General features: G+C 44.2%; 4 protein-coding genes across 9 annotated transcripts in view; 1 reads left to right on the forward strand and 3 right to left on the reverse strand.

Annotated features, from left to right (window-relative positions):
- Positions 1-30,202: 30,202 nt before the first annotated feature.
- Positions 30,203-46,464, reverse strand: LOC103059392 (uncharacterized). Its single transcript, XM_025172257.2, has 9 exons — positions 46,178-46,464; positions 44,106-44,498; positions 42,821-42,912; positions 39,721-39,904; positions 36,611-36,754; positions 35,949-36,082; positions 34,670-34,878; positions 33,567-33,673; positions 30,203-31,857 (listed from the first exon to the last, which is right to left on the reverse strand). The coding sequence occupies exons 2-9, from the start codon at positions 44,126-44,128 to the stop codon at positions 31,755-31,757; spliced, it is 996 nt and encodes a 331-aa protein (XP_025028025.2). The 5' UTR covers positions 44,129-44,498; positions 46,178-46,464; the 3' UTR covers positions 30,203-31,754.
- B3GALT9 (beta-1,3-galactosyltransferase 9) lies at positions 46,464-50,160 on the forward strand. The gene is made up of 2 exons (XM_007421477.3): positions 46,464-48,292; positions 48,949-50,160. Exons 1-2 carry the CDS (start codon positions 48,278-48,280, stop codon positions 50,053-50,055), a joined length of 1,122 nt encoding a protein of 373 aa, XP_007421539.2. The 5' UTR covers positions 46,464-48,277; the 3' UTR covers positions 50,056-50,160.
- A 149-nt stretch (positions 50,161-50,309) lies between these two features.
- Positions 50,310-58,083, reverse strand: PSMD5 (proteasome 26S subunit, non-ATPase 5). 2 transcript variants are annotated; one of them, XM_007421472.3, is made up of 10 exons: positions 57,877-58,083; positions 57,103-57,247; positions 56,595-56,708; positions 55,718-55,846; positions 55,080-55,189; positions 54,365-54,507; positions 53,626-53,817; positions 53,408-53,517; positions 52,474-52,614; positions 50,310-52,196 (listed from the first exon to the last, which is right to left on the reverse strand). In XM_007421472.3, the coding sequence occupies exons 1-10, from the start codon at positions 58,059-58,061 to the stop codon at positions 51,939-51,941; spliced, it is 1,527 nt and encodes a 508-aa protein (XP_007421534.2). In that variant the 5' UTR covers positions 58,062-58,083; the 3' UTR covers positions 50,310-51,938. The 2 variants fall into 2 exon arrangements, with proteins under 2 accessions (XP_007421534.2, XP_007421533.2); XM_007421471.3 differs by having other exon boundaries at positions 57,103-57,250.
- Positions 58,084-60,442: 2,359 nt separating this feature from the next.
- Positions 60,443-70,154, reverse strand: part of PHF19 (PHD finger protein 19) — a 15,935-nt gene continuing 6,223 nt past the window's right edge. For 4 of the 5 annotated variants that reach the window (XM_007421478.4, XM_088146970.1, XM_088146969.1 and 1 more), the window contains exons 5-15: positions 69,946-70,046; positions 68,411-68,559; positions 67,667-67,762; positions 67,428-67,496; positions 66,626-66,746; positions 66,112-66,179; positions 65,432-65,602; positions 65,247-65,322; positions 64,984-65,069; positions 64,294-64,389; positions 60,443-63,621 (exon numbers count right to left, since the gene is read on the reverse strand). In XM_007421478.4, coding sequence (XP_007421540.1) covers positions 63,270-63,621; positions 64,294-64,389; positions 64,984-65,069; positions 65,247-65,322; positions 65,432-65,602; positions 66,112-66,179; positions 66,626-66,746; positions 67,428-67,496; positions 67,667-67,762; positions 68,411-68,559; positions 69,946-70,046 — 1,385 coding nt within the window. In that variant the 3' untranslated portion in view covers positions 60,443-63,269. Of the gene's footprint in view, positions 64,390-64,983; positions 65,070-65,246; positions 65,323-65,431; positions 65,603-66,111; positions 66,180-66,625; positions 66,747-67,427; positions 67,497-67,666; positions 67,763-68,410; positions 68,560-69,945; positions 70,047-70,154 lie in introns of all 5 variants that reach the window. The other variant, XM_088146972.1, reaches the window with a different exon arrangement.

Below are 70,154 nucleotides of genomic sequence, written 5' to 3' on the forward strand. Positions count from 1 at the left end.
TCTGCAATCAAGAATCCTGCCCCATTTTCCTCCCCATGCACACACACACACACTCCTTTGCAGATGTGTACTTCAACACATCTGTGCAAGGGGGCACCCTTGATTATGCTCTATTTTCTCCGAAGCAATTTTCCAAATTTTATACATCTTCCCCTACTTCTCTGCTCTTTAATCCCTTGCCATTCAATTCACTCGGTAAAAGAGTTCCCCATATTACCAACAGGAATCATTATCCAGGGAGTGGGGAAATCAATTCTCAATTGAGCAGAGTCAAACACCACCGGTAATGCATTTTTGATACAGTCTCTTTCACGTTTCCAGTTCGTAAATCACTAGAAACATTTTTCCCTGCAATGATCCTTTGTTGTTCTCCAATTCCTTCAGAATAAAGGCACGGTGGAAAAAATTCAGTGCGCCCACCCCAATACTGTCCTTTATGACCACCAAATTAAAATGTTTTTGTTCAGCTCAACATCTGGCCTGGTTTGCTCTCTCTGTATTAACCCCACACTACAGTTTTAGTAGCCTGATGTTTGTTTTACCCCATTTTTACAGGCAAGCATTATACACGCATACATTCTCTTTCAGGATAAGTAATGTTGTGCCATGTACTGAAGGGGAGTAACAGATAGTGAACTAAGAAATGGAAGGGGTGAAAAAAGGAAACGTAGCTAAATTTAAACCTGCATAATTCTCTACACTTGCAAACCATTCTTCCTTCCAACGTGAATAGTCTAATTCATACTTTATCTCAACTTCTCACCTCTGTCTTTTGCAGACTGTCATCAACTTCATCCAGTCACAACTTGTTAAATTTCCCCTTCCTCCCAACCCATTCACTTTTCCTTCTATTAGTTGTATTGCAATTTGATCCTTATTCATTTTTTTCTTTACAATCAAACCATCACAACGTCCTTTCATTTTGGTCACCGACTTTTGTATTTGATCCACCTTCATCCAGCATCCAATCATTCTGGATCATCTCTCTTCTTGTTTCATGACATACTTAAGTACCCCAACCCACTGCACATAACTTGCTTTGATACTTCTCCCGACAAACCCACCTCTCACTTCCATATAACACAGTGCACCAGGTGTATGTTTTTTTACACAACCATTTGTGCTTCTTTCAATCAGCATTTAATCCTCACAACAGACAACATGTTACCTACTACCTTTCCACCAGCACATCTTAAAATCTCTCCACCCATTTCCCCATCTTTAGTAAGGGACCCCAAATCATCTACCTGCTCTTGTTGGTCTCAGGTTATGTGGAACTTAAAATCATCCATTCCATTTTCCTTGTCAAACACAGCTGCTTATGTCCATTTTCCTGTTATGGTGTTGGAAAATTAATCTATCTTCTATTATTTGTTGGAGGAGGAGGAGGAGAAGGAGAAGGAGAAGGAGAAGGAGAAGGAGAAGGAGAAGGAGAAGGAGAAGGAGAAGGAGAAGGAGAAGGAGAAGGAGAAGGAGAAGGAGAAGGAGAAGGAGAAGGAGAAGGAGAAGGAGAAGGAGAAGGAGAGATATGGGGAAGGAGAGATATGGGGAAGGAGGAGGAGGAGGAGGAGGAGGAGAAGGAGAAGGAGGAGGAGAAGGAGAAGGAGAAGGAGAAGGAGAAGGAGAAGGAGAAGGAGAAGGAGAAGGAGAAGGAGAAGGAGAAGGAGAAGGAGAAGGAGAAGGAGAAATATGGGGAAGGAGAGATATGGGGAAGGAGGAGGAGGAGAAGGAGAAGGAGAAGGAGAAGGAGAAGGAGAAGGAGAAGGAGAAGGAGAAGGAGAAGGAGAAGGAGAAGGAGAAGGAGAAGGAGAAGGAGAAGGAGAAGGAGAAATATGGGGAAGGAGAGATATGGGGAAGGAGGAGGAGGAGGAGGAGGAGAAGGAGAAGGAGGAGGAGAAGGAGAAGGAGGAGGAGAAGGAGAAGGAGAAGGAGAAGGAGAAGGAGAAGGAGAAGGAGAGATATGGGGAAGGAGAGATATGGGGAAGGAGGAGGAGAAGGAGAAGGAGAAGAAGGAGAGATATGGGGAAGGAGAAGGAGAAAGACAAGAAGAGGAAGAAGGAGGAGGAGGAGGAGGAGGAGGAGAGGAGAGGAGAAGGAGAAGGAGAAGGAGAAGGAGAAGGAGAAGGAGAAGGAGAAGGAGAAGGAGAAGGAGAAGGAGAAGGAGAGGAAGGAGAAGTTTTTTGCAGTGTTTTATACCCTAAATACACAGACAGCATGAATCATCATTATCATTGGACACTGCTGTTTTTGCAGTTTTACGTCTTGAATGCAGAGGCAGCATAAACAATAACTTAACACGACGCTATTTTTTGCCATGTTTTACACTGAGCCCCGAAATGCACAGGCAATGTAATTTATACAAAAGGAAATTAAGGTCATAGGCCATCACTCTTACGACACGCAGTCTCTCCTCCCCAGCGTCAGACTCTGATCCGGCGCTAATTCTAGGCCGCCTCTCAAAGCCCACACTGATAAAGCGCCTCCTTGCCAAGAGCCCTGGTCACCTGGAGGAGAAATTAGGTCTGCGTGTCTTGCCAACTCTAAAAGGAGACCCTACCATGCTGTTGTAAGTTACGAAAGAGAAATGAGCAGGTTCGTGTTCTAGGCAACCAGGAGGACCGAGTTATATCAACAGCATTTTTTCCTCTTCCCTTTGAGATACCTGCTGTCCCAAATGAGGGACCATTTCCCAGACGTTTTGCTAAATGCCCCTTCTGCATTGATCTTGGCAGGAAGCAGAGCCTGTGGCAGCCCAAAAACCCTCAACCCTTCACCCAGAGAAAATTAAGTGCAATTTACTGAGCAATCACGTCTGCCATTCATAAGCAGCTGGATTTCATACATTCTCCAAGTCTCTCTTCCCACCTAACACAGGCAGACGCCTATTCTTTCCCGTTGATGGGAATCATGTCACTTCCCACGCAAATATGAAGGACGGATGGTGCAATCAGCCGGATCATTTATTTTATTATTATTAGGATTCGTTTGAAGAAGGTGTGGTATGGTCTTTTCACTGAAGCTACTCCCTTGGAAATTACTGGGTGGAACTTCCCCGTGCCTCAAACAGGTAAACGGCGTTTGAAAAAAAAGGTGGGGGGGGGATTAGTGCAATCAAAATAGAAAAACCAGAGTATTTGCACAAACACACATCCATACGTGAAAGATTTCCTGGCTCAAAACATTTCCACTCCCCAAAACGTTTCTTTGCCCGCCAGATTAGCACACGGTCCCCACCAGTTCGCTTTGTGGGAGAAGACCTGGAGAAAAAGATGAGGGTTGCATTCAGTGGGAAGACTAGAAGATGACTCCCCATTGCTTTTAAGAAAAGAAGGAATCCCTCACCTAACTTCCAGGATGTTATTGGAGCTTTATATTTACTTGAAACAGCAACCATGGCTTATTAAGATTATCTTAGAGACATTTTAAAGCTGTGACGAGCAACCTGCAGCTATCTTCAAGCTTTTGTTACAGTCCTCCCAATTTTCTCTGCAGGTTTTTCCTTGTCATCCTGTGTCAGCCCTCCAAATTCTGCACACCACTATTTTCAAGCAAGGGGTAAAAGAAACACTGGAGCTCTTTTCAGACAGTTGGTAAAAGCACAGAAGACATGGGAAACTCTTACAGGCCCCGTATTCTCTGTGCGAGGTGGTGATGCGTGGTCTTCTACAATGGGACGATCTGCTCCTGCTTCTTTTGGCCCCTTCATCTCAATCTAATTAGGGAGAAAGAAACCCTTCAGTTTTCATCTTATTTTCCTTTTTTGTAAGGCGAACATTCCCAGATCCTTTAACTGCTTCTCATGGGCCTTGGTGTCCAGATGTTTCATCATCATGGTAGACCTTCCTCTGAACTTTCCCATTTGTCACACTCCTTTCTGAACTGTGGTGTCCAGTGAATTCATCCACCAATGTCTTTAAAGTGGGTTATTTCACATGCCTCATTAACACTGCCAACCCCAAACATCTGCATCTAATAAGGAACTAAAAGTGGGCATGGTTTTCAAAAACCTCCCTTTGATCTGCTGGCAATTCTTTTCTGTGTTTTTCTGCCCAAACATCCCAAGGTGCTTCTGTATTTTACCCATTTGTCTTCCAAGAATGGTGAGACTGGGCATGTAAATAAAATAAATGTTGCCACTTCTAGCAAATTTGCTTCCTTCTTTTTATGCTGGCCTGCTCTGTTCCCTGCCAAAAAGGCCATCTGAAAAAAAGGTGACTGATTCTTTTCAGCTGAGAAAATGGGCTGCCTGATAGTTTAAACAGAAAGAAGAACGAGGAGGGCTTGGATCCAGTACTGATGAAATCTCAAGAGGTTGGACTTCTTAGCCTTGTGTGCAAATACTTAGCCTGAGTGCAAATATATCCCATTTCTTTGCTCAAATGACGCAGGAAAACCATGGAAACTACAGTTCAAAATGAGCTCGGAGCCCAAACTGAGTTTCTTCCCTTTGTGATCGTATAAGCTTATTTGCTCATTTAAATAAAGGAGGCAATTAAAAAAAAATCATAGTTGCAAAGGATTAATGCCCACTCTGGTGTAACACAATTGAAACAAAATGCAGCATACGTTTTCAGTCTGCACATTTCCCTCCTTTTTACTAAACCCTCAAAGATCAGGTTGGGTGTAGGGGTGCCCCATTCACTCAACGGATTGAAGACCTGGTTAACACTCGCCATCTATGAGCGGATTGCCTATAGACGTAGACTTCGTACGGACAAGAATCACGAAATATGGGACTCCTTTATACAAAATACAATAGGTTAATAAAAGCATGATAGCTGTATCAGTGTATTAGAAATAAAAATATTTATACCTGCCTAATATTTGCATGAGATAAGTATATGTGGAATGGAAACTGTTTACTGTTATAATGGCATATTATACGTTATTTTTTATTTCTTCTGCTGTTTTTTTTTCTTCACCTTTTTTAAAGCACTTGTAATGTGTTTGTTTGTTCTTAGACCCTGTATGTATTTCTCTTTTGTTCCCTTTTTTCATTTTCTGTTATTATTTTAAAAGCAATAACGAGTAAATTAAAAAAAAGTTCGGTGTGGTGGTTAAAGGCATCAGGCTAGAAATTAGGAGACCGTGACTTCTAGTCCTGCCTTAGGCACAGAGCCAGTTGGGTGTCCTTGAGCCAGTCCCTCTCTCTCAGCCCTGGGAAGCAGGCAATGGCAAACCCCTTCTGAAAAATCTTGCCAAGAAAACTGTGGAGACTTGTCCAGGCAGTCTCCAGGAGTCAACACCAACTCAAGGCACACCACGAAGATCAAGAACCAAGTGCCAGATGACAATTCAGGGGCCCAAACACTGGAAGAAGCAACAAAGGGCCTCTGAACATAGGCTGAGTACAAATATTTATTTCCAGTAACCAAAATATGCTCATCTTTCTCTCTCTCCACACACACACACACACACACACACACACACACACAAGCAAATAATACATTAAGAGCAGGGTAATTTAGAAACCTAGATTTCAGAAAGTGGTCTCTGGATTTTGGGAAGGAAATAGGCCTCAAATTCTTACGGATCTGCATTAGATCCCAGCATGAGCCAAGCTCTCGGGTATACCTGGAAGAAACAGTGGGGTTAAAACTGTAAGAAATAAATAATCAAAACCATTCCCCTACAGCAGCACAGTTAAAATTGGATCATGGATAGTAGGAGTGGAAAACGAGAGACATTTTTGGTCTTAGTTATACAACCTCTGTAGAATCTTTGCTTCAAAAAAAGGACAACTAAATGTTCTAGACACAGATGGTCCTGTTTTATTTTCTACAGATCATTTTCCCTGGCGCAAAAAGAGTCCAAAACAAATAATACATTAAAAATCTGTGATTATTAGATGTTTTGGAGATCAGTTTAAACAGAAGGAGTGATTAAATCCCCACTGCGGATACAAAATGACCCCAGGAGAAGATTGATAAAACTGGAGACCAAGATAGGGGACCCTATTTTCAACATTTTCCCAGACCACTGTGTTCCTCGGAATCGGATGTTCCTGCAGTATGAAATGATGCAATTTATTAGATCAATAAAACAGGCCTAGTCAGACAGCCAAGCCTCTGTTTATGTATATACAAAAAACTCAAAATATTGTACCCAAACCAGCCACATCGCCAGATTTTACTACCATAACAAAATTAAAATGGTATTAGGGTGTGAAGGAAGGCATGAGCGGGGAGGATTCTGGAATGGAGCTTCAAGGTGACAGGGAAGGGGAGAGACTTCCCAAGGAGAGCATCTCCTCAGCCCCCAGATGGACTGTGTGAAAGTCAAGAGGAAGGGACTGGCCCCTCCCTAAGGGCATGATGGTTATGGTTGCTCTCGTTGGGGGATTAGAGTGAGTCTGGCGAGATCCTGTCTCTAAGGGGCAAGCTGATAAAGAAGCTGAGCTGATTTCTGGACTGTCTCATGTGATTCTTGGGCTGAACCTGACATCAGTCTCGCCAGACTCACTCTAATCCCTAATGACAACAGCTATAACCATCATGCCCTTAGGGAGGGCCCAGTCTTGACTTTCACACAGTCCATCTGGGGACTGAGGAGATGCTCTCCTTGGCATGCCTCTCCCCCTTCCCTGTCACCTTGAAGCTCCAATCCAGAATCCTCCCCGCTCATGCTTTCCGTCACACAGGCTTTGTTACTGGTACTGTGCTTGGGGAAAAATAGAGGGACAGACAGACAGACAGACACATAGAGGTGAATATGTATAGCTCAGGGTTGGACTGTGGAGTCCTTGGGGTCCTCTGAGCTTGGCTCTTTTCTTGCAAGAAAAGAGCCAAGCTCAGAGAACCCCAAGGACTCCACAGACACACACACATCATTGGAACCCTCCCAAAAAAGGGGTCACCCAACCCACACCCCTCTTCTGCCTTTTCAGTTGCACAAATGGGATTATTCAACCCCACAGTCTCCACAGTTCTGAAATCCTGGGAGGTGTATCATGCTTAAAAGGAGTCAACAACTTTCTGTTCTCAGTACTGCCCTTGCCCCAGATTTTCAGGAAAGGGATCTTTTCCATCCCACCACCTCCTATTTTTCTAGCTCCCTGGAGGGAACTTGTGACTTCCTGCCTGTAAACTATCCATCTGACCACTGCAGTTATTGCTCTTCTTAATTTAAGTTAGGCTAACACCTTGAGCAGGTAAGACGACCTTCCTCCATAAAATGTACTCTCCTGGGCATCTCTGAAAATTCAAGCAACCCATTTTGTTTTATTATTTATCGTTATTTTTTTTCTCCTTCTCCTTCTCCTTCCCACGGTAAACAGAAAGAAACCTTTTAAAAAAAAAAAAACACCTAGGTCTCTCCTCAACGTTTTCCACTTGAAGAGCCATCAGATTTCCTCCCCCCCCCCCCCAGCTGTCAGCCTGGCACAACAACTGATAAAAATGGTTCTAATTATTATGCTCCAAACTAATCACCACTGTGTTCCTTTTCCAAAGAGAATATCACTCTGGAGTGTGAAGGAGTCACAGCATAGCTCCACTTAAAAATAAAAATAAAATCAGAAACTATTCACACCCTGGGAGAGCATTTAAGAGAAAGAAAGGAGCAGAGGAAGTTGGTATGTTGTTGACTGACCCCCAACCTACCTCCACCTCCACCAGGTTAGCAGAGAGGGAGGAAGGAAAGAGAAAGAAAAGAGGGGGAGGAAGAGAGATATGAAGGAGGAGGAGGAGGGGGGAAGGAGAAGGGGAAAGAGGAGGAAGAGAAGAAAAGAAGGAGAAGGAGAAGGAGAAGGAGAAGGAGGAGGAGGAGAAGGAGAAGGAGAAGGAGAAGGAGAAGGAGAAGGAGAAGGAGAAGGAGGAGGAGGAGGAGGAGGAGGAGGAGGAGAAGGAGAAGGAGAAGGAGAAGGAGAAGGAGGAGGAGGAGGAGGAGGAGGAGGAGGAGGAGAAGGAGAAGGAGAAGGAGAAGGAGGAGGAGGAGGAGGAGGAGGAGGAGGAGGAGGAGGAGGAGGAGGAGGAGGAGAAGGAGAAGGAGGAGGAGAAGGAGAAGGAGGAGGAGAAGGAGAAGGAGAAGGAGAAGGAGAAGGAGAAGGAGAAGGAGAAGGAGAAGGAGAAGGAGAAGGAGAAGGAGAAGGAGAAGGAGAAGGAGAAGACTCAGAGCAATCTATACACAACTCTGATTAGGCCCCAGTTGCGTGGCTAGAAAAGCAAGGTAATTGCCCCCAGTTTCCACTCATTCCTAGAAAAGACAGCCTTTAAAAACACAAAATCATAGAGCTTTAGGTTGAAAGGGCCACTAAAACCAAGGAGTCCAACCCCCTAATCAGTGCAGGAATCCAGGTGAAAATACCCTTGGAAGAAGGCGACACAGCCTGTGCTTAAATAGCCAAAGAGACCCCCACCCCCCGCCGCCTTAGTCGCCCGTTCCTATCAAATGGCGAAATATGAAAGCTGATGGTCACATGTTTGCTGCCAAATTTAAGGGGGTCCCAAGCCATGTGAAGAGTGGGGGTTCCCAGTCCAAGTTTTGTTTCTGCTGTTTTCTCCTGATGGTCTTTTTCTCTCCTGAGATTATTCTTATTCTCACTCTTAGTTCCTTGCTTTCTCTTCTGGAGAATTTTAGGGGAGGAAAGAATAGGATTAAAAAGACGGCAGGACAAGACCTCTGCTGATTTGAAGGAGGGCTAAAAGGCAAATATGATGCTGAATATAAACCCTCCCTTTTCCTGTGGGACACCCTCCCTGGACCCAATTATTCATCCCTAAGATCACCACTGCAAGCTTCAGCAAGAAGCTTTGGGAACTCACTACAGTTCAACTCAGAGCAAGGGGAATTTCTCCAGGGAATGGGCAATTTTCCTATTGCACTTTCTTTAAACATCTTATCATGCAAAACACCTTGTAGCCAAGCCAGCAGAGGACACTTCTGGTACCCCAAATGTTCCATGTTGAAGGTCTGCTTTGAATTGTTTTCTAACTAGGTGGCAGGTGACAGGAAGGATCACTATCCTTGTAACCCCATGATAGGTTTAGCCACCTGGTTTATTACACATGGACTTCAGTTTTGGGGACTGAACTAATTAGAGAGTCCCCAGAAATTAATATGGCTGAGCAGCCATCAGCAGGAATATCATACAGAAAACGTTCATGGATACAGTGCAGGAGGCTAGAAGGAGAAGGTTCTCTGATGGATTATTGCAAGTCAATCAGTTACAACAAGCATGCATTTCACCAGTGAGCAACTGCTTCATTATTGCTGTTTGCTTTAACTCAAGTTGTCCCCACCCCACCAGAGCTCATTTGCAACTAAGCAACAGTAGGTTCCCAGTTTGGTCATAATTCCAAAAATGCTTTCATAAATCATAGAAAATTGGGAGTGGAGGTGGAGTATGAAAGAGAAAGGAGGTTTCAGGTCAACACAAATGCATATCTCAAACTCTGCAAGACTGTTTTTTAAAAAAAAAAAAACAAACATGAGCATTTTCTTCTCTCACGCAAACAATTCCAGTCAAAGGTTTATTTAGAAGTGCTCTGCTGACACAGTCATCAGCTCTAAGAAATGAATCCTTCCTGTTTGCACACAGGCAAGTGTGCATGTCTTAAACAAATACCCCAGGGCCCGAAGCAGTCAGGAGAAATTTGAGCTGCATGCCATTTTCCAAATCTCGTGCAAGAGGAATTGCTGGACTCCAAGAACCATCCAAGATACCCAAAGATCTCATCATCTTGCATAATCTCCCAGCACAATAAATCACATACACAGTGTGTCTTTGACTCAGCTTTCCTTAGGGTGAAAGGGAAAATTTTGGAGAAAGCTCTTCATTTCCCTGAGCTCAAGGTAGTAGTTTTCACAATCATAATTGCCTTGAGAGTCTTTGTAGAGAAAAATGGAAAAGCAATGACCAACTCAAGAGTATGTAACCTTGTGCTCTTGAATATTTTGGACCTCAGTCCCTCGTGGGCATGGCCCTTGGCAAGGGGTTGTGGGAGTTCTTGAAAACATTTGAACTCTCCTCTATCTGAGCATGGGCGGCCACAATTTTTACATTTGAGACTTCACAATTTAACTCATTTGGGGGGGATTCACCCAATACACTGAACTATAAATTAACCCAACTGACTTGCCATGCAGAACACACCAAGACACAAAAAATTAACCAAGATCAACATTAACTAAACTTTAGTAAGATCCTCTATTGACCTTCTGGCCTGATTCACACAAATTACAAAGTGGAAATGTGGCGGAGTCAATTTTCACTTGGTATATTGTATAACGCCAGCTGTGGTGGTTCATAACCAGGTTAATAGCCTAGCTTATTGGGCGAATCCATCCAACAGCACTTTGTTCTGCAAACACAATTAAGCAAACCATGGGGTAGTAGGATGTATAAACCCCTCCTATGTGTTTTAGTCAGAAGTGAGCCCCATTAAGCTCAGTTATGTTTACTCCCAAATAAAGGTTATAGTATAACCACGTAGGCTATGGTTTCATTTTAATATGATTAGCAGTACCTCCGTAAATAATGTTATATTTTGCATTTGAAGTTGACTTCCATTTATAACCTCTTCCCCCACCTGCCACCCCCACAAAAATCAAGAGTACACAAATCATCAGAATGCCCCCCAAAGGCGTCTAAGCGATGTGAATAAAATCATCCTTGAGCAAAGAACCACTGGAGAATAAGTACAGAAAAGTCATTCTTGGGCATATTTAAGAGTAACAGCGCAGTCAGACGGTGTCCTCTCTGGATAGTACAGTCAGCACCCTGGACAGCACAACAAAGCGCCAAACAGAGTCACCCAAACAGGATCCTGATCTCGCACTAATTTGCAAAGAACAGGGCAAGTTCCAGTCGCCAACGGACTTTCATGGGATCAGCACCTTGGAGAGCACAGCGTGTAAGTCACCACTGGCTTAGAGCTTCTCTACGTGCCATGAACAAGTGGGCTGCACCGAACGGCGAAAGGCAGAAATCAGCACTATGGACAGCACCCCTCATCGTGCTGTCTCGTCCAGCACCTTGAGCCGCCCGCTGCAGATCCATGCCCTCCGCAGCTCCACACCCTGCTCCTTCTCCATGCCATCTGGTCATCTTACCTGTCCTCATTTTGAAAGCTCTGGTCACCCAAGAGCAAGTCTCGAAACCGATAGCGAGGTGGCAAGGGGAGCACCTCGGAGTCCAGCTCGTTCATGGTCAAAGAAGAAATGTCTAGGATGACCCCACTCTTGGAGTTGTTGGTGCCGCTTCCACCACCTCTTCCACAACCTCCCGGGGATGCCTTGAATCTGCGAGGAAAAGAGGAGCGGAGAGAGTGAGAGGCTGGAGGCAGGTTGGCCTTTTTCCTTCCACTTGGATGGAAACAGAGAAGGGAAGTCCCTGCGTGATACTATAACACCCTCCCCCACAAGTGTGGTACTTCTTGGGTGTGGCTTATAATCCCTCTCTAGTAGTAGAAAGCTGGTTGTCCCAGCTCCAAGGGATGGACCAGAGCCTATGAGACAGACCTCTTTCTCCTCCTAGTTTTCAATCTCAAGACCACAAAATTCTCCCAAGCTTTTTCCCATCCTTCAAATCCCTCCTTTTCTCTTGTGAACAGAAGTGCACATGATCACACAAGCGAACAGCTCGTTGCAGCCAAGCACTTTGCGTGGCTTAGTCCTGGAGTCCTTTCCATAGAGAAAAAAGAGGAAATATGGGATGGGGGGTGGGGGAAGAAGTGTACAAGAAAGAAAAGGACAGAGTGGTGACCCTCACTGCCATGTCTAAGACAGATGGCAAAGGAAAGTAGAAATATCTATCAGTTTGCCAGTCTGTGCAAATTAAAAAAGGAAACCAACATCATGGGAGTGATGTGGACTTCTGATCCTAAGAGAGGCACACTATGATTGTATACCTTTGGGGCTGGGGGGTTGTTTTTCCTTAACCAAAATGAGATGGTGAGGTTGAGGAGGAGCAAATAGCCCTAGGTCACTCCCCAAACTGGGTGCGGACTTCAGCCTGGGCCTCCCTAATTCCAAGTCTGCAACTTCACAAGCCAATGACCTATATTGGTGCACCACCATTCAAACCCTCACTGCTTCATAGACTTTGTAGTGCTCTTATCATCTCAACGCCTGTCTTTAGATTATCTTCAATGCACAAAAAGGCTTTTGTGGAACTAACCAATATCACAGATGGTGTGTCTCTTCACAAAAGCCTCTAGTACATATGCAGGATGCCCAGCTTCCCAGTTTGGAAGCATTGAGAGTCTTCTGAAAAGGATGCAACAGATTCAAATACAAACATACCTACACAGACTTTCAAGCGCACATCAGACCAATGGAAATGTTAAAACTGGTCTTGCCCAGAGGTTGCTATCATACAATATTGGTAGCAATCTTACATTATCATCTAGGGTTTCCAGCTAGAATTGTCTCAGTTGCACCACTCTCAGCAATAAGAGACATGATGGGAGTATCAACGAACTGCCTTTAGCAACCTAAATTTATTAGGGAGAGAGGAAGCCCTCAGATTCTAACAAAGTTCTCTGGTTTTAGGCACTCAAATGTTTCCTAAGAAAGCAAGTGCTAAAAAGTCAATGGATACATCCAAAAGTGCATTTTCCAAGATGGAAGGGCAGAAAGTCAAAGGTTGTCTGATATTAATAGAAAAGAACATACATAGCTCAGGGTTGAACTGTAGAGATTTTGGGGTTCTCTGAGGTTGGTTGTTTTCTTGGAGACATTTCATTACCTGACTAGGTAACATCTTCAATGAACTGAAGTGAGCACTGAGGATGTTACCTAGTCAGGTAATGAAATGTCTGCAACAACCAAGCTCAGAGAACCCCAAGGACTCTACAGTTGTCTGATATTTCAGATGAAAGTTGCAAGGAGGGGGAAGACAGTTCCTCAACACTTTTGACAGTTTCTCAACACATTTCCCCCCTTGAATTCTATTCTATAATTCCATTCTCCTCCTTTAGCAAAAGCAGTTGAATTCCTTTTTCTTTCTCACTGCAAATCCTATTAAGAGATGATAGAATTTTATCAATGCAATGTGCATTCATTCAGTGAGTTCCATGGACAACTGAGAATTTCTCCTTCGTCTACGTCCATTTCCTTAACCATGACCTGACTCGCTAAGTTCCTTCAAAGAGCATGTGTTTCTTTTTTTTTTACTAACTCAGTTTCGGTTCTCTCATTCATCGCAAGCTCAGAGGTAACTAAATCCTCCATAATAAGCACTTAAAAAGAAACAAATCCAAGAAAAATAACATTCATAGAAGGAAGATGATAAAGTATCATTATTTTTCAAAGCAACTTAATTTTAGAAAGAATATTTAAAGTCTCTTGTTGATTCATATCAATCTTTGCCCAACTTTCCCCTCTCCCAAATGTGTTGGATTGTAGCTACCATTATATCACATAGGCAGTAGATGCTGGGGCTGGGGCCCATCACATCTAGAGGGTGCCAAGATGAGGGAAGCTTTTTTATATCTTAATTAGAGGTTTTATCTAAAAATGCTGGGAAAACAGGCTTTCTACAACAGTTAGTCTACACAACCCTTCCCCTCTCTTAAAATTCTAGCACAGGATTCAACTTCCAACACTGGCCTACCAGATGCTCCTCAATGGCTTTGAAGGGGGACAACTTCACAGCATGTTTTCTAACATTAGGGATGGTTTATTCTCAAATAATGAGTTTAAATAGAGGATGTCCCAGGTTAGCTAAAAGTCACTTCATCCACTGCTTCTCCTCCAAAGAGACACTGCAGCCTCTGATACTCCTCCTCCTCCAAAGGGACATCAGTCCAGCATCTAAACAAGGCTGAACCCAGATCTTCTAGTATCCACCATAGGGCTTCTCTGCAGTGACTTCCACATCTTTGGAGTGGGCTACTGGAGAATCAGACAGCCCTGGAGTGGTCAGCAGTTGTCCCCCTTCAAGATCATGGACATTAGGGCAGGGGCAAATGAAACCAACTCCTGCTGGAACTTTGAATATACTCTTCTGTCCTCCAAACACTGGGAGAAAATCTAAGATGACAACTTAGGTCAATCCAAGATTTTAACAACAGCTCAGCCATGACTGGCAGAATATCCATCAGGCATGCTGTCTCACTGTGCCTTGAGCTGTTTTGGTCAATACTACGAGAAAAAGTCACACCCTATAGCAAAACTTTGATTGCGACCATAGCACAGTGGCAGGGCACTTCCTTTCATGAAGAATGTTCCAGGTTCAATTTTTGGCATCTCCAGGACAACCTCCTGAAATGAGATGCTAGTTGCTGTCAACAGTGCTGGGCTCTATTGACTCAGGAGCACAAAGAGTTCTTACATTCTGATCTAACAGCCAAGACAAACTTCACTGTGAATTTTAGCTGGAGGCACATCACACCACCCTTTCCAGAATGCCAAGAGTGTTACGGGTGCCTCTCTGCCTTAGTCTCCAATCTGGGGGCAAGGAAGCTAACTCCGCCAGTCATTTGCATAGAAATATAACAGATCAACCTCCCCAAAGTGGGGAGGCTCATTCTGATAAGTCTTTGCACCCCATTCACTGACAGGGAAAGATTCTCTGGTCTACAGAGGCTAAGCCACGTTTCATACAGAGATACACCTTTTAAGGAGTGGAGTGAATCTGCCTTTGAGTCAAAGAAAGGGGGGCAAAGATGACGCCTCTCCAGGAGAAACTGGCTGAAAGAGAGCTAGAAGTTGGACTGAGGCTTTGTTCAAAAACCCAAAACGTGGGCTTCTGAGGTTTGTGACTTTGACTTACAGCATCACCGAGCGCCAAAGAACCGCTTTTTCAACCAATACAGTCACATTTCTCTCCCCGCCTCCCCATTTCCCCCCCCCCCAAAGATAGGATCAGGCTCCCTAAATATCAGTTTCTGGAGCCAGCCAGTCGGTCTCGGTTTCTAGCAAACACTCACCTCATCAGCTTTTGTGAGAGATCCTCTCTCCTGGAATAACATCTCACTGTCATCCTGGGTGCAAGCATCTCGATGCTGAAATGAAGGCTGTTTTCTCCAAAATCACCTTCCCAAGTCAAGCTCAGCAGCTGGGAAACCCCCACCCCTTCCAGCTCCTGAAACTGCAGGCAGAATCTATCATCCGAGCCATGGCTTTGCACCTCGTTTTCTTCAGGTGGGGAACAAAAAAAATGACGCTATCTCCTCGTTCTCCTCCACCAACCCGGCACTTACTTCTTTGGCCGATCCTCAGCTTTCCCGGTCTGGGTACAGAAGATACCAAACCAAACAGGCCTTCACACCCTCACACACACACACCAGGGTAAGGACCCAGCAGCTCACAATGAGAGAAAGGGAGAGAAAGAGAAGACTCCGAAGGCACAGTCTGTCTCTCACTGCCACGTGCTGGTGATGCAAAAAAAAAAACCAGCTTCAAATTCTCTGGAAACCAGCCAATTTTTTTCCCTTTTGGGGAAGCGCCACCCAATTCTCCATTCCTCTACACGTACGTTTTTTGCAGTTAATGCTGTTTAGCTGGAAAAGGGGATCTTTCAGGAGAAATGAAAGCCCTCTTCAGATATACAAAGGACAGCAGATGGAACTGAGCAGTTCTCTGCTGCTGCCAAAGGCAGGAGAAGAGGCAAAGGGTGGGCCTTGGGAAGGAGCTAAAGATTGGGAGAAACTTCATGGGGTCAGGGCTGATCGCCAATGGAACAGGCTGCCTGTTGAGTTTTTAACAGCCACACATGACCGAGGAAGCACAAAGAGTCATAGGCTGAATGCAAGGAAAAAGAAGCTAGGTTACAGAACCTTGGAAACTAGGAAAGAATTCTCTAATCCTCATTTTTTTACCATGGTACATTAAGGCCGGGTAATGGTAGCTATAGTATTTTATTTATCTGATGGCTTGTCAGCCCTATTTTTGACCCACTCCTTCATAGATGGACTAACAAGCCACTTAAGATATAAGGTTGGAATGTCCATCTGGTCTTCATCTGCCATGCTTGGGGTGTTTTTTTTCTTTCTTTCCTTTCCCAGATTCAGAGAATTCCCTTGTGGTGCTGGAAAAAAAAAAAAGATGAGTTTTCCTAGAAGATGAAATGGCCCTTCTTTTTCTGGAAAGGGTGGAGGAAGACGGAATTAAAGGATTTCATTGGAGCAGGAAAACGAAGGCGATCATCCGTGCCTCCCAGGGCTCAAAATTCTTCATGTGTCTTATCTGTTTGGTATTTATACACCAGCCCTCTATGGTAGGTTGTTATTATCCTACTGGGCAAATTCAAGGCCAAAAGTGGCAAGTTAAGGAACCCAATTAGGGCAGATTAAAACTGGGGACTTTCTGACTTGAAAGTGCACCTCTTTAACTTAACTGGGGAGAGTTTGGCTTTTGTTGAATTTGTCACTTAGCCTCAGCATAGTCTGCTTAGCTTTGGTGCTCTCTGAGCTGGGTTGCAGACGTTTCATTACCCAACTAGGAAACATCGTCCATGCGAATGAGTGTGGGGTTGGCTCCCTGATTATTTACAGTTGCAAACCTAGTTGGGTAATGAAACATCTGCGAGCAAACACCCAAGCTCAGTTCAGCCCTGAGCTACAGATATTCTATTTGTTTGTTTAGCACAATCTGGTGAAATTTTCCAGTCTGATGAACTACAAAACCCGTCACTCAACCTAACGTGGCTTGTCCGAAATCAGAGTTGAAAGTCCAGAAGATACATGTCTGTCTTTGTGCTTAAAGAGATCTTGAGATCTTGTTTCTGAATTGCAGAGCCTTTACTGTTTATTAACCGAATGGGTGTTTTCATAAGAATCTCTAGTGAGATGGGCGGTGACCAAATTTGAAATATAAATAAATATAAATAAATAAATGGCAGTTAATTTAAGGTTTAATGTCTCCTTTTCCCTGCTGCTATATTAGCCATTGTGCCATTTCTAAGGAGAAATTAAGGCACAGTAATAAAACATTGTCTTTGTTGTTTGTATTTGATTGGCTACAAGATTGGAGTCGGACAGCTAAATGTTTATAGATGGATATTAAAGCTTTCAATCAAAAAATTGTATTTTAAAAAATGATTTGCAACATTTGGAGGGAATAAAGGAAGCGATTCCCTGCAAATAGATGTGGAGGCTTTTGTAAAGCAGATGGGGGGGGGGGAGGAAACATAGCCACCCACCCAACACCAAAGTGCAATTTCCTGATTTAGAAATCCATTGAAAAAAAAATGAATCTTTCAATGCCTTTGGCCCAATTAACCAAGTCACTTTATTTCTACTGAAATTGAATTGAAAAGAGATGGAGGAGGCATCTATGAGGGGGCAGAACATCTATCCCCCCAAAACAGAATACTTCACAAAAGGTGGCTTTGCTGATTCCCTGAAGCCAGATACTCCAATACAAGAGGTTATTTAAATATCAGCTATTGTGGAGCTAGGAAAAACAATCTATATCACTCAGAGTAGCAGTTAAGAACAATTTCCCACAACAGGCTTGCTAACGCAGAAATGCTGCTGAGAGCAAAAATTAAAATGGTGCACTCTCTGGTCAGAAATCAAACAAGTAGGTCAAGAGCAGAAGAGCTACTGTGCAGGAGAGTTGAAGGCTTGTCTTCTGCTGCCCCAAGGACAGGATCTCGAGTGGCTTTCGGTTGAAGATGGTAGGCGCCAGATCAATGTTAGAAGAAACATCTTCATCCTGAGAGCAAATCAACCACAGAACCAAAGACCTAGAGAGCAGGAGAGGGACATCCTGATGCCTCCCAGATCTTTTGGATCAGCTCCCATCCCAATAAAACCATCAGCTGCAAAAGGCTGGTCTTTGGTTGAACATCAAGAGAAGCTTCATGAGACTAAAATCAATTCGACCAATGACTATAGCAGGGTATGGGCTGCTTGGACTCGTGGTCCACCAAAGGTTTCAGATTTCAACCTCACAGGAGCCCAACAGACAGCCTGGGTGGACAGTCTAAGGAGCTGCCCTCTGTAGTCTGAAGAGTTCCCAAACAAAGCAGACGAAGCCGAATCTAGCAAATGAGATGTTCCTGAGATCAAGTGAAGGCATTGTAATATCATATCCCTCCCACCCTCCCCCCCAGAAGGTCAAAACAAAACCAAAGAATGTGGAAAAACTCTGACGCATTCTAGGGCAGAAGATCTGGCCACTGAGAAAGGTCATTCCCTGTATGAGAGGAGACGGCTGTGCAACCCTGACTATGCATTTTGGATAGAAGGAAAGTGAACTCGTATAAACTCTGAACACCTGTTACGATATTGCAAGAGGGCTGTTTTCTCTCCCAGGGTAGTTCTGATCCCAGAGTGGGCCAGTTTCCAAAAGCGGGCAAAAGTGCTAACTTTTGTGATAGAAGACTTGATCCTCAGCTTCAAATAAGCAGTCCTCACCCCAAAATCAAGAGTCCCCCTGGCCATGAAAAAAATAAGAGAACCATGTTTATTCATCCCAGTTCAAAGGCTTCAGCACCCGGAGAAAATTAATAGAATATTAAAAGGCTATTCAGACATTCAGGATTCACAAGCGAAAGAGACCCTCATAGCTTTGATAAACAATGTTACCTGAACCTCGTCTGGTCTCAGCACGCTGATCCCAGCATGGAACCCAACTTACAGTGAAATTCCCAGTGCAGCCCCTGACATTTTTTCTGAGCCAAAGGCCACTCTCTCCCCTTGGCACCATGCAGGGGAAAGGCCGAACCCTCAAAACACCAAAGTTGGACCATGACATAAAGGTCACATCATTCCCCCTGGGGTTAAAATTTAAGACAGGTGACAGAGTTACTCTCCAGTCATGGATTTAATCATTTTCTCCTAAGAGCCCATTAGAACTTTGCAATGTTTGCAGTACCTCTGAGAGCTACAAGCCAAGGCTTGCAGAGAGATAGAAAGATAGGCAGAGAGAGGTTCATTCACACAGATAGCTAAACATATTTAAAAGTGTGCATACCATATAAACATATTTAAATGTGTGTATGTGTATGTTATGTATGTTTGTGTGTGTGTATATATATATATTCATATAGATACGCATATTTAAATGTCTGCATATACGTATATATTCCTATAGATAGCTAGACATATTTAAATGTGTGCATGAATATATATTCATATAGATAAATAAAATTTAAATGTGTATGTATGTACACACACACAATAAACAGTTGAGTTTCAGATGGGTGACATGGCGGCAACAATTGATGGAAGCTGGATGAGGCCAATACTTAATACTTGTACGGAAGACCACGAGGGAATCTTAGGGTTGTAGGTTAGACTAAAACATCCCAGAAGAAGACAGCGGCCAATCAAGAAAGCTACGTGCACGGCTCCAAGAATTCACCAGGAGGCCAACTTGCTGTGAAGAAGAGTTGACATCACTGGCAACATTGGGGGATTAAATATATCAATTCTTCCTCCACTGAGGTCTATGACGCTATCTGTCACCAATAGAGGTGAATATGTGTAGCTCAGGGTTGAACTGTGGAGTCCCTGGGGTTCTCTGAGCTTGGTTCTTTTCTTGCAAACGTTTCATTACCCAACTAGGTAACATCTTCAATGCTCTGAAGTGCTCTAGGTAACTGAAGATGTGACCTAGCCGGGTAATGAAACGTTTGCTAGAAAACAACCAAGCTCAGAGAATCCCAAGGACTCCACACTGTCTGTCAGCTATGCCCTTCTAGACTTGACAAAACTGGCCAGCCTGTCTTCAAAAGAATTAACAGACATAATTTCAAATACCATTCAGGGTCATTTCCCCACCATCACACCTCCTCCACCCAAAAAAATGGCGGTGGAGAGACGCTTTTCAGCCTGAGATAAAGACACTCACTCTTGTACAAAGATCGTTCAAAAGTAAATTATATCCTGAAACAGCTGGATTGCAGCTCTTTGTGAGGCTGAACTCTCTCTTTTGTGGTTTTTTAATTACACATTTGTACATTCACAAGTGCAGGAATGGGTACAGTATCCCACAACGGGATTTTGAATGGCTACTTTCCAAAAAATTCTTCTCACTGTCTGCACCCATTGCATTCCGTTCTTCTTCCCTTGCTAAGTTTCTGTTCTTGCGCTCAACCAAGGCTACGAATAGATTTTTTTTTCCTAGAATACCCCATGCTTTTGCTGAAATAGCTAATGCCCCAGAAAATGCATGCCAGAATAAATTTTAAGGGCCTTAGGACTGCACTGTAGAGTTGCAAAACTGTCCAGAAATTAGCGATGCTGTTAAATCCCTTTCTTTCAAATTCCTCCCAGATTGTGGAGATCCAGATAGACTCATCCGATTGCCCACATGAAACAATGTATTAAAATTCAATTAAAGATTTATTATGGTTGCGGAGAAGCAAAGCAACAAGGGAATCCAGCTCTCCAAACATTGCATCAACATTTCGCTGCCCTTATTCTTGTTGCATGTATTGAAAATAAAAGCTTTTATTATTTGCAGAATGAAAACACCCAGCTGGCTCATTCAAAGAGCATTTTAAACCAGACCACAAGTTCAGTTTTCATCTGCATAAAATAAACAAAAGAGGGGAAAAAATACATTATAGCCACAGAGGTGTACGATAAGAGCAGAGAGGCGAAGTGCTCGTGCTAGAAGCGCATCGGTGTACTGTCCTGGGAACTCAACGCTGCCTCATTTCACTACTGATTTTCGTGTGTGTGTTCCTCTACATTTCATATACTGGCATACTGTGATCCAGACGAACAGCCCAAAAAATCCAACATGAGAAGCCATGACACTTACAGTAAATGCTGTACTTAAAGACACATGTTTAAGACTCAACTCAATCAAGCTGAAGATCGATTGTCCAGCATTCTTCAACCACAGTGCCAAACTAGACGTGTTTCAGAAGTTGATGTCTCCCTCACACTCCCATCTTTAAAGAGACAAACTGATTCCTGTGTTCACTCTCAGCACGAACAGAATTTAATCAATGCAATAACAGAATTTTCACCTGCATCTTTTCTACTGTTCTCATGCAAACTGATGACTTTTTTAAAAATTCCAAGGTGTTTAGAGTTTTGCTAACATTCTCCTGCGAAAAACGTCATATTCCTGCATTTATTTAATGACAGTCACCAAGGGGGGTTTGTGAATCTCTTGCCTTCCACTGTACACGTTTTTTCCCAGTGACCTGCAGTTTTCCTGGCTTCTTGCACTTCCACTAGACCCCAAGGGAAGACATAAAGAGGGAACCTATTCAGATTTAGGAAGCAGACCCAGCCATGGAGGCTGCAGCACAAAGGAGAGTTATGCTGTGGAAATGCTCACTCACCCGCTTGATCACCTCCAACCACCAAGTCAGCTCAAAAAACCCCCAAAAAACAAAAACAAAACCAGCCCCAAGAGAAATGTAGAAGAAATTCTCTAGCACCCTGGAAATAAGGCAGAAAAACAGAAGCCTCTTTCCCAGGGGAAAGATACGTTGAGAATTTGCAAGGTACATTTTGGCCCAGCATTTGTTTTAAGAACTCTCCAAACCTCTGTGCAGTCTACCTTTCCCCAAAGGGATCTTCCTGGGAGCGAAGATGATTGGATGAAGCCATGCTTGGAATCTCTTCACCAACAGAGGTACGGCAACAAGCAAAAAACCAAAGAACCCACAGCTGTAGCACTACCAATGTATTCAGGCGTGCTTCAGAGAGTCTCAGAACCTCAGGAACCACCGATGATCAAAAGCAAGCCCTCTAAGTGCCCTAGAGTTTTGCTAGAATTAAAACCAAAAAGGAATAGCTTCAGAGAAATACTAGCATCTTCCTACCACAGAATTTAGAACAGTGAGCTATGATTGCTTGGTGAAAATACCCAACACAATGGTGTGTGCTGAGTAGGCCAACTTTTCCCACTGTATCGCATTGCAACTTCCATCACTCCCAGCCAGCAGCGTTCCTGGACCCCGTGGCGTAAGACAATGGAATGACAAGACCTCCACTAGACCAAGCCCCCACCATTTATCTTGTAACCCAAGTCCAGGGAAGCTGCGACTCTCCCCAGCTGTCTTGGACCTAACAGCCACCCCAGGAGTAAAGCATGCTGGGAGTTGTAGTCTAGCAACACCTGGAGAGGAGGTCGCAATCCCTTTTGTAAAGCAGAGAACCTTTGCTCCGATTTCTGAACTTGCCCAACGGCCAACGATCCCCAACGCAGACCTGGTTGCCTGCAATCGATGGAGACTCTCTCTCTGATTGATGAGAAAATGAAGCCCTTTAGCGAGTTCTGATGGAAGCCAGCACCACGTCCCCTTCTCACCATCAGCTCAGTTAAGCATTTATAGATCTCTGCCTGGGGGGCTGACCCAGTTGGCCTCCTGGACTTCAGGATGTCAAAAGGGATTAACAAAGGTCAGCTCCAATTACCTCTTTTAGGAAGGAAGACAGTCGGGTGAACCCACAAGAAAGAGATTGGTACCTTCCAGTTGTGACAAAAGGCCAAACTTACCGAGTTCAAGCTGCATTTAACCCCTAATCTTCCGAACTCTCCATGGCAGCACCCTCCTTGTGGGGCTTTCTGTCCCCCTCGGTCCCAAATTGGGAGATCTTGAGGATAAACACGAAAGCCAACGTAATCCTTGAATCCAAGCCTAACGTAAAACCTGGACGGGCTCACACACAGGACCTGGGCCTTCTGGGCATCATGTGCCAACCAAAGATGTCACCACAACCAAAGCCAAGTTCCTGCTGTCTCAGCCCTGGGCAGAGGCAAACCAGCTTGCTTCAAGAATGCATTTCGGGCAGTAGGGGTAGCACAGAGGGTGTTTTTAAAAAAGTCAGTGCATTATTCATCTTATATGTCAGTTATAAATAGCTGGTTATAAATAACTGCCTTGAGTTCCCCCTTCCAGGAACAGGGCCAATGGTCTTGGGGAGGAGAGAAGCTCCATACGTCTGCCTGTTTTGGAGGCCAAAGTTGGCCTTTCTGTCCCACCCCAAAGACCTTTGGACCTCACTACTGATCAGCACCTTCTCCCAGTCTGCTTCGGCTCCAAAGAGCCTTAAATTCCCTCAAGGAACCTATCAATGGATCCACCTGAGACCCTGATCTCTTTTTACTCCCCTCTTTACTCAAATAGGTCTAACTGTTTGGAGGGGAATCCCTTCCTTGCCGCTGCAGCTCTACACACCAACCATGGCAGGTTCCCTTACATGGTCAACAGGAGCCATGTGATGGTTCCCAGCAAACAGTCCCTTCTGCCTCCAGACAGAGATTTCTCATGGGAAAGGGGAGCAGAGGAAATAGCTGGAGGGAGGGAAGGAGAATAAGTGGTGAAGGAGAAAATGAACGCTCAGACGATAAACCCTACGTTGACCTTCTGGTGCCCCCAGATCAAAATCCACCTCGGCCAAATCTTTCCTTTCGTAAGATTACAGATGTAGGGCAAAATAAATCTTTTGCCTGTAGGGGTGCATAGAAGTATTTAGCAAATCCCACCTGGAAGATTGCAAGTTTTTTTTTGCCAAGTAGCAGAGACCTGTCAGAGTTGCAATATTGGGCTGGAGGCAAAGAGTCAGAAATAAGGCAAAAGCAGTTATTATTATTATTATTATTATTATTATTATTATTATTATTATTATTATTATTATTATTATTAAAGATTTAAGCTGTCGAGCATCAGAGTCAGTGGGCATATAAATTTTAAATCATCAACATCATCACCACTGTGTTCCACTCCAATGCCAACGTAATTATGACTCAGTGGTTACATTTTCCCTTTCTGCCTTCTTCCCCTGCTTATAAAATTCAGGTTATAAACTTGTTGAAGCAAAAACCTGCACGAAGGGCCAGCTATTTCAGAGGCAATCAGAAACAGATCACCGAACCCTGCTGATTCTGAACAATCTAGCTGTTGCAAATAAAATGGTAGGTCAGGATAATTTTAAAAGTCCTGTTATCTTCTACTACTCACTTCTCGCACAACCCTCAGTAAAATCCTAGCACTAACTGGTTGCTTTAAATCAGCGTTGGGGTGTTCTTGTTTGCTCATTACAGCTCCTGAATTTTTAAAGTCCATTGTAAGAAAGAAAAATATGAGAAAACATCTTGTTGCTCATTAAATACACGAAAGTTGCAAGCTGTGCATTACAGATGCCTACGAGCTTATCGATTGCTAATGAATTTGAAACTCTTCACTGGCAGCTCTCTCTCTCTCTGCCCTTCATTCACTCATTTTCTCTCTCTTTTTTAATTAGAACATTTATGGAGACCGAGAACTCTACCATCGTAGTTAGTCACGACGCCTCCATGAAATTTCTACTGGAAACTGATCTAGTGAGGCAAGACTTGAGTACTCTTCCTCTAGCTCATTCTGGCAAACTTTCCAGGGCACCCCCAAATCCTTCATCTTTTTTTCTTTTCAGCTGGAACCTGAAACTGGATGCAAAGTTGTGATCTGCTCCAGCAGGACTATGGGAAACGGCTTTGCCCTGCATCAGATTCATTCTGTTCATGGTTGCCGACTCCCCCAAGGCCATCCAACATCTCAAAGATGTTTCTCTCTCCGATTCCTTTTAAAACCGAGGATAAACATTTATGCCAAGAGCCCCTATCCTGCTGAACACTGACTATCGAGAAGCGAGGGTAGATGGGGCTTTCCCAGTAGAATCTAGCAAATCACAAAAGAGTTGGCGTAACACAACTCTTTCCACCTGCTTTCCAGCCTACGTTCCTTTGTTATTTTAAGCTTTGTAATGCTACCCTTCCAAACTCAGCGGCTCAAAACAATGGGTGTGCAAGGAAAGTCAGGAAAAACGCAGGCCTGCTAAGTATGGCTAACGCAACTGCATCGCAAGTGTTTTGCAATGGCTGTCGGTGCACTTGGCTAATTTCCTGCTCGGATTCACCCTTAAAATCCTTTCTTTTGGAGCAGCTCTGGGGGAAAGAAGAGAAGCAGACTTTGGCTCTCAAGCCAAATGTTTGAGCAAAAGAGGAAGCCCAGTTTTAATCTGTATATTCCTCGTTGCTAAATCCAGACTTTGGAATGTGTTATCTAGTCAGAGTCATATATTTTTCTTTGGAAGATTTGAAGACTTTAGCCTTGAGACTCTGGATTTTTCCTGCTTGTTTAACATAATTTTATGCAATCCCCCAGGTTCGTTCGTTCATTTTCTTTTTCATTTTTTGGTTAAATTGTGCCTACGCTGCTATGAAACATCCATTGCTGTTCGAACACTTTATACCTTGATCTCATAACCATTTGCTTCTGTTATTTAAGGCTGGGCATTTTTGTATTGTTTTATACTTGTATTTATTTATTTGGAGACGCCATTTTTAAGCTGAGCTGTGCCTGTTAAAATCATTACAGTATGTGTGGTTATTATTGATTGTCCTTTTATAGCAATCAATAACGACACATACTGTAATGATTTTAACCAAATAATCCTGGGCAGGTTTCATTCATTCAGAAGTAAAGACTGCTACTTTCAAAGAGAATTTGCTTCCATGGAAGTGAGCAGAGAACTCTAATAAATATACACCCTCAAACTTTGGCAAGCATCAGACCCCTCCAGGAACTAATTTTCACAAAGGAAAGAGCCAAGTAAGGAGACCGAAAACAGATTTTCTTTCCTTTGGGAAAAGAAAGAGGAAAAAGGGGGGTTATCAGCAGAAAGGTTGATGTGGACTTTCAGTGCATCAAGAGAACTCAGTGGAAGTTAGAAAAGAGGAGAGGTTTCACCCCTGTGGGACTCTTCATGGTCTTTTAGGAGGTGGAAAGGAGCAAGGTGAGTGGCAAGACATCAACAGAGGAAGGAGTAAGTCTTTGCTAATGGCTGAAACTGGACAGTACGTAACTGGACAGTACGTTGCAAACAAGGGGGTCATAAAGCACTTTTTAAACCTGCCCCGTCAAGAGTTCCAGAAAACGTTTTGGCACTGAAATTTGGCACGCTGCCTCCCCCCAAAATCAGCACCTGGGTTCTGATGCCTCTGAACAGCAAAAGCTTTCACAAAACTACCCAACGGCTAGCTGTAATTGAGGGCTTTCTCGGGTGGGGATTTTAACAGCTAGAAGGCTGCAGAAAGAGCTGGTGCGAGAACGCTACAATCAAAGCCCTGCGATCTGGGTTTGAACAAGGATTTCCAGAGAGGCGGTCGCATCAGCCTCTTGCCGCAAAAGCCAGAAAGAGTTTCAAAGGTCTCCGCAGAGAGGAGGTCAAGAAGTCAAGTCTGTGGCCGCAAGGCACATTACACAGGTAAAAAAGGGGCAGGGCTGCACTCACAGGACTGCAGCCACCGTTGTGACTTTTTTGACCCCTCCTGCAGACACCTAGGATGACTCTTGAAGGCTAACCAACTCGGAGAGTTGGCTTCTGTGGCCTGTAAGCCAGAGATAAAGCCGCCTCCAATCTAGGAGAGTTGACACTCTTCTGGTTCATCTCTACCCAGGATTAAACCCTGCAGCTCTTGAATTAATTGCTTCTATTAACAACTGCTCACTTCTACTGGGAGAATCCTTAGGACTGCGTGGTGTCCACACAGCACACTTACCCCGGGCAGGTAAGGCCTGAACAGCTGCATTTCCCCCTCCTTCTGAGCCGGGTTGGTAATGGGAGTTCGGAGGGCCCAGCCCCTCTGGGGGCCACCCAGTTGGGCCACCCAACTGCGCCTCCTGCTTTTCCACTGACCTGTGCACGTTGCCGTCGTCGAAGACGAAAGTCTGGTTGGTGTAGCATCCCGAGCCGGCTTGGGCTCCCTGCCTGCTGTACCGGCGGACTCCCGGGGAACCCCGGCTTTCCTCCGGAGAAGGCATCGCTGCGCTTCGGGCACCTCCAAGCATGCCCCCAGTGCACGGGCTCTCCCAGGCAGGTCGACAGCTGGGCAGCTGCCCGGAGGTTGTGTCCTTCTGCCCACCTGCCGGGCTCCGCTGCTCCACACCAGCTCCCGGGCTCCCCCAGCCAGCCTCTCCTGGCTCAGCTGCAGCCTGCCAAAAGTGCGGGGAAGTTTTAACCAGGGGCTGGGGCGTGGCCAGCACCCCCACTTCTCCGCCTTTAGGCAGGCAAGGATGATGGGGAGGCCGGTGGAGAGCGGTGGGGGCTTACCTTTCCATCATCCCCCATCGCTGCCAGGCTGAAGGGGGGAGAGATGAGCGGCCCCTTCTCCAAGCAGCTCCATCCAAGGCCGGGGAGATGCCCAAAGATGCCGGTTCCCACTTTCCAAAAACGACCCGATTCCATCCTCCTTTTCGCGCAACCGGGAGCGGCTCCTTGTCTTCGTGCGCCATCTAGCGGCCAACCGAGGGAAGCGGGGGGAGCTGGATCATAAAACGCCTTTTCTGCCACGCTCCGTGATAAGCTGGCAGGATGCTTGCAACGCCCGGAAAAACTTTAGAAGACGGTGCTGAATTTTAGGTGGTGCAACCCTCTCCCGGGTGGGATGTCACGCCTTAAAATCAAGGTAATACGTTTCAAAATAAACCAAAACGAATTAAGTGATGTAAACCCTACATGGTGAGCCCAAAAGTTCCTAATAGAAGTGTTCAATAGAATTAATAAGGTACCGCTATACATACTTAGGTTAGCCACTGTTTAGGAAAGTAAAATGGTATATGTATATTTTTAATTTTGTTCCACTTGCTTTGTATGCAAGGGTTTTTTGCCCTTTTAATTTGATTTCTTGACCATAAGAAACTATTCTGATTTATTCTTGCGGTAGCTAGATGTGCTGAAAAGGAACTTCCCTGGCTTCTTGCTTGAACTCTGGTTATTGCATGGAAGTATTCATGTAGTTTTCTTGGCTGCAGCACGTTAAGCACTTGGCAACTCCTTCTTCTTGGATTAAAAAAAAAAAATACTATTAGTTCCCAGTCCTGGAATTTCTTACATCCCTGGAATTTCCTCGTGGTCTTCCATCCAAAAACCAGATGGGGTTTTGGCTAGCTTACCAGCCAAAATCAGCGAGTTGCCAGCAGCCGCTGCGGCTACACATATTTATTTACCTGCAATTAAATTCCTGGGAATTCAGTGGGTCTCCTAGCTCAATTATTCTTGGCACAATTCTGTACGTCTGCCTCCCCTTTTCTACACATCTCCTTTTTCAGTTTGTGTTTCTGGCATGTGCTGACAGTGGAAATGCACTCCGTTGGTTGGTTTGCATCTGTCAACGCTTCGTTCTCTCGGCTTCCAACTTCTCACCCTAATAGGTTCCCATGGGAAGATCCTTTAACAGGCACTTTCCAGGAGAAAGTGAGCCAAAGGGAGTGGGGTGTGTGTGTGTGTGTGCGCGCAACAGTGCGAGCAGACAATGTGCCCGTAGGATAGGCTGGATGAATCACACCTCCCCAAGCAGCTCGTGATCCCAGTTCTGCAGAGTGGAGTCTAAAGCACAGCCCAAGGGCCAAGGCCATGCTAGCTTGCTATTCTGTTCTTACTTAAAAAAAGATGCTGCTGACTTTTGAAACTAGGGTTGGTTTGGTAGGCAAAGAGTGATTCTAACTAGGTGACCGCATCTAGCTAACTTTGGCTGATCTCAACCACTTCAGCAGAGTTGATCTGGTTAGTACGGGCCTTGGAGGTCACTGGCGTTGTGCGCTAGACTGGGAAGTTGGAAGCTTCCAGAGGAAGCCATAGCTACTATTTCAGATTCTTGCCAAGAAAGCAACCGTGAGCTTGTCTATGGAGTCACCAGAAGCTGAGCTAGACCCAAAGGAAGCGTTTGCTGACCAGATGACAGGATGGAAAACTCCAGGCCTGGAAACAAGCCACCAAGACCACCAGTTCCAAACCAGAAAGTCCTTCTTGGGTTTGGATTGTAACTGGAAGACTTCTGAGAACCCCCTCAAGAGAGACCTTGGCAGAACTTAACAGCACTTTGAATTCACATGGACAGTACATCTAATGATTCCTAGTCAGGATGAAACTGGGACGTGTTGCCTCCTGGTGGTCAGTTTCAATCTGCAAATCTATTTTGCAGATCAAGATTGCTGTGGTGGAGAACAGATGTAGCTCAGGGTTGGAGCGTTGGGGTCTTGGTGTTCTCCAAGGTTGGCTTCCTTCTTGTAGACATTGCATTAGCAGACTAGGTAACACTCATCATTTCATGGGGACGGGAGGTTGGCTGGCTGTCCGGATACCTCTCTTGCTGGTTTGTTGACCAGCAATTTTTTTCTTTGATTGGCACGCTATTGTCTAGAGCTAATTGTCTTGATGAGGTTCTTACATATCCGGGTGTGTGATAAGGGGGATGTCCTCTGGGCTGCTAATAAGGTTCATTTCTCAAGGTCTGTTGATGGCTAATTTGTCAGAATGCCAACCTTCTAGGATTGCCTTACATTCTTAGGCCTGTGAATTTGTCTGCATGCTGGGAAATTAATGAATGTTGTGCACAGATTAATTGTCTATGAGAAGGAAACCAAGCTCAGAGAACACCATGAAGCCGACATAACTGTACCGCATCCAATTTCTTAAAATATTGAAATAGAGAATCTTCATTTTTATGTTCATGTTTAAATGGCAGAATAATTACTCTATCTATGAGAAGTCTGTGAGGTGTACGGTGGTAAAGGTCAGTTCACAGAGTTATAAGCAGCTTTTGTTTCCATTAAACTGAACCGTTGGGATCGTTCTTGTAATAACGTGGACCAAAGCCAGAATAATTTTAAGTTCTTCTCTTCTGGGCGCTCCCAGTTTTAAAGTGGATAAATAGATCAAAACACCACTGCCCTATTCAGTAGCGAGAATTTCATCTGATGCTTTGATAATGTTCTTATTCATTTAATGAACTAGCAGCGCCTAATGGGTTGGGGGAATAGGATTCCCGCCTTGATAATTTATATTCCGAATTTTATACGTTGCTCATCTGAAAGTCATTTTTCCCCAACAGCATCAGCACCCCTGCAGCTAAGCAATTTTCCCATCAGTGGTAAGAACACAAGGTCTCAATATCCCATACAGTGGTGTGAAAGACAAACTTGTGTTGGCAGTTAACCATAATTACTAGAAGCTCGTGAATGACCATGCTGTTCCTCCAATTTATCTATTCCTTCTTTAAAGACATGGAAACACACCTCGCCGAGTGAGTTTCACAAGTTAAATTATGCATGGAGTGAAAAAACACAGTGCATGTTTCCTCCACCAGTGATTAAAAAGAAGCGATGTGATACCTTCACCTTTTGGAAGATAAAGATGACCGTGATCAAGAACTGACCAGGTAGCAGGAAAAGGTGATGAAGGGAAAGCTATAAACATATGCACACAAGCATAGGAGATTTAAATGTCAGTATTCTTGGAAAAGAAAACACTTCCTTCTGCAGGAATAAAAAAGTACTGCCCAGGTTGTCTTTTGTCCAATGTATTGTGCAAATCACATTTGTGAAGACACATTCCCTTGGGTAACATTTCTTGAAGAATCAAATCCTTTGACAAAGATCATGAAGATATTATCCACACTGGCATTCCTACTTAGCATTAGCCTAGGTATGCAAAAATCATATTCCCATAAGGAGCAAATTCAAATATTACTTTCTGATTCACATTTGCTACCAAGACACTGGATGAACACAAACCATCTTGGCAGAGCCTACCTTAATCACAGCTCAAACTACGATGGAGCTTCTCCTACTTGACCAAAAGCAAAGAAAAAAAGAGGAAGACGGGTCAGGTGAAAATATTCACCCAAATTCTTCCTCTCATTGGGGAATTATTTGGAGTTAATCTAAATTATAACAGGATCAGGTGATAAAATAGACTCTACCACCTCAAACTGCAGAGGAGGGGGACTTTTTTTTATATGTACTTTCTCATCCAATATTCCAGTCTTGTCTCCTTTTTTAAAAGAAAAAGATCTCCCACGAAGAGGCAATTTGCAGCCAACTCCTGCCTGATTTCCATTGTTTCTTTTTATTTGATTTCAAGTCATTCTGCCAAATAGGGCATTAGTGAATACCAAACATGTTCTTAAACGAAAAATAATAATAATACTAACTTTGCCCTGTGGAGAGAAGCCCTGGATTGACAGAATAGAATTCCACTGCAGACACTTCCAATCCCATATTTTAATTTTTGTCACTAAAGATAATGCAGCAAGCCAGTGGGCCCGCTGTAGCTGATTTCACTCTTTCCTATACTACGTCTTCTGCTGAAAGAGAGCATGCATGAAACTAGATTTTTTTCAGAAACAGTGAACTCTTTCTATAGGTGCAAACAGATGAACATTTTCCTCTCGGTGATGGTGTAGATCCATCTGGACGCTTGGAAGAATTCAGTCATTTTAGACATGGAGCATCCAAGGTTATTAAACTGAGGCCCAGGGTCATGAACTGGCCAACCTGGAGATTATCAATCCTTAAAATATGACTACCCAACAAGAATTCAGGACAGAGGAGGACAATTTCCTTATCTAATTGCAAAGGCAGACAATCCTTTGAGGGCCCAGAAGCACTTTTAGTCAACAAACAAGGATCACAGGTGATGTGGTTAAAAACAAACAAACATAGGAGCAGGAATAGAATTTCTGGCCCTTTTATAATCATTAGGCACGGAGGTGTGGGTACGTGTATCTGAACTGAAATATGATGGAGGTGTGTGAAGCATATCAGAGACTCAACACACTTATTTTGCTTCTTAATTCCAAACCGTGTAAAATCATTCCACTGCTATTCAGCAGGACATTTCTGAGTTTCAGTGGTGCCACTGGAGAGGGCTGTGTGGATGGCCAAAAATATTATGTATGATCCAAGGATATCCCAACCCTGAAAAGAAATGGTGGGGCAAAAGATAGGTTGCATCTTCAATCTTGTTTCCAATATGGATGTCCATCCCTTTGTTGCTGGCACTACTCAGTTCTAGCTAAATAACTCACCCTACCTAACCTGAACCTAGAATTCATTCTTTTTCATCATCTGGTTATCTACTCCAATGGGATTCAAAGAATTCCGTGTCTTCTGGGGCCATCTGGATCACGGCGACACCTCCACCTGGGTGACGGCTTTTCATGTTGCCGAAACGTCTGCAAAAGAAGCAACAGGGTCAGTGTTTACCTCCAGGAGCTTGTTGGCAAAGCTTGCTTCACACAACAATGGCACATGTCAAAGACAGACATCAGTAACTCACACAGGCATCTTATTTAGCAAGCATGAAAATATTTACAAACACGGTTCCCTATTGCCTGGGTGTGCTCATTTGACATTGTGCTTCTAACGCATAATGCAGCAAGGAGGAAAAAAGGTCACCGCTATGAATCAGTTTCACTTCCATAAATATCATCCATGGGATTATAAATAAGCAGATAGGAGGAGAAAATGGAAGTAGACTGCATATTCATTTTATCTGAAGAAGCATTCCAACACAAGGACCTTTAGCTTCCATTTTCATCTTCTTCCTGCTGCTCGAACATCACATGCTGCCAGCTGGCCTTCAGCAGATCTCAAAAGGTAGGGTTGGAAAAGGCTACTGGAATACCTGGATGGGAGATCATCCATATTGTAAGCTAAGCTGGGAAGTTGGGGGTAAAAAGGATCTCCCAGAAGAAGACCTTGACCAACTACTTCTATACTGCTGCCAGGAAAACTCCACTAAGTGTCCGTGAAATCAGCAAGAGTCAAGCTCCCTGCAAAAGAGACTTTACTCTTTTTTTTCTAACTTGGGCAGAATATTACAAATCGGTGTCTTTTGGAGATGGACGGATTGCTCTCCCTGTTTTTCGGCTGATGCATTCTTGCTAGCCTATGAGATAGTCTTCTAGAAATCAAGGCACTCTTCAACTACGCTGGGCTACATCTTCAGAATTCTCAGCCTCTCTGGAGGTCAAAATATAACACATGGAGTGGCACTCAGGAGGATAAAGTGGATAAAAGCTGTTCTTATACAGACTGAGATGTACCAAGCAATATATAGCGGTGGTGCTGGTAAGGAAACAGTTCCTCTTAGAGCAGAGAGTTGGCCTAATTCACAAAACATCAACTGGCTTTCAGGTCCTGCAAAATGCTTCTCAGGCAGGATGACAAACGGAGCAGAGAGAGAAACAGGAGGAGCAGATTTATCACAGAATTCACTTCTAAGATGGACTGTCCTCCCACGTTGTATATTTCAAGCAGTGACTAAACACGGATGGTCTGATGGTGCCGCATCGGTTCTCCATCTACTTTCACTGTTCAGGCTTTGCTTGCCAGTGATTTAGATAGCTAAATTGCCACCCTTGAGAAATCCCCAAAGTTTGCAGAAATATGTATTTGGGGGGGGGGGATCAGTAGAAAGAATCCTAACCCCTCCTTGCCCTAAACCAGCCTAGTGATATTCAATATGCTTAGGGGAGGACTGATGGCAATTTGAGAGAGCAGGAGGAATTGTAAATCAGTGGGGATTAGCAGCACCCCATAAACATTGCACCATTCTAAGGGATCCTTCAGTGCCTTCTTAACTCTAAAACAGGATTTTTTTCCAGAGGTAAGAAAGGCAGGCTTCCAACCTGGAAATAAAAAGAAAGAGTGGGTTTGAGAGGACATGGATCCTACAGAGAAAGGCTCTTCAGGGTAGACTACAAGAGCGTAATAGTCTCTCTGTCTCTCTCTTTTTAATGTATTGATTTCACAGTTTTTGTAACCCCTTCCAATCTGCCAACTTTGGGTGACATGCAGCAGAGCAAAAATACAGAATAAGAATGTGCCATCAAGAGAGATCCCTTGGATGAACATCTCTGCAAAGGGATATCAAGTCTACCTCCACGCGTTGATATCCAGATCAAAGGCTTCCACCGTTGAAACGTGAACGATGCCGTCATATCCACCAATGGCTAGGAGGTATCCACTGATAGCCGCAACATTTACCTGCGGGTAAAAAATTTAAAAAGAAGTTTACAGCCAACCACACCAAAAATGGTTTCCTTTCCACCCCTTAATTGGGTATAGGATATGGAGAACTCAACCTTATTTAACCACTCTTACCTGTGCTAGTAGAGCCATTAGATTTATCACAGATTAGGATTTGTTCATGTACTCAGCCCATAAAAAGTTCCCAGAACTTGGAAATCATCATCCATCGTGGTTAAAAAAAAAACCATAGACTTCTCTAACACTTTGTGTTTGGAATGTTAATTCCTGGGGTTTACGTGGTTGTTTTACAATGTCAATTTTTTGTTTTCGTTTTGTTTATCTACCGGGCTTCCAAATTTATGGATACAAGGAGTTGTACATCACTCAGTCAGTTGATTAGATCAGCCTATAAGCCCAATAAATACATCAATAAATTTCATCTTAAGAATTTCATCCTAAAAGGGAAGAGAGATGCAATGATTCCACAGCTGGCATCATTACCTATACCACCTTTAAAAAAAAGTTTTCTTCCACCCCAATAGCCCTTGAATTTCCAAATTCATTAGAAGGGAGCAAAAAAAAAAATCTAGCAAGGAGTGGAAACCTGGGGACTGTTCGTTAAAGGAAGTTGCGTCTTCAGATCGAAATGCTTCTCTGAAATTCTTTCAAAAGGAGGTTGAACAAGAGGAGCCCTACTGAGCCAGATCCAGTTGGTGGTCACTGAGAGTTTCTCCTCCACAAATCCTCTACCAGGAATGCAGAAGCAAGGTAGCCTATCAGAGCAGTCAATCTGATTTTGTTCAAAAACTCCTTTGAGTTGAGCTTGACTTTTGGGAACTCCATGGAGACATCACAGCAATACAGGAGTGGGTATTTTCTTGACTTCCCTAGCCTATGGTTTTAGGATTTCCTGTTAGACTCACATTCCGGTAACAACCAAGACCAACCCTAGTTCGCCTTTCCAGAGTAGCCAAAGTTGGCTATTGCCTGTCTGGGCCTGGCGATCCTTACCTTACTTCTTTTTGACTTCATGGGCGTAATAGGAGTCCATCTATTGGTGAGTGGATCGAAGCGCTCAGCAGTGCGCAGTTCGGTCAAGTCATCCTGCCCGCCCACAGCATAGATCTTGCCTTGGTATGCGACGCAACCCAGGTTTTCACGACCGCTCCGGAGTGGAGGGCAGGGAGTCCACTGGTCTTCTGTGGGATTGTAGCGCTCGACTGGAATAGGAAAGAGTTGGAGAGCCTTGGGCTTGGGGCTGAAATCCACAAGACGGTTAATAATACCAAATCAATTGCTATGTGTCATATATTGACTCATATGCTCCTCTTGGCTATGCCTTGAGTCTTTGGGATCAGTAGTTTCCTGTTTGGAATTGCTACCCAATTGTGTGTCAAATTGAGGGATCAATCCACAATTTGAATCCAATTATCATCTTTTGTACTCTGCAGCTGGCTTAAACAGCTGTTATACAACACTGGAAGGACAAATCTATACCTGATTTGTAACAATGGGTTGTTGGTGTGTGCAGTGTCAACATCTCAGTTTGGAGTTATTTTCTTCTTTTTTTTTTCTGATGAAGAGGCAAAGAAAATTACTTTTGAACCATAGGATCAAATTGTCCTGTAGTCGTTCTGTCTATAATGTAATTTTCCAGCTGTTGTTTTGTTTTTGCCTTTTCATTTTTAACTATTGCAATTATCTATTTTGACATTATAAAGTATTGTTAATACAGTTGTAGGCATGTCTTTGTTAACCGATTGCCTAATCTAAGTTCTTTTGTTAATTAATTTAATATAATAATTACACACCCATGCACGCTATTGCAAGCCAAGCATGATTAGAAGTTGGAACGCTTTTTCTATCCTTCAGCACACACAGCCCACAGAAATCCATCAGTCAGAAGTATGGGTTTCAATTAACGTCACAGATATACATAATCATTTTCTATTTTTAATATTTGCGTGCAGGGTAGAGAGAGAAAGCGAGGAGAGATGCAAACATACAGGAGAATATAAAACACTTCCACCACTTATACAAACGTGTAGCAAATTGGTGCCCAACCCACCAATTATTTTCACCGTTCTCCTTCCTGCCATGAATGCCAAAAATCAGGGAATTTGTTTCCTGTCATTCTGAGTCAGAAAATGCACTATAGAGTATCTTAGTCAATGCTGCATCGGCCTGAGAGAAGTTGGAATGTTTTAAATAGAAGATACATATTCAAGGAACTGTCTTATAATGGAATGAGAAGAACTACAGCCTGATCTAGCCCACAGCCAGAACATACCTGAGCATAAGGGAGAATAGCCATCAGAGCCCCCAACGGCGTATAAGAACCCATCCAGCACTGCCAAGCCTAGGCCTTTTCGACGACGGTTCATAGGTGCCATCTTTTGCCATCTGTCCAACACAGGGTCATATCTGAAAGGGATGAGCAATGGTGAGAAACTAGATGATGGTGCAAAAGCAATTCGAGGGTGCAGCACACTTCTCCCAGACTGGTACCTCCCAAGCCCTACACAACTGGGCAAGATCAAGAAAGCCAGAATTACATCGTTTTCAGTAGGGGACCTTCATGCTCATCTTGGGGGAAACACAGACTCTTGGCAAGAAGAATGACCCACCCTTGTTGAGGGCGAGTTCATTAAGATGGAGTCTTGAAGAATGGTTTGAAATGCTTCTTCCCCAGTTTCTCACCACCTGGGCTGGGTTGCCATTCACGAGATAATCTGCCAATGGATTGATTGCCTTTCTTTTGATTATATGTTCTCTCCTGTAAGCTTCCCAAGGTGACGAACTCCAGCCCCATCTCCTCCAGCTGTTCTGCCAATCCATTTTGATTTAAATTTGGGGGGAGATCTTTGAGGGAGGTCAAATGCTGTCAAATATATATCTCAGCTACCATGGTAGGCCAGCATGGCCTCAGATAGGCATCCAAATTGGGCTTACCTTTCCACAATGTTGAGACACACCAGCCCATCAAAGCCACCAGCACAATATAAATAGCCACCAAGTTCAACCATAGCTACATCTTGCTTGGGTTCACTAAGAGGTGCGACATCTCTCTTCCACTCATGGATTTCAGGCACATACCTACCATGAAAGAAAAAAATGGAGGACAGGTTCTGGTGAGTGCTTTCCTGCACAGGAGAAGGAAAATTTGACCCAAAGCAAAGACTTGTATAAGGAGATTGCCGCCAAGCTGGAGTAAATAAACATAAACCACCCTAATTCAATTTTTTGGCTTGTATCACAAGGAACAAGGTTAATCTTCCAACAAAATGCTCCTTTTTCCAAGGTGCCCTCCAGCCTTCTGCAGCAAACAGGGGCTAAAAAATCATATGACACAACCTTGACCCAAGATTATATTTCATTGGCAGACGGAGCAGAGGTCAGTACTCAACGGCAGCCTTTATGGAATGAGCTGGAGACGTTGAGTTTAGCTCTGAAGAGTTATAGAGCCGTAGGGACTGTCAAAGTAATCCATCGGATCTAACAGGAATGACAAGGTGCTGAAGAGGCACCAGGGATGTAATGACGATTCTTGTTAGGCCATCAGTCACAACACGCTTGCAAGCTGTGTGCTCTTTGCTAAAGGGAAGATGTACGCAGGAAAGGTGAAAGCGATAGGAAACCCCAGCCATAGGACAGGACACAACCAGGGAAAGAAGAATCACAGATTTCAATCAGGAGTTTTGGGGAGCAAGTGCAGGATCTTGAAAACTCTGATAGGAACCTCCAGCCTTTTTCATTAGTGAGCTTGTTAAGGCAGAGTCTCTTTGAATATGCTGAATCTCTTCTTTTTGCAGCCTGGATCGAGCTGTTGTGTATGAGATAAGCTACTAACAAACTCTACAGCTAGCAGTTCATCTGTTCGTTGCTGATTTTTAGAGTTCTTCCCGTTCCCCTCTCAGCTTCCTCGCGACAAAAGAGTTTGCCCTGATCCCACTCCGAAAACAAGCTTTAGAAAGAAAGGTTTGGATGAGTTGGGATCAATGAACAAAATATGCACTTTAACAACGACCCTCAGTGCCCCATAAAACAATGACAACCAACAGGCGACCCACGCAAAATATCAGAGATTTAAAAAGCTGGTATAAAATAAATTTGCAGACGATGCCACCACGTCAAGATTCAGATGAAATGTTAAGAAATGAATAGCAGGTTGAGTAAAACTGATCGCCCTCTAAGTCAGTTTTACCCTTCCTGGGCAAGGAATAAGAACCCTGGTTTAAATCTGGTGCTCTATTCAGAAACATTTCATTTAGACACAAAAGGAGAGAAAATAAACTTAAGTAGCTGCCTATTTAACCCCACAATTATCTGGAGTTTTCAAAAAATGCTGATGTTTCCATCTCTGACCCGTTTCTCCATGATGAGGTCTTTTCCTACCCCCCATAACAGCTGTAGCTGTTTTCCAGGGTTTCAACAGCTGTATGAGACTCTTCCCATGTTTCTGACTAATGAATCCAGGGGGGCACCATTCAGGTCTGCCAAATGTTAAGGGGTCTCATCACTCAAAGACGCTTATTATTCCTGGAGGTCATTTCTCAGCTGACGGAGATGACACTTCTCCCACCGTACTATCAGCCTCAGTTGACAGAGACAGCTTTGTCTAACGGATGGAAAACATCTAAAATTCAGGCATGAGTTCACCCAAGAAGCATTTTCTCCCAAGCTTCTTGTTTGTTTAGCTTAATGGCAGCAGGTGCTTTTTTTAAAAATAAAAATCACTGCTGGGCACTGATGACTGGAAGTTGCTTGCTTAAGCCAGCACAGAGAGCTGTCGGTAACCCGCTTTGGATATGGAGAATGTATCACCTAAAGCACAAGTGAGAGAAACTTGCACTTTGCACCTGTTTGGAAAGAAATAGTAACTCTGAGTTTCATGCTGATTGGAATCCCCTTATTGACTTTTTGCAGGAAACAGAAAAAAAAAATGAAATTGCGATGCATGGCTTGGATGATTAGGAAAAAAAAGATTATAGAAAAACATGGAAGCAATGATGTAAGCATAAATTAAGAGGTTAGTTTACATTTGTACTGCTGTAAAAGAAAATCAGAAGTCATTATTTTATCTTTCTTTTTTCCCTGCACCTTTAGCCTTGTTCTCATTTCTCTCTTTTTCCTTCTCTCTTCGTTCTAAATATTGGTTCTTGTTTGTTGTTATCTTTCTTTTAAAATCTTTTAATAAAGTTGTGTTGAAAGAAAGAAAGAAAGAAAGAAAGAAAGAAAGAAAGAAAGAAAGAAAGAAAGAAAGAAAGAAAGAAGGAAGGAAGGAAGGAAGGAAGGAAGGAAGGAAGGAAGGAAGGAAGGAAGGAAGGAAGGAAGGAAGGAAGGAAGAAAGAAAGAAAGAAAGAAAGAAAGAAAGAAAGAAAGAAAGAAAGAAAGAAAGAAAGAAAGAAAGAAAGAAAGAAGGGAATAGTAGCTCTGGAGTGTTAGAAGTGTTTACGTTTTCTTTTTAGGGAACTGATGTCATTGTATAATTGACTAGGCTTGCAAATAAATAGACATCATAAAAATACCAGGAGTGTCTTAGTCATCTCCCAAGGAAAACGAACTGCCCAGAACATTTCAGGCAGGGAGAATTGTCAGTAACTTCTTCTCACTCCCACTCAGACAGTGGTGCCTCCAGAGACTCCATAAACCATGTGTGCACAACTTCAGGCCTGAAGTAGGAGCAGGGAGTCGAACTTCAGCGTGGCCGCTTTCAGACGGACAAGATGGGAGAGAAAACCAACTTAGAAAAAAGTCCCTGGGATTGAAGAAAACGAGGGTCTCACATTAGACACACTCCCTGTTTGTTCTCCCAGGCCCTCCCCCTTTGCAGCCCCCCAACATGTCCTGCTGTTCCCCACCCCAAGCCAAAAGGAAGTGGGGGGGGGGGTTATTACTCAATTTGAAGCCACCAACGCCAGCTGACTCACAGCAAATGAAGAGCAACATAAAAGCAAACATGCAAAGTAGACCGGAACAAATTCCAAAAATAACTAGAAAATAGCGGACGGATCCTGCCGTCAACCAAACCGAGATGCTCTTCCCTCCGGGCAACCACTTACCTCTCCACACTATTGAGGCAAACAAGCCCGTCATGGCCACCCGCTGCGTAGATGGATCCGTTCAGGGACGCTACAGCCATGCCACTCCGGTGTCTTGGGACCGAGCCCAGGACCTGCCACTCGTGATCCACGGGGCTGTAACGCTCCATGCCACTGGCGATGCCTGTAGAGCTTAATCCCCCAACTACAGATTAAAGTAGTTAAAAAACAAATGGTTAAAATATTGCCAGCTCCCTCTGGTCCTCTTCTGCTTGCAGTATTGTCATTCTAGCTAGTTGTCTTCACTGGTGGCTTCAGCGTCAAACTGGGGAAGAAGGCTGTAAGTTCTGCTGGATGGGAGAAGACCAAAAGCCACCCACGCAATGGGGATCCCAACACACAACAGGGAATTGTTTCAAAGAACGAGGAGACATTCTTTCTGCAGAGCTAACTCTTTACATTTGCAATTCCCAATCATCTGGTTAGAGTCGAATTACCCTAAATAAGGCAGTTGGCTTGAGGAAATATAGGGGGGAAATGCTGTGCAGGAATTCCCTTCCTTGTTTATTTTACCCAACCCTGGTTGATTTGCTCAGAAGCCAGACAGAAAACAGCTGGACGGAGACTCCTTCCTGACCCTCACGCTACTGGCTTTTTTTTTTTTTAAAGCAATTTAAAACTTTTCCCTTCTAGCCATCGACTCCCAAAGCAAAACAAAAACCGAATGGGTGTAGTGAATCTACTGCCTACCGCTTTTCTTTAAGGCAAGAATCGATTGTCCTCATTAAGAGCAGAGTTTCTAAAGACATGGATGAATTCCACCACCAGCATCCCCTCCAAGGAACGAAAGCTTGCCAGCTGGCAAAAAATTGGGGAGAGGGACATTTTCCAAATTGCTGTCCTTACAGAAGGAGTTCTGCTGAGAAGCATGGGAAAAATGGTTCATTAAGTGGGAAGTAAATGAGATTCTTAATCGGCTCTTTATATTTTGGCAAAGAGTAGTGTCTTTCCATGTGACTTTCTGCCAGGATTTTCTTTTTTTTTTTTAACATGGGAACTCAAGAGGAATGCTGGGTCAGGTTAAAGATCTACTTAGTCCATCATCCTGTGGTACCCAAAGATCAATCAGGTACATTTGGGAAACTCACAAGGCTGGGCAGAAGCCCGACAACCTCTTCCTCCATCTCTTACCAAGTTTGAAGGTTTGCTGCCTAGGATTCAGGAAGAAGCAAAGATCCATCCATCCTTTTCAAAACTTATTCAATTACCTCTAGTAGCAGAGAGTTCCATGGTTTCTATGTCTTGGAAAGAGGGGGGTCCAAAGATGCCTTTCACAGTCTGTGACTTGTGCTTGTCCTTACTCCTGGTTATTAATTACAACTTGCTGAAAACCCAAATGGTGGTGTAGAGAAAGAAAAAAAGCTGGGCTCCTACACTGCACTAAGGCATAGTTGGCTTCATTATGGCTTGTTGAATAAACAACAGTTTGCTGAGTTTGCACAACACACTGACCCATCGGCCAGGATTTGCAGATTTGGTTTATTTAAAAAGCTAAACAAGCTACATTCATGATTTCCTGTGTTGCCATGCAAACGCTGGATTCAGGCAGACCCTGATCCAACAGGAAGGGCTGAACTCACAATGGCAAAGCCCATCTCTTAATTGGCTTCTGTGGTTGGGCATGCTAGTGCCCTTCTACTTTGAACAGTACACAACCTTTTCCTTGCCTAAATTACAAACACAGATTACCCAACGTCAAGGAAATCTCAGCATTCTGAAAATACGGAAGAAATCAATGTGAGCTATGTATGACGTTTTAACAATATAGATAAACAGTCACTATAATTGGACTCCATTTTAGCAATATAGTCATCATAATAGGATTCTAACTTTTAGTTTTGAAACCATAATCATTCCTTGGGTATTATCCCTCCTTTTACATTCATCACTACATTTTCTCTAGATATAATAATAGTAATTACAATTTTTCCATAGCTTTCAGTATTACCATGGTTCGATATATTTCAGATCAGCAATCTGACTATTCTATTATTCTAAGCAATCATTTAGTTGCCTTATATAAATTGTATCGTACTTTGTATATTTTTACGCCCCAAATTCTTAAACTTACAATTCCACTTGTATTGTTATATGATTTTATGGCTTGTTTTACTCTATCAGTTGTAACGTTTTTGTTTTGCTTTGCTGGTCAATGACCGAAATGAAATGACTATGTATGACAGATTTGAAAGCTCTGGAGATGTTCTTAGGAAGGGAAAACATAAAATTGAAATGAAAGCAAAGGCAACTGTCCCAGTTTTGCATCTTGCCAATAACAACCATCCTTAGGAAGCCTCAAGGATGTCCTGCTAACTTTTGGATGAGTTGGGTTTTTTTTAGAAACTTGAGCTTTTTCTTAATTGTTTTCTTTGCAATGCCACAAGACCACCTATGAGTTTCTAATAACAGCTCCTCCTAGGAAAATTGCCATCCCAGCCGTCACTCCAGTCTCAGCTTGCTACCACTTAGAAAAGTGGTAAATAAAACACTTACGCACCACTAATGGGAAACTTTGCTTGCTTCGTAAAGGTCTAAGCTAAGTTAGAGCTAATTCCACGTCTTCAGCATTAGCAGCAGTTCTTGTCTTCTCAAGACTTGGCAATCAGAATGTAAATGTGAACCCAGTTCATTAAAAGCAAAAATAAAACTGCATGTGTAGGCGTCTCCCATCTCTAGCAGAATGAGAGGACAAAGGGATAAATTTACTTTTGCTTCTTTTCAGCCTCTGAACTATTCAGTCCAACAGACATCTGCCTGACTAGCAGGTGAAGTTATGATCCTTACAGTATTAAGAACTGCTACACCATCATCATCATTTTGCTTTCTCACCCCATCTTTTTCCATTGATTTCCTGTCTTTTTATATGAGAAGCTCTCTTTTTCTTAATCTGTAACCCTTTGTGGCTGAAGTGTGAGGAATAAATGCTTTAAAGGTTTAACATTCAAAAATAAAAGTGTTCTAAAATCTTCTGGATCTTCTTCTCTACACCCCACCCATGAGAGGAGAGCATTGTCAGCTTCTCCCCCAGAAAAATACAGAAAATACCACACAATATACTTACTAGCATAAAGAATCTCTAAGGGACGTCCATTGTTGGAAGATGTATGCTTGGTTCTCCAACTAACCAGCTTCCTGTTTGGCTTGATCTGCTCCCTGCAGCAACCCAAGATGCTATCATCATTAACATTATGAAAACATTACAAATGATTGCACTTCTGTAAGAAACCTTCCAAAGGAAAACTAAGTGTTATGTTGGAGAAATTTAAAATGGGCTGTAGGTTTTGGCCCTTGCAAAGGGAATTTGATGCCAGAGACATTTGAGGAAGGCCTAAAAAATAAAAAAAAAAGGCCAGGAAATTTTAGAAACATCTGTAGATGCCTCTTTGATTCCACTTACCACCCCTAGACAGTGTGTCTTCGACTCAGAGTAAGCAACAAGCAGAGGACTATTTTAAAGAGACCTAAAAGGAGTTTTGATCATCCCCTAAGGAATGGGTGCTCATGGGTCCTGCTTTACTAATTATAGCCCTTTCTTTGAAGGGCTGTCTTGTCAAATCTGGTTTAAAGGGAAACTACTCTAAGAAGGAAGAACAGCATAGATCTGTTCTATTTGGCCAGTGAAGCCCACCACAATTTTTTTATTTTTAACTTAGCAGATCACAGCACCTGGCTAACCTTGTTGGGTAGGGAAGCTAACCAGGGTTAGACTTAGATGAGAGACTACCAAGGAACCCAGGGCTGTAGGCTAGACCAAGAAGTCAAAAATGTCCTGGAAAAAAGGCAAATGATCAATCATTTTCATCCTGTTCCCAGGCAAATGACACAGCCCTGCCATCACCAAGAGTTGGTTATAGTTTATATACTTTTTGGTAGCTGATGACTTCTGAACAGCTTCTGAAATTCTGCAAAAATGGAATACAACTCAGTAATGTTACTAAACCACTATCTACGGGCTATTTTAGTGGGTTGACCTCCTTCTCAGGGCTGTTGTGATGCTAAAGGAAAAGCCTCTGTTCTGTCCCGTTACCAGTTTGAACTTTTTGTGAGAGAAAAGGGTGGAAGTTGCAGTTAAACATTCATAAATGGTCACCCCAAATCCAGCATCTTCAGGGAAAACTGTGATTCTAGGCTAACTAAAAAGAATTTATATAAATGATATGACATATAAATTTGATAAAATATGATATAGGAACTTATACAAATGAAATGATAGTTATTTATACACACACACACACACACACACCATCGGCCATGCTAATAAAACAAGGAAAATGTGGGCTGTTAGTAATCACCCCCAAGCCTGATGTTCTGTCAGTTTTTCCAGCATGCAAAGTGAATTAACTTACCCTCTTTCTTCATATACACCCATCCTCTCGCCTTATGGATGCTCCAGAGAGACTGGCCCTTGAATCAGGATGCAAAGTCACAGGCTTATATCCAAACTGAGAAGCCAAAAATAGGAATGGTAGACATCTCTTCAGTGAGTCACACGCCGGGGGAATTCTCCTGAAACCATTGTTCTTCTCCAGAAAGGCAAACGTCTGCATAACCAGACACCCGATATCCAGCCAAAGGGATCTAATTCCAGCTTGGAACTGGGAGGATGGTTTCATGAGGCCCTCTTGAGATCATCTTGCCACTTTAAATCCCATTTCTTTTGCCCCAGTGCAACTCATGACATGAATGGGGCAATCAGACCACTGTTGGAGCACTCACTCCAAGACCACGCTGCTTCTGTTCTGATGCATGTAGAAAAAAAAAGCGGGGGGGGGGTTAATTGCATGGTTGTGGCTGACTTTTTTGACCCCCTGCAGATGTCCCTGGAAGGAAGGATGGAAGAGAAAGAAAAAGAAGGGGGAAGGGAAAGAAAGGGGAAAAGAAGAAAAGGCTAAATCCGTGCTGGTGGATCCCACATCAGATATGGTTGTACCCAGGGCCAGGTTTAAGGGGTGCCTGGGAAATGTGGTTTTCCTGAACCCTCTAACTTGACAGTGGCAGCAGCCAGAGAGCCACAGGGATGACACTGAACTATTGGCAGCTTCTCCCAGTATCAAATTTATGTGCCCTTGATGATGATTGTGCCATCAAGTTGTTTTTAACCCTTAGCAACCAAGTAGATGGATTTTCTCCATGATGATCTAACCCTAACCTGATCCTTCAGGTCTTCCAATGGTGCCCCCATCACCACTATCACTGAGTCCATCCACTTTGCTGCTGGTCGTCCTCTTCTTCTCTTTCCTTCCACCTTTCCCTGCATTAGAGCCTTCTCCAGAGAGCTGGGTCTTTGCATAATGAATCTATGCATTAAGCTGCGTATTTAAAAATCATATAGAAGAATTGGGTGAGGTCACACCATTCTTCTTATTCCTTTCACAAAATTTCTATGCCACCCCAGTCCAGCTACCATTCTTGTCTGCCATCCACGGAGAGAGGAAATCACAAAATATTAGAGCTGTAAGTCTTAAAATCAAAGACCTTGAATGGATATCTTTGATTTTAGGACTTTGATTCGTTTAAAGACCTGTCATAAATCTCCATAATAAAGGGGACATGGCTGGACCATTAACCTGTTACTTTGGCAGCCAACAGAGGAGGTTTATACTCCAAAATTTAGAAGTATTGGGAAAAGAGAAAGTAGCCCAAGTTTTATTTCCTTCCTATAATTTCATGGCTCTGGCTTGTAATAAGCTTTCTCTTAATTTGCAACAGAATGGCAAATTCTGTTGCAAACTGAATTGCAAATTCAAAAGCAGAATGCACACTCTGTTGCAATTTCCCCCCAGAAATATTTCAAATACACTCATCGCCAAAGTTCGAACATTGCCACAAGCCACCATTTGTGTGACCATGGTTCATTGACTATCCGACCAGCAGTTGCATTTATGCAACACACTAAGCTATAAACCCCAGTTTGCAAAGCCCAGTGGCTGAGTCCATAGGACAGGCTAACCCAGAGCCATAGTTTAATGAGATGCATGTGAATTGAACCATTCAGTTCAACCTAATGGAGTCCCAAGTTGGCTTCTAGAAAATCACACTGCAATTGCACCAGATCAGAAACATGTCTCCTGAAATTACAAGCTTGCATCCATTTCAGCTGTGTTTATTTGTTAAGATAGCAATCAAATCTTGATGTACAGTATCAGGTTTGTTTGCTCCCTGGTTTGTTTCTCATTCTTTCCTCAATGGCTTGTGAGGTGGGACAGGCTGAAGAGTGTTGACTAGCCTAAAGCCACACAGTGGTTGAGTTCACACAACATACCAGATCAGATTACAGCGGGTTTTGGAAGATTGTGGTTTAGCATGTTATGGGAACCCAATCATTGACATAACATGCCTTGGGAACAAGCCTATGAAGTTTAGCTATAATATGGTTTATTTGGGGACATGATGAACACAGCCAGTGCATTTTGCTCACCTCAGCTTAGAGCTCTATTGTTTGAGTGTCATTTGACATAGCAGAGAAGGCCTGTGAGTTTCTCTCAAAACTGCTCTTAAACTAGCATGATTACACACAGCCGTGAGAACATGGGATTCAGGAAAACAGTGTTCCCCTGTTGGAAGAAGACAAAGAACTGGTTCTCACCTGTTTTACATCTTGTAGGTATTTCGGGATGGTTTGCATCTGAGCCTTCCCCCAGCCGGGCCCTCCCCACAGCTAATGGCACCACGCGGTCGATGGAAACCGTGAAGAGACTCGCCCGAGCAGCTGTTGAGAAGCTGAGAGGGCTGAAGCGTCTGCATGTGCCAGGCTGCGCTTTGCACCTGTGGAAAGAGATCTCTTCCACATGCCGCGCGAGCCTTGCATGCTTGGCCAGGCAATGGATCCCCCTGTCCTAAGCACGGAATGTGGCCACACATTCCTCTTGGTCCCCGCAGACTTATAAATAAATAAATAAATAAATAAATAAATAAATAACCCCCTGCAAATCAGAATCTAACTTAGTGGAGAATCAGGAACTATCAGAACAATGATCACTACCTACATCCAAAGTTTGCTGTCCTTCCTTCCTTCCTTCCTTCCTTCCTTCCTTCCATCCATCCATCCATCCATCCATCCATCCATCCATCCATCCATCCACATCTATTTAGCTTGGAGCAATGCACTCAAACACACACACACACACACACACACACACACGCATAAACACAGAAACTCAATCATGTATCAGTTGCATCAAACGTCTGCAGATTCTGAGATTTTGTTTCCCACGTAGCTGGGGAAAGCCAGTTTGGGGTAGTGGTTAAAGCATTCGACCAGAAACTGGGAGACCATGAGCTCTAGTCCTGCCTTAGGCACAAAGCCAGCTGGGTGACCTTGGGCCAGACTCAGCCCCAGGAGGAAAGTGCCAACAGCAAAAGCACCTCCAAAAATCTTGCCAGGAAAACTGCAGAGATTTATCTAGGCAGTTGCCAGGAGTCCGCATTGACTTGAAGACATCCCCCCGCCCCCCCGAAAGTAGGTGGGAGGATAGATTGAAACACACACCAAAAATTGCATTTAATTTCCAGCCGAACTCTCCTACCCACCCCCATCCCCAGGACAGGGTTCAATTTTACTTAATTGAAATTGACATGTTGGCTATGCTCTTCAGTCATGACCTCTGCTGGACAGATCGTGGACAGCTCTTCCGAATCCTTGATATATTCATATTAACGGTGAAAGCAGGGTGCAGACCAAGGACCTGCAGATCGTGCAATGGGGTCCACCCAACGACTCTGTATTGCAGTAGACAGATGTTCCGGCTAGACTGGCTAATTGAGAATAGCAGGAAGTTCCTTATGAGCAATGTTTGGTATCAGTCCAACTAATTGCAATGTGCCTAGTTTCAGAGAATCTGCTCTCTCTTCTGCTTCGAACTACAGAAGCGAAGATGCAACAGTGCATTTTATGACAGCGAGAGATCCAAAAAGCTGTTTAGATCCTTAGAAGATGGGGTGGGTGAGGGGTCAGGAATTCAACTTGCTAAGTGTGATGGCCCTTGATCAGATCTCCCTAGCCTGAATGCAAGCCAACTAATCATTACTTTTCCACTTGCAAAAGGAACTCCTAGCAATTCAATTTCAATATTGGTTCTCTGTAAACAAAAGCCTTGGGTTCACTGAAACCACGGTCTTTTCTTTAAAAAATCCCAATCGAATCGCTCACCTCTTTTAAAAACTTGCATTTGCGATGGGATATCTTGCGAAACGAACCCCTGTGGTTCTTTAAGTGGACGACCGCCCCTCCCCGCCCTTCGTTCAATTGTGCTGTCCTGCAACCTCTTTGTTGTACGCTCAGCAATTCTATGCCAGCTGTAACACGATCGCCCTCCTCTGGAATTACATTCGGAGTCAAAGCCGATGGAAAAAGAAAAAAGAAAAGGAAAGAAAAATGCTGAACATGGTTACTGACACAAGGGAAACTCTATCTGGATGCTCCTTCTCATTAAATGCTACTTCAGTTGCAGAAACACTGCCGATACACCCAAAGCTGTAAACCCAACCTCCCGACTCGAACAATCCCAGTGTCATCTTCATGAACACCATGCAGGTAAGCGCTGAGCTTTTATCACTATTGGGACAATATTTAAACCAGGTGTTAAACCCTACCTACAAATCAAACAACTATGAAACTAGGCGCACGCTTTCTTCTGCAATGCCTTTGGCTAATAATCAGAAGCCGTTGGAAGTTTGCAGTTCTGGCACGCATTCTATGCCGCAGATCTGAAACCCGGGAAATAAACTTCTTTCTAATCCAGGTTTTCTCTGGTTGGCGGCTCTTCTCTAGCATTTTCAGCCCTATCGGGTGCAGCCAAGGTTACAGTTGAGACCTTAAACATGCAAAGAAAGGGCTTTCATGTATTAGTTGCAGGCATGAGTCCTCCAACAATGATGGTTTTAAGTATGTATATTTAAATCCGATTAAATTGCCTCAATTCATGACAGCCTAATATTAACAGAATCGAAGAGATGGAATGAATGGCACGTATTCCAGTGTTTTTGTATACCCTGGTCTCTGTATGTGTCTCTCTCTTCTCTAAACACATTATATAAATATCGTGCATAGCCAAACAACCGTCTCCTACATCAGTTTTAAACTAAGCTCATTATCACGAATAACAGTAATTCCGACTCTGCTGCAAGAACTGAAAAGCATACATTTTGAAGGAAGTGAGCATTAATCTTTACTCCTCTCCATTTCAACAGCTGATTTTCTGTAGGCTCCGAACTCACCAGTGGTGTTTCATCCTCTTCAGTGTTGCTCTTTTCCACATTTTGCTCTTCGGAGCTGATCTTCTGGAGGAATATTTCTCACGGGCCATCCCCACCACCTACATGGACATGAAAGTCCTCAAAGCCCGGGAAAGAGCACAGATGTTGGACATGTTCCCCTTGAAAGCCAACATCTCCAAGGCTTATGTGATTAGCAACTCAGAAGCCTGCTCCAAACGAGAGATCTTCCTGCTTGTTCTCATCTTCAGCTGCCCCGAAAACTTGTCCTGGCGCAACGCAATTCGGAAAACATGGGCCAACGTGACCTATGTCCAAGGTTACGCCACTCTGGTCTTATTTGTGCTGGGCAAACCACCTTCAGCTACCACCCAATTGGAGGTCATCAGGGAAACGGACCAGCAACAGGATCTAATTCAAGGAACTTTCCTCGACACGCCAGAGAATCAGACGCTGAAAATCAAGAGGGCCATAGAGTGGATCGTAACCTATTGTTCTGAGGCCAGGTTCATTCTCAAAATAGACGAAGATATGTTTGCTAACATCCAAACCTTGGTTGAATACTTGCTCAATTTAAGAACTCACCCTGAAGACATTTACCTTGGGAGGCTGATTCAAGACATCCCCAACAAAGACTCCCAAAATGGCAGTTTTACCTCCATAAAAAAATATCCAGAACACTACTACCCTAACTACTGCAGTGTTACTGCCTTTGTCATGTCACAGGATGTGGCCCGGAAGATCTATGTAACTGCCAGGGAAGTTTCTCCTTCCCTGCCCCCTGGCATTTTTGTGGGAATCTGTGCAAGAGCGGCTGGCGTAGTGCCCATGCACAGCTCTCGGTTTTCTGGGAAAAGGCACATCTGGTACAACCGATGCTGCTATAAATATATTTTCACTTCATCTGTGTCGAAAACCAGCCAGCTTCTCCAAGAATGGGAGGAGATGAAGGCCGGTAAAGGTTGCACGTTACTGGAAACCTATTATGGGCTGGTGTCCTGCAGAATTATGACGTATCTGGATGGGTTGAAAGACTCGAGCATCAACACCATTCCGAAAGAGGCTCTCCAGTTTACTGATTAGAACGTACAACTCAAGGAATAAAATGATATGCCCTCAGTTTGATTTCCTCATGGGCTTACCCAATGATGTAGACTAGTTTTGCCGTTAGCCATTGCAGCTTTCTATGGGAAGTTCCCTAGATTGCCAAGGCATTGTATAATTTCCTTTTCCATATACTTTCCGAGCCAGAGCGTAAAGTGATCCTCTCCCCACTATTTTCAGGAACTGTCAATCATTTTAAGTAGGCCAGGTTAGGCAGCAGACATTGCAAGGAATCCAAGAACAGTACTTTATTGTTATAGGGTATAACAACAGAATCTTGAAAGTCTGTCAGCATCCCTCTGCCTTTCGTACCCAACCAAGTCAAGGTGGGATTGAGTTTCCTTCTCAAGTCATCCTATCCCAGGACTAAGTTATTTTCCCTTAACAGCTCCTGATCCCTCCGTTAAGATTATTTCCACACAGGAACATATGAAAGAGAGTCACAAGACCGTGAGGGTCATCCTCCAGCTTTCACAGTGGGATTCAGCCTTTCTCCAACACCAAATCCTTCTAGACATAGAGATCCACATGTTCATCCTGGTCCTTCATGTGCATAATCTATCTTTAGTTCATATTACAAAGAGCACAACATTCAGACAAGAAGTTGAAGACGTTTTACATAAATTTAATTAATCTGACAATCTTACTTCATCTTTAAAAGGGGTCATTCTACATGATGCTTACATGCACGACAAAGGGAAGTCAACAGGTATCAAAAAGGAATATTTCAAAGCCGAAATATACACAAAAGGCAGTAGTCTGAAGAAAATGGGGTCAAAAATCAGATTGCAAATACCAACAGACTCTGTCTCAGTTCAAGAGGTACTTTATAAATTAATCCAAAGCAGAACAGAAGAAAAACACATTTTTGCACATAGGGAAACTACTCAAACTTTACTACAACCACGGACTCGTCTATTGTTGGAGATACTTTCCTGCTTCCCAAATTAGTTAAGTAGTAAGCCACCAATGCATTTAACTCCCATAAAGCTGAGCTGGAATATGCATATTGGACTCTGGTCCTTCATGTTGAACTTTCTATGCAACCTATTTAAAACCATACCATGTTTAGAGCTTGATGTATAAGAAATGTAACAGTGCTGTGTCCTAACTGAACCATGGAAGAAGTATCTTGTCTGTATATATATATTTACTAACCCTTGAAGGCACTGGAAGGTTCTTTTGAGGAGATGGCTGGGATTAAAGGGGCCCTGGGAAGTGAAGGGAGCATAATTTTTCCTTTCCTGGGGTTGAGACTGAGAGCTGGAGGATGGACTAAGAGAAGAGAGATGAAGGCTGAGAGAAGAGTGGATAATAATGCTTCCTTTGTAAAATGGAGATGTGTTTAGCCTTTTATGAGAGCGAGAGAGAGAGAGAGGCTTTATTCTTTCTTCTACTTGCTTTTAAGGACCTGGATTAGATCATCTTATTTGTTCCCTACATAAAGTTGTGCGGATGAATATTTATATCATGGCATTTAGAACTGCAGAAAGGCAATACTCGGTGCTCATCTGATGAACTATGAGTCACTCTGAGCACAATCTTAGGAAAATGGTGTTTTCTATGTTCCAAAGGAGTCTCACTTAAGGGTAACCACCTTTCTCTCAGAGGGTGGATTTTAAGTACTGTAAAATGGTGGCATTCATGCTTCCCATCAGGAAAGTACCTAGAAGATCTCCATACTTCAACCCAACTTCCTGCCATTTCAAAGCCAAAAAATAAGAAAGCCATACCAAGCTAATTCCTTCCACACTTTCTTTTTCCTCCCTACAAACCAACAGGTCAACCCCCTTCCAGAAGTCCAGGACCCTCAGTTACCCTTGGAATTACTGGAGAGTAGCTAAAAATTATGTCATCTGAAGTTACTCAGCTCCTTCCACAGCAGTAGTTGAGACAGCCTTAACGTAATATGGCCCCTCGCGCATGTAAGCCCTCAGTCTTAAATAATGCTGATTTCCAAATATTTCTGCAGCGGTCTTTGAGTTAACCAAGGCCTTGACAAGTTCATATTTGGCCTCCTTAGAAGCTTTGTCTGGTTCCACTGATCTGTCCACGATGTATTCCACAAAGCCAGGGCTGGCCAACAGCTTCTGCTGGGCCCAAGGTTGATTAGCAATGGCCTAGGGTACAAGGCAGATTTTGTTAAGAGTCTTACATCCATACTCCTTCGGTTTAAAAAATGTTTACATTTAGTCTAATGTATTTAGCCTGACGTGAAAGGTAATAAAACTATAGTAGATCAACAAGGGGAAGTATGCAAAATGTTCAGGGTAAACATGTCTCAACTTCAGAACGCAGCTACAGGGAAAGAACGTTTCAGCCTCGAAATGTTTCACATGCTTCTACTGACAAGTACGCCCCACCTCCCAAAGGCATCTCATGAGAAAAGACTCTTACAGTGAAGACTCTCAAGGCACCACAGTGGAGATCAGGGAATGGCTGAGTGCTGATGCTCCTGAAGAGTACCAAAGGCTCGTTGGACAGAGAGGAGAACCAAGATTCTGTCACCCGGAGAAGGTCTTCTGTCTGCTGGTCAGGCTGTATGCAAGAGAGTAGGGGGTGAGGTTGCAAATGCCCCTGATCCATCATTTTTCTTGAAAGTTTGGAACAAAGCATCCAACGCCCGCTTTTGATTGCTTTCAGCACCTAAGATCACCATGTGAAATTGAAGAATATACTTCTGGGAACCTGATGTTTCATTTTGACCCGATGCTTCACGAGTGTAGAATGTACATTTACAATATCTATTCAAAAGGCTCTAGAAAGTGACATTCTGTTGCAAAAATGACCCAAGCCTGCAGCTTTCAAATCTGCCTTGCATGTGTTTGGAAGAAGGATGAAAGAGGTTCTGTTCATAAAGGTAGTCCTTGAGTTGTGACAGCAATCGGGACCAGAATTTCTGTCGCTAAGCGATGCGGTCATAAAGCGCAACGCCACGTGACTGCATCGCTTAGCAACGGCAATCCTTGCAGTCCCTGTTGCCGTTGTTAAGCGAGGATTGTGGGCCACTAAGCAAACACCTCCTCGCAACTTCCTGCTGGCTTCCAGCAACCAAAGTCAGTGGGGAAGCTAGCAAGAAGCTGCAAGTCCCTGGTGCCTCGCAAGCAGACTGTCAGGCAGGTACGTGGCTGCTGCTGGGTGGAATAGGGAGCGAGGGGCGCGCGGGTGGCCAAGGAGGCGCAGTGCGAGTGCAGCGGGGCTTGGGGTGGCTGCTGCTGGGTGGGGGAGGCTGCACAAGTGGCCGGGGAGGGCGCATGAGGGTATGCGGGTAGCCAGGGAGGTGCAGCGTCAATGCAGTGCAGGGGAGGCAAGTTGGTTGCATATAACTTACTTGCAAGTACAGCAGAGATGAAACGGCATCCAGACATCGGATTCTCATCTCAGTTGGAGCGTTCTTTATTTGATGCCCAATTCTGTTTAGCACATGATGGAACCGACTCCCTGAAAATCAAAGCAAGCTGTTCTTGGCTATGCAGGTATAGCACTTCCTCCCTCTTGCCCTGTAACCAGACTCATAATTGCACAAACACACACGCACAATGGACAGACCTGTCTTCTGGAGCACCAACTTGCCCTCCACATTTGACCCCAAGATCCCAATCGTGTCTACTGCCACGCCAAACAAGGTTGGGTCTTGGCCTTCAGCCATGTTGAACACCTTCTCCACAAAGGCAGGATACTGCTCACAAATTTGCTGGGGGCTGTCCACGATCGCCAGGTTGCCAAAAAATTTAACAAAACCTGCCAAGACAGCCACGTGTCAACAGAGAAAGGAGATTATCGCTACTTGAAGCATCATCATACAGCTGCTTTGATCAACATGGCACCCACCAGATGCACCACGTCAATCACTATCTTTTCCCCGTCTGACTTATAAAGACATTGAGAAGATACAAAGTGAGCTGAAGGTGGGCGGAACCAAAAGCTTTCCTCCAAGTTTCTTGGGGGAACTGCCAGATTTCAATCTTATAAATACAGGAAGCAAGTTATTCCTAAAACAGAACTAGGTCCCCTCTGTTCAGGACAAGCTTTTACGTCTGCTATCCCCTATGCAGAAAACAGACATGAACAAATATTCCAAACTGGGATTGAGAAAGAGGGCATGAAACAAACTGAGGATCCGAAGGCTCACAGAACATGAAGCAGCCCCCTTGCTGAAGGCCAAGTAGGTTTGGGCCCAATGGGAGACCCACTTGAGAGCCTCCAGCATATACCAAGAAAAGCAGGCCATATAGGTATTGTATCAATCTAACTACGGTCAAGACTGCAAAAAGCCACCTGCAATCACCTGGCAGGTAGAAGCCGGAGAAAGGATCTGAGTCAGCCCCAATGATTATATTGGAAATCTTGTCAATGATGCCTTGCTGGGCAAGATATTGTCGTCCATGCTGAGTGTGGGCCAGTGAGGTCACCATCTCTATGCAGGTAGCTCTGTTTTAAAACAAACAAACAGACCACTTCAGAGAGACATTCAATATTCCTTTTAATGCTCCAGGAAACTCCACCTGCAGCAAAACCCTAATTTACTCTTCTTAACAATCAAGTCTTCCCCTATTTGGGTAAGATAGACTGGTGGTAAGAAACAGCACAGGTTTTCTCCAGGACAGAAATCTGCACTGCACGGCTCGCTAAAGGACTCGCAAGCACTACCGAAAGCCAGGATCCCTGAACAGGGAGGTCAGAGGCACCATTCACGTAAAGATTTTTGGGGCAATGGAAGTGAGGAGGGGCAAACCATGGAAGCCAAGACTCATGTTTTTGTAGGGTTGCAATGGGGAGAAAATAGCCAATGTATCTGTACAGAGGATGGTGTTCATCCCCTCCTCTAAGAAAGCACTGGAACCAAACTATGAATTGGGCCAGAGACTGACAAAAGATAGCAAGCAGAATTGAGACACAGGCATTCATTTCCAAGCAGCTAAGTTAGTAAGGATACCCCCAAGGCCTGTTGGCAACAAAACTAGAACAATCCCATTCACGTCGAGGCCCATCCCATTAGGTACCTGACGAGCACATCATTTCCAGTCAGTTCTCCAATCATTTCTGATATTAAACCGCTGTTCACGCAGTAGTTCAGAGAATCCACCGATGTCGAGGAAATACTGACCACTAGCTAACACAAGCGCACACAAGACAGGAATCTGAGAAACATATCTTTAACAGCATTTCTGCCACAATAGGCAGCCTACCCCCACCACGCCCCCAGATTTGTAGGTCAGACTTGCGGAGAGTTATTGAATTAAGAAAGTCAGCAAACACAGATATGTTAAGCCATCAAGAGGTGTGCTCCGTTTATTCCCCTTTAAAATGAAAAAAACCTACTTACTCCCAAGGATTTCTGTTATTGCTGTGCTCCATATAGCCTTCAGAACGCCAGATCAATCCATTTAAAGGAATTTCATGCTGGCCTCCATCTATACATCCACTCTTACCAAATTCTGTTTCCAATGTACCCTCTCCCCTTAATCTTCAAATTACATGATACCACTAATTTTATTCGACTTGGAACTTATACCTACTCCAGCCAGCCACAATAGGCATTCAGTTTCTAAATCCCCAAATCACATCATTCACCTGACAGGTAAAGAAATGCATTTCTACCCTCTATCCGCTAGACTCCAAAGGAAAGCGGAACTCTTGCCTCATACACGCGATAACGTATGACATCGCTCTTCGCCATGACATTTTTTAAGTCAATCAGCAAGTTCCCCGCCAGCAAAACTTCCAAGCCCTCAGGTGTTTGCGCTATCCTGGATAGTGATTTGATGGCCTAAGAAAACAAAAATTGTCAATGAAAACAGGAGAAGCAGACCTATGCATATGTTGGGGTGTGGAGACCCTGAATCAGTAAAAGGTGCAGAAGTTGCATAGAATGAATACAGAACTCTTTCTCTCCACCTCTGCAGGTTACGAAGAAAGATATAACCATTCTCAAAAAAATATCTTCTGGAAAGAAGAATGCCTTCATACAATGAGGTTGTACAGTACAGTACATTGGGGATTTTAATTGACCCTTGACAAGCAAGGGAGTCAGAGGCCTAAACATAGAGAAATGTACACATTTGCCAATAGAAAAACCCAAGAAATAAATAGTTTCTACTACAGTTCTGAGGATGGAAGCTAGTGCATAACTGGATGGATCCATTTTCTTTCTATAAGATTCTGTGTGGAAATCCCACAGGTGGTATTTGAAAGTTCTACATTTTGGGTTTCAAAAGCAAAAATAGGGAAGCTGGTACCCCCAGATGTTTTGCAGTACAGTTTCCATTACTTCAGACCACATGGCTACCAGTAATGGATTGGGGGGGGGGGGCTTCGAGTGTTTACTCCTGGACAAGTCCCTGCAGTTTTCTTGGCAAGATTTCAGAAGTGGTTTGCCATTGCCTTCTTCCCAGGGCTGAGAGAGAGTGACTGGCCCAACAGATTATGAGATTTATAAAGTCCAAAGCTTCTGGAATGCATTAGATGGCCTCCGCCCCGCCCCGCCCCACAGCAATCATCAGATCACAAACACTGACCTCTTTTGCCACGGCTATTTTCTCTGCAGCAATGCAATAGACAATTTGCCTCAATAATTCAGGAGTGTTAAGGATTTCTCTAATAGCGACAGGATCTTCAACTACTCTTCCAACCTAGAGGTTCAACACAGTTTGGAGTCATTGGACAGTTTCCAACTTCTATTCTTCTTCTATTCTTACTTTTGTCCTTTAAGGCTCATTCTTAGCTGTCCTTTCTGCTATTTTCTACTGCATTGTGGTTTCATAAATGGAAAGTTTAAAAACAATTACTCGAAGCATTTGCATTCCACTTACTTGCCAAGATTCTTAAGGCGATTACTGTAATTAGACACAAATGGCATTCAAAGACAGGCAAAATTAATATACAGTATGCCTCCTCCAGTGTTAAATGTTTCAGATGCTTACAGTGCATACATGTCAACAGAGAAATGCATGGCAGGACAGGATCTCATTCTTAACCCCTTGATGAGATTACAAGGCATTTAACCAGCTAAACTGCAGCACGTACTTGGGAGATGGTTAGGATTTTGACTGAATCATCGGGGTGGAAGAGTCCCTTCTGAAGTTCTTCCCCGAAGTTTTGGATTACATCCAAGGGATCCATGACTTGCAGGAATCTCTCCAAGATAGACGCGCATAAAGAGATCTGCTCACTGCTTTGCAAGGGAAAGGAAAACCCAGCAGCTTGCTAGTGAAATAAGGAACGGCTCTGACACAGGGCAAATCAATCCAAAATACGTGCACTCGCTCCTCTATGGTCCTGCCCTTGTGCAAAATTCTTGAAAGCCCAAACTCTCCACCGTCAGACACCCATCGTCAACGAAGAACTAATTGTTCACAACGACCAGAAGCTTCTCTCCCCCCACCCCGCCCACGACTCTCCATGCAAACTAACCACACCCCCTCCACAACCTTGCACAAGCACTCACCAGCAACTGCATAACTTACGGGCAGCATTTAATCAGAGTCACCAGTTTCCCACCCTGTGGTTGCCCTCTCTTACCATGATTAGGGTCATTTCAAGCCTTCCCCCTTTATAATGCAACATTTTGAGGAAAGGCGGGGAGAGGAGCGACTAGAGACCAGGAGGCATAAGGCTTGCAACTAAAAAAGCTAAACTAAATAGTCACACACATAGAAATACGTAAACCCCTATTTTATATGTGCACGCACACGCACATTCATGCACACAAAGTCAGACTTTAAGGCTGGTCCTGAGATTGGTCCCAGCTCCCCAATGAGGACTAGCCCCTTGGCGAAAGGGACTCAAATCCGCCCTTACCTATCCCCGCGGGCCATGAGGACGAAGAGCCCAGCCAAGGGGAAGCCAGGGCCTCGCTCGCGGAGGGCGCCGGGGGGCAGGGCCTGCACGGCCACCCGCAGGGCCCGCAGCTCCTCCAGCGGCTCCTCCAGCCTAGCGATCCGCCTCAGCAGCGCCAGCGCGGCCTCCACCTCGCCCGCCGCCATCTTGGAAGGGGAGGGGCCGTCTCGCGAGACTCCAGCAAGGGAGGCGGAGCGAAAGGCGCCCTTCGCGTCCGTAAGACTGCGCAGGCGCGGGGCCGCCTTCATTGTTGCGACGGTGGCGGTCACGCCGGCGCTGCGGCTGCTGATTGGATGGAGAAGCCGGGCGGGAGGTGGGAGGAGGAGGAGGAGGCCCCACCTACTCCCAAGAGGATGACCCTGCGCGGATGAAAGGATGAAACCACATTTCCGTGTTTCCCAATGAAACCCCTATGCGGGGCTAACGTGACGCCTCTCGCTGCCGAGAAGCCTTTTAAAAATTAAAAAAAAAATTGTCCCAGCCAGAATGTATTAGCAAGCCTCTGACACATGCCTGTAAGTTCAAGGGCTGCCGCGCGTGCACTTTGGGGTCTCTACCCCGCTTCCTCCGGGTTCAGTTTTTTACCCCAAATGAAGGGTTGCGTCACTCTTTCTATACCTCTATAACTCTCAGCTGTGTTTTGAAAAGTCACCTCCTAAATCAAGTGGGCTCAAAGCTTAAGGGAAATCGGACGCTTGATCCAGTTTCAGCCCCAGTGAGTCTCTATTTAGCCAGGGACTAAAGCTCAAGCCAAGGGCAGATAAAGTCAAAAGCAGGAGGAGGAGAACAGTGCCTCTGAGCATGTCTAAACTTTTGTCCTTTCTTCCCCTCCTGCCCCCATCCCTGCTAACAAGCAGCAATAATAAAGAGCCAGAAGATTTTGAGTCTCAGAAAAAAAAATCCCACAAAAGTCTTTTTTTTTTAACATTCTGCACAAAGACACTTCCCTAATTTTTGCAGCAAAATGTGATGCGCGTCTTACCCAGAAGTAACTTCTATTAACAGACTTCCATGTTTCAAAGAACACGGCTTCTATGGAACTTTCTTATAAGATCGTTGAGCCTGATTAGGACTTGGATGGGAGACCACAAGGAAATCTATCTCACCACTCTGGCTAGATTGAGATGGATGGATGGATGGATAAATATTTAGAGAGAGAGAGATTCGGATGGATGGATGGATGGATGAATGGATGGATGGATGGACGGACAGGCATACAGATAGATAGATAATAGATATAGATAATAGATATTGAGAGAGAGATGGATGGATCAGTCCTGGAAAAAAGTAACAGTAAACCACTTCTGTAGTTCCTATACTGTTGCCAAAAAACCCAAGCGTGGATGCATCCATGAAATCACCAGGATTTCAAATATATAAACATGAATTCAAATAGGATAAAAGATGTTTTGTTCTGGAAATATGATTTAATTTTCTTTCATTATGTGGGAAGTCATTTTCTTCCTTTCTTCAAGGCTGGTGATTGTGACCCACCCCCCCTTATATTTTTATTTCTTCAGAGCCAGATCCTTTTGGAATCTCCAAGTTTATTAGCCTGCTCACTGACCCAGCCTATTTAAAACAGAGGGAACAAAGCATCTTCTACACCAGTGGTTCTTAAAAGGGAAAGACTTACCCCAAAGGGGTAAATGGGGCACATCTTAGGGGTAATTGAGCCATTTGTAGTTGTTTGTGAGTTGAGGATCCCGTTTGGGGCTGCCGCCACTGAGATGGTTGTGCAAAACCAGAGTGTGGATTTTTTTGTGGGGGTTATGACACTATTCGAGACTGGGGAAAGGAGTCATTCGGTTAGTTTATAAAGCTCTGTGCCTACTCCCTGCAAGCCAAAGGGGACTTCTCCAGGGAAGGTCAGAATGCTTCCAAACGCTTGCAAGAAGTCCTACTGAAAAGGCAAGGGGGTGTCGGGGGGCACAGAGAGAGAGAGAGAAGTTTGATTATGAAGCTGCGTCTTTTATTGTTTGAAATGCAGCGACATATAATCCCAAAAAACTTTCCCATTTTCCGCCCAGAGGGAAAAATGGAACTAAACTCATTTGCAGAAAAGGTAGAAGGCAGAATTTTGGAGGGAAACTGGGGGGGGGGGGGCAAAGGCTTCATTTATTCTTGCTTTTATTCTAGTATTTCTTTGTTTATTTATTTAGTGGATTTGTACGGCTGCCCATCTCACACGCTTGACTGGGCAGCTTACAATCCTTAAAACAATAAAAAAATGTACAAAAATATGTTTAAACTATTTATATAACATGTCTTGGAAAAAGAACCTCAGGCTGAACTATGGTACTATAGGTTACACCGATCAATTATGATTTTTATTCTCTTGCGATCCGGACACATCTGCCTGAAATCAGCCTTTGCACCAGAAAAGAGGAAATTGGATTTTTCCTTTTCCTCCTCTGCCCTCTTCCCTTCTTTTAGGGTTTCCCCCACATCCATCGAGCAATCAGCCTCCAAACAGCCAGTTCCCCTCACCCAAAGCCAGCAACACAGAGACATGACAAAATTATCAATACTTTTTTTAATAATTGAACATCTGACACATTACAGTTTGAACGGAATGAACACACAAAAGGTCAGTTATTCAAAAGCAGCAGCCTTGAGACCCTGAAGGTGCACAGAAGCATTTACAAGATCAGTCCAAACCAATGCAAAAATAATAATTATAATAATTAAAAATACAAATGAATCCCTCTTGAGGAAAAAGAATGTATATTTTAGAGGCCCTCTCTTGTCTGTAGGGGCCTAGAACCAAACTGTGCAAACAGGAGCAGACAAATGCAACTAAATTCAGAACTGCTCTGCAAATCTTTTCTTCTGGGGATGATAACAGAAATATATATTCTGTCGCTGCATTTCAAACGATAAAAGACACGACTTCATAATCAAACTTTTCTTTCTCTCTGAACCCCCCCACCCCACCCCCTTGCCTTTTCAGTATATAGGCACTTGTAAAAGGGAAGAAGGGTCCTTGGTCACTTAAAATGCAAAAGCCAAATTTCAGGCTTTCATCCAAGTCAGTCAAAAAATTGCAAACCTCTTTTTATGGGACATTATATTCCCTTCAGTTCACTAACCTTACCCAATGGGCCAGTTCAAGAGGAATATTTTAGAACCCTGATAAGCTAGCTTTTCAGCACATAAAGAATTATTTTATAGAGGACAACTAAAAAATGTAACCCTGTCGTGCAGCCTCAATGACCTAGGTCACCCTTCCAGATCAGGGTTTTACCACTTCGTACTCCTGAATGTGTAGATTTTATGTCAGCAGCTCCATTTTCTCACAGGACATAAGGATGCTGGCTTTGGCAAGGAAGGGAGGGAGGGAGGGAGGGAGGGATTCATCACTTGTAGTCACTGTAATCAAGTTTACCTGCAGTATAATAGGTGCCCTGCTAAAAGTTTCTCCTGCATTTCTTTCTACCATTGTAAATTGGAGAGATGAAGAAATTGTACTTGAAGTTTCCTTCAAAGGAGAAGAGAACGTGAATGATGTTCTCTTGGGTGAAGGGTGCCATTTTTGTATTATTTCATAGTCAAGGGGTAAGTGAGGTCCTGCCTTTCTTCATAGATTTCTCTCTCCAGCTGCCTGCAGCCTCCTTGGCTTCCCATCTCTCTACTGAGCCTCAACAGAAGAAACTCCTCCAGGATATTTTTCAGATTTGGATTTCAGGAGGCTGCAGAAGGACGAAAAGAGGGAGAAGAGAAAATCCTCTCTCAACCATCTGCAGTCTCTCTGGCTTCTTCGGCAAGAAGAGATACAAGGATGGCACTCAGCCCAGGAGGCTCTTCTGACTCAGAAAGTACGACCAGCCAAGGAGGATACAAAATCATGAAAAGGCACCTAACAGAAAACAGCCAGCAGTTGCCCTCTCCATCACCTCCAACCATAGGGTCAGCTCAAAAACACCCAGAGAAATTTGAAAGAAATTCTCAAGCACCCTTAGAACGAGGTAGAAAAGCAGAAGCCTCTTTTACAGGGGGAGGAAGAAACTTCTTTAAACCTTCAAGGTGCCACCTTCAGTCTAAGGAGGAAGAGATGCAGGTTCTGTCTCTCCATTGTCCAAACTGTTCATCCCCAAAACTCCCACTGGAGCTACGCCCTGGCTAGCTTTAAATGAGCCTCCTATGGAAGGTCACACCAACCTTGCCCATTTATGCTCACAGCCTAAGAGGTTCTGGGAAATCCAGCTTCTTGTGCACGGTATGAGGATCTTTCCACAGACCAATTCCCTACACAGCTCTTTCCAAAGAAAAATTCTGGCTCTAAACCACCAGTTTCCAAAACCCCCTAGCAGAGGATCAAGAATTCCAGCTGTTGGGAGGCTGAGGACATCTTGTTTTTAATACTTATTTCGGAGTCTAGTGAGAATGTTTCTCAGCCCCATTTTTCAAGTGCTTCTTCGCGGGCAGGGTTACAAAAAATCCTGATGACCCAGCAAAACGATCGCCGTGCTTTGAATGGGGAGAGAGAACGGCAAAATGGCGGCAGGTCTGCTCGGAGCCAAGGCAAAACTGAAGCTCCCCAAGGCGCGAAAAGATGCAACGTTGATGGCGCAGAACCTTTCTTGGCCCGAGGCGGTATGTAGCTTGGATGGGGGAGGCGTATTCCAAAAACCATCAAGCCAAAACAGACACGGTTGGAGCCTCACCAACCGAATGTCAAGTTCAACTTAAGGAGAATCCATACATATGTCTCTAGTGCATTTTCTAATTCCCCACTTCTGTCACATTAAAAAATGTGCTTGGGAAGGGATCCTGGGGGCACACCCAGCTCGGAGGGGTGCCCAGGTTCTGCCCTTTGGCTGCATTCTTACAGGCCTTCCCACACAAGCCTTCATATCCGCCTGCTTTACACCTCACTGCAAACCCTCTGCTCACTCCATGTGCTAGCCACTGCTATTTGCTCACCCCCTTGGACGCCATGGATGCATGGCCTCTCACTCTCCTTCACCACCTTGGGGGAAAAGAGACGCCACCTTGGATGCGGCCCATCTTGCCCAGGTGGTAAAGTCTCTACAGGGCCGCCCTGGGAATTCATTCCTTCTTTTGCCCCTAAGGCCCAGCGGAGGTAAGATTGAGCAATGTTTGGCCACCCAAGTATTGCCCCATCTTTCCTAGCCCAACCTCCATCTTTCCTAGCCCGACCCAAAGGGCCCATTTAGGGTTTACAACAAGGATCTTTGGACAGGCTGCAAAACTGGCCTTAAACAGACTCTCTCCACGGAAGCGAAGGGCAAATCTGGCTTTGCCACCTGATCGTACAACTCTAGGAGTTGGTTCCCCCATCCCCACCCTGTTCCTTTCTTAAGGCTCCATGGGCCAGACCCCGGCACACATCAGTAGGGGGTGTTGCCCTCCCACTCCATGAGATACTCCACTTTTCCCTCCGGGCTCACCCTCCGAGCCAAGACTTGGTATTTCTCCCCACAAATTAACCGTCCCGTGGCTCCAAAGTAGTTGCTGATGGATGACTTGAGGTGGGAGAGGGACAAGTCATCTTCGCTCAAGCTCTCCAAAGTGTGGCAGTCAATGGCGTTGTCTGGGCGGTCCGGACTGCTGGCTGGCTCACTGTCCTCCAAGGAGCAGCCGGGGCCAATCCTTTGAGGATGCTCAGAGCATTTCTGCTTGGCGTCTCGGGCCATGTATGTTTTAGCGGACAGTTTGCGCTTCCGGCTCCCGACGTTCCTTCTGCCAAAAGATGGTAAGAAAACACTGATTTCTTAGGGCTATGGCGCGAGGTGAACTGATCAGCTGGAGATTAGGGTTGTTGTTTCTAATGTTGTCAAATTGCAGGGGGTCTTTTGTGAGCTAGATGCAGCCTTTAAGGGAATGGGTGGGGTGTGTGTGTGTGTGTGTGTGTGTGTGTGTGTATCTGTGTGTTGCAAAGGCAACAGAGAGCCTGCAAGCAAAGATGTTTGGAATGGGAAAGGAGATGAAGTAACCAAGGGCGAAAAAACAGTGAATAATGAATTTAATCATTTTCATTTCACTCTGTTTTCTGTGAAGGTGTTTCAGAAAATTAAGAAAACAATTGTTTTGCCAGTGCTCCCACAGGCATTTTGATATTACGGCACCCAGAATTGTTGTCAAAGGACCACCTTAACTCCCAGCTTTGAAATCTGGCCATCAAGCTTATCTGAGCTGGCTTCTTCCCAATGGGTGGAACTACCGTGGTTGATGACTGAGGACAACTAGTCTGGATTTCAAGAAATCAGCAGGTCGTGGGAGCAGGGCTAGCCTGTTTGACTAAACAGGCTTGCTTTCCCCTTACTTTTTCCACAGGCTAATTATACAACTTTCAGGGGGTGAACCAGGTTTTAAAGGGAGAAGCATTTTGAGTTTATAAAGGACTAGTACCACCTCGATTCACAGGACAGACTAGTTGAGGCTGACCCCGACGTGCTGGCGGCGTCCACGGAATCTACGTCGGAGAGGAAAACGTGGCCTGAGCTAGCACTAGAAAGGAGTGAGAAAATCAGAATTAACACCGCTCAGCTAAGCCTACCCCAAGGCTGAGTTGTGGAGCCCCCGAAGGAGCCGCAGTGCTTCTGCGCACGTGAAGAGGGCGCACACTCAGCAGCCCGACCAGGGATATTTGCAATATTTGGGTTTTGCAAGAGTTTGCAAGGACTTGGAGTTCAACTGAGACGAACCAGACCCAGATTTTTTTTTTTTTTTAATGTTCACAGAAGTTCAGCTTGTCTGGTTAGCTATTCTGCAGCCCCAAGGCCTAAAAGGGTGGTAGGTCAGCTTCCCTTGGTCCGCCAAGGCCAGGGGTCCTCCAGATGTTTCAGAGCTCCCTCAGCTCCAAATTGCGTGGCTGATGGCATGGAAGGGTGGGAGTTGTCTACAACATCATCAGACCACGTTCTCTACCCCTGGCTGAGTGAATTTACAGCACAGCCAGGATTCATGAAAGAGCTTTGCAGTGCTAAAGGTTGGCCTCCCAGCCACAACCGTTGCACTCGTTCACCCTGCTACAGCGGATCTTTTTATCTGGAACCAGCAGCACCTAGCACCAAGGAGCACATGCAGCTTACAAGCGGTTACCTTTTTAGACTCTGAATTTCATCCAGGGAGAAATCAAAGATGCTGGCCAAGTGATGGTTAGTGCTCCAAGCAGAGGCAAAATCGCTCTGGGAAAAGGAGGGCAAAAAGAACAGCCATTATCCAGTATCCTCAAGCAGGAAGTTCATCTCCAAGAAAACCCGCCAGTCCTCTCCCAATTCCATAAGGAAGTTTGGGGCAATTCCCAACAAAAGAGGTGTCTGCTTTTATCAAGCCGATCAAACGCGTCATTTTAGCAAACTAACACTTGGAATTGCATCTTCCAGGAGGAATTTGGACCTTTTCCTTCTCCTGTCGTGCTGGGATTGGTGCGGTAGCAAACTAAAGAGAAAAGAAAGAAAAAAGAAAGAAAGAAATCATACAGGTGGCACAAAGATCAAAGGGAGAGATCGAAAAATCAAGCTAAGGGCCTCTGCTTGCTTCCACAGACCTGCTTTTGTGGCAGTATTTGAGTTTTCCTGTTTTCTTCGGCTCGCTCGTCCTGCCGCTGACCAGTCCTGCAAACTTCTCCGGGAGGATTTTGCTCGGAGGATTAGGGGGGACCCGAACCCGCAAGCGGAAGATGCATTTCTTTTTCTTGATTTCCTTCCCACACAGAAACCTGAAAAGTCGCCAAGAAAAATCCAGAATCTTGGCTCCGTGAGGTTTCATTTAGAAATTAGAAAAACAAAAAAAGCAACACACTTCTCAACCATGAGAGATAGTCTTGCCTAACGTATCGCTGTATTAAAACATCACCGTTCTGATTTTACTTTCTGCAATTTGCAGAAAAGTCCTGCTCCAACCTCAGGAATTATCCGCAGCCCACAGTGGCAATGATGACGGCTTCCCAGGCCTGTGAAAACCCAACCCTTAAAGGAAAAATGATGCAACTTTTAAAAGAAACCGAAGAGTTCTTTGGGGCCTCTTTGTTTAAGTCAGTGTCCTCAACAGCTCAGCATGAGGCAACGGGCAGCCCCGTCCACTGTGAAGATATTCCCAGCACAGGTTGATTGGAAAGAGTTAAAGGCAGAAAAATACAGAGAGGAGGCTCTTCTGAATGCATGCAGACGGCTGAATCTTTGCGTCTGTTGGGGACGCAGTGGGGAGACCAGGCCCTTTTAAGCTCACCTGCTTTTGTAACTGTTTAGTGCATCAAGAAGGAGGGGGGCTCGTTCTGCCACAGGAGTTGCAGTCAGCTGGGGAAGAGATTTTAAGGCGCGATCAGTCCCAAATTAGCTTGTGGCACCAACAGAAGATCACCTTTGAGGGACTAGCTCAAACTCTGTCTAATCCAGCATCCCCTGTCCTTCCCTAACCAGATTTGTGGAATTTCATAGACCCGCCTGCTGTTGCTGGAATCTTGCTTTTAGGTTTTGAGAAGAGGCAAAAACTTGGAGAACTTGCTTTGCACAGCCAAAAGGTTTAATACTAAGTTGGGACTGGAGGAGATCCCTATCAAACCCTCGCCGTGCACCCACGTTGTTGCCATAGGTGAAACTTCCATGCAGAGAGGTAATCTAAGCATCTTTCATTCCACAATGGCATCTTATAGAACCTATTCCAGATCAGCTCTACCGGAAGACAGCTCGTGTTCAGCTGAAAGCAAGTAACAAATAAAGGAGTTGACGCTCGCGCCACATACTTTCCCAAGCTGAAAATGGTCCCAGTGGTGATTGACAAAGGCCAAGATTTCCTCAAAGTCGAAATATTTCTTCTTACTTTGCACACCCAGGTTGTAGATGGCAAGATGCACGACATCAACCCTGTGTGTGTGCAGGAAAGAAAGAAGACAGCGACGTTCCCGTTGGGAGGAGTGATGGCAGGAAGGAGACGGCGATTTTTATGGCATAAGGCGAGGGAACAGGGATAACGTGTCCTGATGGCCAAATCTTTCTTTCTTTGTATTAGTCTTATATACCTCCATAAAAATATCATCCTCATCACCGTCCCCCTTCTCCTCCTCCTCCTCCTCCTCCTCCTCAACCACAGGCTTCCAATGATTAGCATACCAAACCATACAATTCCTAAAAATCTAAACAGCAAAACCTTTGAATAAGGTTTGAAAACTTGGTTCCTGATATCACATAATTGCCCCATCTCCTCGGCTCTCGGTGACTCAAAATACGGCACACGTGAAGCCATGTGATTCCAAACATGTCCTGCTCCAGGATAAATTTTAAAAAGAGCATCGTGCTAAAAACGACAAGAACACCACCCCACTTCTAGGTCTGTGGCTGATGATGAAGGCTGACCCTTCTCACAAACGAGACTGAATCTGCAGCCAACTTTTAAAACCTGGCCGCAGCAGGATCGGAATGGAGGAAAAGCTCCATGGCGTAACATGGTTTGCTATTCCTCTTATTCCAAGGGGTAAGTGGCGCCTGGTGCACTGAGACACGCTGTGTGGAAATATTCTTTTTTGGGGGGGGAGCGGGGAGTCTTACCATCTCAAAGGCAAGCGCTTGAGGTACTCTGGGCCCTGATTACACACGGTACAATAGAAAATATAAAATCTGGAAGACACGAGAGAGAGAGAGAGAGAGAGAGAGAGAATATGCTCCAATTATTGATGTTAGATGGGTATAAGAACATGAATCAGCTTCCCACCCCAGCTGCTGCCTTCCATAGGGGTTGGACTACAAACCCCATCCTCCTCAGCCAGCGGGGCTCCTGCCGCACCTACCGATCTCCAAACAGCATTGGATGGTTAAGGCACTGCAGGCAAGCTTCGTGAAACCATTGTCGGCACTGAGTGCACTGCAGCATTTTCAGGTACCACCTGAGAAGGAATGGGAAAACATTATACCTGGATCTATGTCTATATAGGTAGTCCTCGTTTAGCGACCGCCTCATACAGTTTGCAGTTACGACAGTGTTGAAAAATTAACTTTATGACCAACCCTCACATTTATGACCTTTTCAGGTCTGTAAAGCGAAGGAAAGCTGAAGTCAGATCTTCAGCAGAGTCACGGTTTCACTTAGCAGCTGCTCTGCTTAACGACCAAATTGGCAGTCCCAATTTTGGTTGCTAAATGAGGACTACCTGTACCTGTACCTCTATCTCAAGGATGCAGCAAGGATGTTGAAAAATCTGAAACGGAATTTAGATTTAAACTGAGAAAGTAACTGGCACATCCAGCAGATGGGCTGTACATGTTGGGGTGCCGTTTTGCAAGCAAAGGCTTCTATTATCTAGCAGAGTGCCAAATTCTAGGATGGTACAAGCTAGGTTTTTCTCATGGCAAGAGGGGTAGACAAACAAGGGGTGAAAAAGGGGGGGGCCTTAAACCACTGCGAAGTTGTAAAAAATGGAATTGTTTGCACCCCTCGGGGATGAATTTAAAAACAGTCGCTTCCGGCTGCCAAAGTTCACCCACCCCTCTTGTACAATTAGGTGGCCCCCAGCATAGTCCTAAGTTGAGCTTACTCGCCGGGACCACCACAGTAGCAGTAACATTGCTGTTGATTCGTTCTGTGCAAGGAATCCCATTCCAGCTGCTCCGGATTGTAGCATAGGACCATTTTGACCATCTGCAGCGTCCTGGCGATCGCTCCCTTCCGCAACGCACCGCCTTTCTGGGGAAGCAACAACCACAGCATTTCCTATCCGTTCCCAATTCAGTAATTCCTCTTCTCCCAACATCTGTTGGTCAAAGGGGCATCTGTAAGAGGCCCAGTGAAGTCAAGATTACAGCCGCCATCCTGTGACCGAAGCTCCTTTGGTACATGTCACCCACACAACGCGTCTCAAGATCGACCGGACTTTTGATCACCCAGTGGCAATCGCCATTTTGACTTTTTCGACCTCCCCATGGATGCCCCGTAGCCCCATTTTGGAATGGAAAGTTGCAGAAGATTTCTCAGGATGCAATAATCATTCGATAAACACACAAGGTGGCCTTTGTATTTAAAAAGTAGTTTTAATTTAATTTAATTCATCAGTTTTGATGTAAAATATAATTCTGATTAGAAACCATTCTTACCCTACCGATTTATTCATAGAATCGTGTCACACCCAAAATTCGGGCTTTCAAATTTATATCTTAATTTGATGTCTAATTTGCAGTATTGTTCTAACATATTGTTTACTACCACAGTCTTTTTTTAATGATCTGAACTGGGTTAACCAAGTACTTCTAGCTTAAAGTTTAATAGGGACTTATTTTGATTAGAAAATAGATGTAAATATCTTGTAATATCCTAAGCTTTGATGGTACATTCCAATATATTAGTCATATAATATTTCAGTTTACCCACCTGTAACTCATTACTTGTATTTGATTCATTTGTATTATCGATTTCTTACATTCTTTCCAAAATATACATTAAAAAAAATGCTCCCCCCTTATTTCTAGTTGCTTTCTTCTTTTAAAAAATCACTTTTTGGGGGGAAAGAAAAGGAAAGTGACTAACAGGGATGAGTAAACATATCAAGAAATCTGGTCAAAGTTATTAAGGACTCAGCTTTGGCCAAAGTAGAGTTTTTTTGGGGGGGGGGTTATTATTATTCATTCTGGTTTTTATGTACTCTATAATAGCAAGATTTCTAAAGATTTTCTAAGAAAATTGTGCAAATCCCAAGGCTTCTTCCTGGAAAACTAAACAGTTCTTGGAATCTGGAACAGAAGATAGAAACTCCCTTGAATCAAGCCTTCTCCTTCAGAGCCAGCCTATGGTTTAGATTTGCAATTCAGTTGCCAAGTTAAACCATTAAAAGCGCGCGCATACAAAAGCCCATCAAATCGATCTGAAGGCCCAGGATCCCATTCAAAGCAGCACATTCATCAGGTGGTCCAATGTGAAAATCTCAGTGAGGGACCCTCATTCAGATCTGTGGTTTGCAGAGCACTGAGCACCTCTGCCCCCCTTTCTAACGTTGTTCAAAACTCCTGAGATTTTCCTGCAGGAATGGCATAAAGGAAAGCCTGCTGCACACGTGACTGAATGGATCTCACCGCTCACCCGCACAGCCAGGACAAAGATGCACCTCCGACAAAACCATGGTGTCACCAAAGACCCTTCGAGGCTCTCCACCAGTGGAACGTGACACTGTTGGTGGTAACCTGTCGAGGAGGAAGGGGAAGCAGAACATGTCAAACTGACACAGGAGCATCCACGACGTTACCAACAACCCCGTTCCAGGACTATACAAGTTCACTTTGAAGACAAGT

The sequence above is a fragment of the Python bivittatus genome, unplaced genomic scaffold, assembly GCF_059951505.1.
Source record: "Python bivittatus isolate LINGU-HERP-01145 unplaced genomic scaffold, Pbiv_v1 ctg000160_np1212, whole genome shotgun sequence".
Taxonomy (NCBI): domain Eukaryota; kingdom Metazoa; phylum Chordata; class Lepidosauria; order Squamata; family Pythonidae; genus Python; species Python bivittatus.

What these genes read in the sequence shown, in the direction of transcription:
- PSMD5 (XM_007421471.3), bottom strand. Translation starts at nt 58,061, where the DNA reads ATGGCGGCGGGCGAGGTGGAGGCCGCGCTGGCGCTGCTGAGGCGGATC. An exon ending in CTCATGGCCCGCGGGGATAG is followed by an intron (nt 57,251 to 57,876) that starts GTAAGGGCGGAT and finishes TCCCTTGCAAAG; the next exon opens with CAGTGAGCAGATCTCTTTAT. An exon ending in GGAAATGATGTGCTCGTCAG is followed by an intron (nt 54,508 to 55,079) that starts GTACCTAATGGG and finishes GTTTTAAAACAG; the next exon opens with AGCTACCTGCATAGAGATGG.
- LOC103059392 (XM_025172257.2), bottom strand. Translation starts at nt 44,128, where the DNA reads ATGGGTGTATATGAAGAAAGAGG. An exon ending in TGCCTCAATAGTGTGGAGAG is followed by an intron (nt 36,755 to 39,720) that starts GTAAGTGGTTGC and finishes CTTTCATGGTAG; the next exon opens with GTATGTGCCTGAAATCCATG. An exon ending in TGAAGTCAAAAAGAAGTAAG is followed by an intron (nt 33,674 to 34,669) that starts GTAAGGATCGCC and finishes TTTTACCCGCAG; the next exon opens with GTAAATGTTGCGGCTATCAG.